Below are 72,089 nucleotides of genomic sequence, written 5' to 3' on the forward strand. Positions count from 1 at the left end.
CCATACGATCTTTCCCTATATCTCCACTCTTTCTCTTCTGTCATTCTGAAATAAAGTTGGCAAATTCCCAAAGAACACAATCTCTAAAAAGGGGAAAAACATGGCTAATATGACTCACACCCCCTCCTTCACACCTAAGTGCATCCTGAAGGCATAATGGGTGCATTCACAGCTGTACTTAGAGCTGTCCACATTTGATGTTAATTATGTTAAAGCAAAGTGTAAACAGGGCCATGAAGAAAGACCATGTCATGCATTGCAACCAGAATATGTCTCTATGGTGTAGCTGATGTTGAAGTTTGATAAATTATTTGTAAAGATTATCACCATATGCACTTCTTCCATTTATATGTTCATTAGCTATGCCAGCTTTATTCTATAGAGTCATTGGGGGCTGAAAATATTACAGCTGACATTGGGCATGAGGTGGGACTCACCCTGGACAGATCAGCAGCCCACTGCAATTACAATGTTAGGTTTCCAAACGTCTTGCTTTGTCTTTGGAGCCTTGGACACTTTAAATGCCTGAAGACTTGATTTACCTCTGATACTTGTTGTAGGGCATCAACATTTTATATGTACTGCATTTCTGGCAACACTTCCACTATTAACATGCCACATTCACATTAAAGGTGAAATAATGGAATATTTAGGCATTTTGGGAAATAGTTTTTTTTTTGATGAAGAGTTGGATAAGAGTTTTTGTAAAAGTAACAAAATCCACCTACCTGCACCTCTAAAGCTCACTGATGGGACCAGTACGCTACTGTTGCTGCCACTGGCAACTGGTCCTAGCGAAGAAATAGTCAAGCACATACCCCCTCTTGAAATAGCATGATTTGGTTTTGACACCGCAGCTTTCATATGTTTTCAACAAATGATGTAAAATGTTAATCAGAGAGTGTTACATGTGCTTTTAGACATGTCTCCTGTTAAAATCAATCCAATTCCTATACTTTCATTCTTAAAAGTTAGAATGGACACTTGTCATTTCCATCTCATGCACAGCACGAGGAGAGTGTTTTGGCCTTTTTTGTTCTGTGACACGTCCAATAAATCTTTGGCTCTCTCTCTAGGTCAAGTATTCCATCACTGTGCCAAAACAGGTGGCCATATTCTTGAAGATACATGTCCCCGTCCTGTCCACCGAGGAATCTGTCCTCTATAGGCTACGTCCTTGTCCGCCTGTGTCACTCTGCGGCGGCACCTATGTGATCTGACTGACAATAGCAGTCTGTCTGCCAGGTGCTATCTCATAATCCTGCTTTACAGGGGTCCCTCCTAGTTGCTAAAAGACAAGATAAACTAGCTTTGGGGAAAAGGAATGATAGGAGCCAGGATGTGCTTTCTGCTGTTGTTGTAGAAACCAGCATGGGTCACTGTTCACTATTTTATTTATTTCAGCGGTTTGGCAAACACTGAACAAAGAACCAAATTTTTAAGTTTTCTTCATGGTTACTTGAACGTGAGGTGCTCTTCTTATTGTGATGTCTTCAGGTTTATGCTGGCAATATCTATATATCAACAGTTGTTGTAGTATTTTATTTTGATCAAAACCGTTAAACTTTGAAAAACAAACAAATCTGAATGTGTCTAGAAAAAAGTGCACCATCAAAGGCTTTAGTTCAGATGCCAGCAGGGATCATAAATGGAAAATTATAACGGACACACTTTGAACATCTTCACTATGTTGTACATTCTTTGATAATTAGGGTACATAATAACTATGCGTTTTCATTTTTTTTTTTTTTATGATTTGCGTCAGCAGTAATTGCTAGCAATTACTGTCTGTTGGCTTTTGTCTTCTGGTGCTTGCGCAACTTGAGGATATGTACACATTCTTTATTTATGAAACCCATGTCCTCTTGCTCTCTACAAAGATATGATGATGTGATAGTGTCAATCTCAAGAATCTGCTTCAAACCAGCAAAACATATTTGACTTTGTAGCCATTAAAGACACTTTTGTAATTTCTTTATGTTCTTTTTGCTGTTACAGATAGTTTGATATTCTTCAAGAAAAAATACTGTTCAAGATAACAATATGCATTTGCCATCAAAATATAATTGCACAATAAAGTCATATCTGTAGCCACATGTGTAAAGAACCATACCTTGTCACATTTCATAAATCACAGCTAAGCTGGATAAAGCTGAGGGGCCTCAGACACCAGATACTAACATAGACTCAAAATATTACAGACAATATGTTACAAGCTAACAGCAGCAAACTGTAATAGTGTTCACTCATGTATCATATGTACAAAATGTTCTTTTTAGAGGCGATGTGATAAAGCCACAAACCACCATGACAATCAAATCTACAAAACGGATCTATAAGTACTGAACACGTAGAAGAGAAGATTGTTGCTTTGTTGTGGCAAATCTGTCTTTCTCCTCTGAAGATACTGTTATGGACATTTTGTTTCATGAATCCTACGAACTCCCCACATTGTGTCTGTGAAATGAGCTAATTGTCCACTTTGAGATCAACACTTTACCGTGTTCCTTTTGTCGAATTAAAGCAAGTTTACTGACGGGGCAAATCAAAGCACAGTTATGCAGAGAACGATCAGTTTTATGCTGCAAACACTGTTGAGCATATTGGCAGTACTCTCAATCAAATGTGCAGTGATTGCACACATTCCAAAGTAATGAATATATTCACATCAGATCACAGAGATTATCTCCAAAAAATGAGTGTTCCTAAGTGTGAATCTGATTTTGGAAGTCACCAAATTGCCCCCACGAGGCATGGAAGGCAAATGAGCTGGTATCTCAGCAACAGATTCGGCAAGTCTGTTTTCTATGCAGCAACAGCCAACATGTAATCCTCAGATATAATCCACTGTTCTATGATTTCGCTTCTCGCATCATGCTGTGTTGCTCTTTTCCACTTAAAGAAAAATGTAGGCGTCGCGTCTTTGCAAAATGTCGAAATTAAAATTAGTTCAGTCACTCCTTGAGATTAGAGTGTTGATCCGTTGTCCTCGGATCCTACAAAAGCTGCAACACTTCAAGCTGTAACGCTGTTGATGTTAAAGCAAAGGCGAGCGCCAGTAGCAGAGTTGAAGGGTGTAAGCAGGCGCGTTCAGCTGGTGAGCTTCTAGGAATGGCATTCGAGCCACCGGACTCATCCAGTTGATGGTTCTGGGGGAAAAGACCCAAAGTGTTAGAGCTGCATTGCATAGAAAGTTAATGTAACCTCTCAGTAGGATAGCAGAATATGTACACCCAGTATGACTACAATTATAGCAAATTTTCTGTTATATATGTATATTTTTTTACGTTGTGTTTACATTTGGTTTATATCACACTCAGGGTGAGAACTATGGAGTCCAATACTTTGGCTGTATCAATAGTATCCTAATGGTTCTGAAGGAAAATTGTTGATATTAGAAAGTTGGCATGTTTCAGAGTCGATGCATGAGCACCAGTGTTCACAGAACACGTTGGAATATTGAATATTGTGTCTGCAGATCAGTCCGAGCTACTTTGTTTGCTTACAGAGCTAGGACTGTGTACAAACACCAGATATTTCTTTTTCAGAGCAGGCACAGAGTGGTCAGCTAGAAAATGACAAAAAAAAAAAATCCCTAAATTTGACCAAAACGGTTGGATTATAATTGCTGATTGTATTTTTATGTTTGTGCTTAAAAACCCATGGAAACACCACAATATTGTCTTCACGCTTAGTTTAGATAGATAAAAGATTAAAATTTATAAACATAATATGCTAAAATTCAGTAAAAGCAAAGTGGAGGATGTAATTTTGAAATCCAATGACGCTTCCACCGCTTGGAGGTGAAAATTTGGTGACCAACAATAACATCAGACGTGTAGAATGAGACTGTAGCAATAATTTTTAGTATGCAAACACAAGCTGTATGAATATAGTATGTTTCATAAGTATTAAATATCATCGTTTTGTCTTCTAATAACCCACAGACCTGCACAATGCACAGAATAAAACAATGCTTACCACGCATAGAGCACTATCCACCGTTTGGTTTGATACCAGTTTTTGGGCCTGGAAGGAAAACAACAAAAAAAGGCACAAAGACATTAAAGTTGATTATTATTTTTTTAATTGGGTTTGCTTGTTTAAGGGTGGTGCAAAAATGTTAATGTACACTGCATTTTCCTAAACAGGGCCTAACACATCTTTCTGTATAATCGTCCCCCTCGAGTGCGATGCATAAGATTCAAGTGTGTTTGTGTAAAAGTTTGTCTGTGCAACATCCTGTTTGTGCCAGCTCAAGGTTATGATACATTAAAACTTTTCTCTTCTCCAAACCTCTTCAGCCACACGGAAAAAATACCCACACAGCTACACACACAAATGAACGCAGACTCATAGATACAGAGATGGAGTACAGCAAATGATAAAGTGACTCTGTAGTGGTTTGGGAACAGAATAAACACTCCATGTGTTGGTTCTTAAGTAGAAAGAATTCTACGAACCAGGATTCTGGAGAAGAATGATTAATTGCTCTATCGGAGGTCTTTCCTCCTAGAGGATGTTTTTACTGGTGATAAATCATATTATCGCTATTAAAAGCCAATATGATAGATTGTCTTGCTTAAAGTATGTGATATCATCTCATTTAAAAATATGGCCCCATAGTATTTATCAGTGAAGAAGAGCAGATATTTGAAGTGTGTTGGTTTAGCCAAAATTTTCCAGAGGAGCTGGTGTGTGGCACGGACATGAGCACAATTAAGCAAAACCTAGAATTTATGATGTTAAATGTCAGAATTTGCACATTGAAATGATTTCTTACACCTGCATTTAGTGAAACGCCCATTTGCATGGCATTAACTGTGACTGCGATTAAAATTTCCGATAGCATTTTATTTTTTTCAAAGTCACACCGTAGACCTTTTCTGCTAATTAGGTCTTTGAGATTTGTGCACCCATGCATATGGCTGGACAGCAGTTGAATTAAATGATGTAGATCTATGTGAAATACCATGACCACTGTGAAAGACAGTGTCGTCACAAGGTCAGTTTAACAGACTTTTTTGAGCTTTCAGCCACACAGTCTTCTTTGACAAAGGTTTTTGATGAGGAAATTTGAATTTCCTTTTGGAGCACATGAAGGACTTCTTGTCCACGTAGACTACCAGTTTCTGGAAAAACAAAATCTGATTTTATCATGTTAGTGTATTTAGATAGCATGCACCGTCACGCTTGCTCCCACTGTCCTCTTTTCCTCATCTTCCCTTCACTGCTTTTCCTGTGCATGAGCATGAATGTGCACAGGGCATGCTGGCAAACTGCTCTGTGGATCAATCTGAGCTACTTTGTTTTCCTATTTACAGAGCCAGAGCTGTGTTCAAACACCAGGAGATATTCACTGAATTGGACAAAACGTGTATTTGATTAGAGACTCTGACTCTAAATTTAAATGACTGATTGAGGGTTCATTCCTGATCTTGAAAATCTGTCCTCACAACAGTCCATTTGTCTTGTTGCTCAAAAAATTTGACAGTAGGACAGCTGTGCAAACTTGATCTGCTGAGGATGTTTGTGTGATCTAATCAAAAGGTTCAGCTACTAAACTGACCTTCTGGTGTCAACCGTAGCTTTCAAGGTCTAAAATGAACTTTGGAACTCTTGTTTCTAATACTTGAATTTTTGTTGCAACAGTGCTTGGAGCCACACAGTTACTAATAGTGATTTATTTTTTTTTTAAATTTATTTAATTTTTTCCAAATATAAACATGACCAGCTATAATTTAAATAAAGCTAACTGGGAGTAAACATAAGTATGCATAAGCCTAATAGACATTCCCTTATACTTGATACTTTGTCACTGGCTCAGACACACACAGTCACACTCACACTACCCCTGTGAGCCATTTCTGATGTTACAGTGGCAACCAATTAGCTTTGACATGACAGCTTAGGAAACTCTGACTCCACACTGACGTCTCATCTTTCTGCCCAGGAGGGGGGATTCTGCACATGCCATCATAATACCATCCCTGATCCATCAAGGTGACAGAACCCAACGTCTGACACTCTGACAGGAGCTCTGAATAGATCTCTACCTGATGTTTAGGTCTCAATTTAGATTCAGCCGCTTTCTTTCACACATTTTGAGAGGTTTCTGAAGCATCCAAAATGCACAAAAAGGACAAAAAGCATGGACATTTATCAAAACATTTGGACTCATGTGGAAGGATTTTAAAGTTTGTCCTTTATTTTGCCTTAAAAACACTTGATAGAAGTGAGGGTTTTTTAGTGTGCATGAAAGGCACAACTGCTAACTGCAAATAAACTAGCACCATACTGATAAGTAGTTATTACGAAAATTAAAACTAATTGCCTTGCAATGTTTCAGAGCCATTTTGTTTCAGCAAGAAACTCCAATAAACTTTCTCGGTTAATGAGATCAGTGGAGGTATAAACTGGCTGACAGTCATCCCTCTGAGTCAGAGTTTAATTGGGGAGCTCCATTATTTAGAGATTTATAACACTAAGGGGTTTAGATTTTATCTAAGCATATATAAGCTGGGCATGCGAATAAAATGTGTGGCTGAGCAGTAGTACAATGCTTGTTTCTCTAGGTTTAGTTTATGTTATCTCAGTGTATTTTGAAGAGTAATTAAGCAAAATGAAAATTACATTAATTTAACTAGAGATAAATGCAACGACAAAAATCTTTTTTTTTTTTCAGTCCAGGTATTGGATTAATATTATACAGAAAGTTTGCAGTCATTTTATTTACACTGCTCTCTCTACTTTAATTTTTTTGTAATTTGCAGTACCTGTATTCAAAACACACTTTCTGCTTTAAAACTTCACCTGTAAGGTCCCACAGATGTGATATAATGAGTTGCCGTCAAGATCCAGTTTGCTCATGTCTGTCAGTGTGTCCAGAGCGTTGCTGGTTCGCTCTTTACCCCTCCGAGTGATGCTTGTCTCTGCAGTTGACTGAATTGGGGGTTGAGGTTGCCAGACTCCAACGTCGGTTCCGTTGCCAAATGCCTGGATGGCGTTGCCTAGAAAAAAACATACTGTATTGATCTTGTGCAATTACAGAACTGCTACTTTTCTAAGCAGTGGAATGGAGTGTGGCAGGTAAACTGAGATAATACTGTTTGGTTACTATGTGGAAAATATGCACCAAATGTCATGACTTTGTAATAAGCATTATCCCCCAGAATGCCCCGAGTCCTGATTTTAAAAGTATAGTCTGCACATCTAACAACTTAACAGGCTGTCTTCTGTCTCTGCCTTGGAAATAAGTGCAAGTGGCATGACCCAAAACATTCTGTTAATGTCCCACTAAAAGCTGCTTATAATTGGTACTTTAAATAATTGGGCAGGAAAATAAATTACTTGGACTTTCTCAAGAGCCTCTTTAAAAGCAGTCCCTGCATTTAATATCCGTGACTCACAAAACTGTGTAAAAATTAGCTCTATTACTGAAATAAGAAAATTTCAACAATGATTTATGTAATCTAATTTTGTCATAATTTGTTTGGCATTTAATCTAAGATACCTCTCTATTAACAAAATAGAATGTGGGCAAAAACTCAGTAAAAGCTGATTGAGCATGAGTTATGAGTCAAAGTAATTGAATTAAAACTACTGTTATGTTCTGATGAAATGCAGATATGGCGACTCATAATCACATGCACAGTGAATGGAAATAAACTGTCATATTACAGAATGAGAGACCATGTTAAGCACATGATAGACCATCATATGTACTATTCCTGCTTCAAGCCATTATCTCCCAGTCTGCAAATAAAAATTCAAAGTCTAGACAATAAACGGGTCGGTTTGACCTTCTCCAATGTATTTCTGCAGGATGGTTAAATGCAGCAACTCACGTAGGCATCGGTTGTTGGTGAAAAACTCTGCAAATTTGTCACAGTCTGGCTTGCTGTTCCCACTGCTGCTGCAGTCACACCATGGTGACAGGCTAATACCAAAAGATCGCACATAATTGGGTGTCATCACTGTACCTGCAGTGTAAAAAAAAAAAAAAAAAGAGAGAGCAGAACACTCTTGTTAGTCAAAGTACCTGCAGCCCCATTATCATAGCTGAAACCCTCTAACAAGACACGTTTGATTTATCAGGCACTTTTGAGGCTCTGCACACTGAAAGTAAAATGTTCAGGCCAGCTTACGAGGCTGAGCTTATTCCACACCATAGGGAGCCTTTATCCTATTTAGAAGCTTTACAAAAAATGCATTAAATAGCAAAATACTTTATTAGAAAGCTGTTTTATTATTCACGACTGCCATTTGGCTTTACAAAAGCTTCTTCAAACTCTACCAGGGCTTTCCTTCCACAAAGGGTAAAACCAATCCACTCAACCTCCGCTTTGACACTGATGCTTGACATTGACAACCTGCTGCATCATGAATATAAGCCTCATTGACTTCCACAGTATCCCTCTGATTATGTGACACATCCAGTGGTCTTTCCTCCACATGATTGAAACGAATGCTGATGTCAACAAAGGTAGCAAACCACAGCTGTGGAGAGAGTAATGTGCAAAGTATTTTCAGGGCTGCTGTCACTTAACACCCATTGCGAGTCAACAGTTATGACCAAACCGCACATTGTACTTCACGGGCAAAAAAGTCAAATGAAACCCCTCTTGGTTATTTTGTCAGCTTCCTGTAACTGAATAAAATGGCTACCTTTGTGTGGGGAGCATAAGGTTGAGTAGGCTCACAGTTATTAGTTCTGCGAGTACATGCAGATTTCAGTGTGTGGAGACAGAAATGAGTGCTTAAACTAGGGGGGCCCCTATTACAGGGTGTAAACTGTATGACGCATGATATGAATGGTGCAGATTAAAATGTCTGCGTGTTGAGTTTGCAATTGGTCACTGTTGCCCTGTGCTGAAATCTCATTACAAAAACTCAGTGGGACATCATTTCTCCTTTCTACATAATGAAACCTGCTGGTGTAAGAAAGAGTGAAACAAATGCTACTTCCACATTATGCTACGGTGTATGAACTGGGATGACATGAACACTCCACTAATATGCAATTCATTGATTGTGTCCTCAGCTGCCTGGATGCTGAGATGATCTACAATCTTAACCCTCTGAACCCCAAGCAGCCTCAGGACGCTTTCTGTTCCCGTCACATTTTTAGTCACTGTGGGCTTTTTTTAAACTGTTGTTTTAGCTTTTTTTTTTTAAATGAGACCAGGGATTTTGATGAAATATCGCAGATTTAGACATAGATTTGGTTGTTTTCTGACAGAATGACACACCAGGGAGGAGTAGTTCAAAGACTTGCAGAAAGTTGAAAATCTGACAATTCATTTCTTTTTTGCAGTTTCTGGCACTGATGTAATTTTTGCCATCTGGCAGATGTGTCAGGGTGTGATTGTGGTTTTATATTATGTTAGAATAGATTTTCAGAGGAATGAGAAATCTCCACTTTAACTCTTATGAGTTCAACATTTTTTTTAGACACTAAAGAAAAACCTGTCCATCACTAATCATGTGACTTAAGAAAGCCTTGGCAGCTACATTGTGGTAAATTATCAGGGTACTTGTAACTTTAAGGAGACTTTCTGCAGCTATTTTAGAAAAATGATCTCCCTTCCTCACTTTTAATGAGTTTCTGTTTACTTTTGTTTCTGGAAAAACCAAATCTGATTAAAGCTGTATACATCACTTCTAATTGAGCTGACAAAAACCTCACGTTGCTAATAAAGAGGCAAATAAACAAAAATAAATCAAGAATGGAAAACAATACAAACAAATTTGACAGACTGAATTGATTTGAAAAACTATAATGAATTTGAATCTGTTGGTTTGTTGTGCTCCTATTTGGATATTTTCTTATTTAGCTTTCCTCGGTGCAACAGCACAGGCACAAAGCAGTTTGCAACAAATACCATTAGCAGTTCAGCGTTAGATCCAGAGTAACTTACCAATAAGACCTGAGTAAGACAGCAGACAGTCAGCATAGTTCTCCCTCAGACAGCCAGATATGGAGTGAGCTTCTGGCTGACAGTTGCTGATGAAATCTGCCAGCCTTGACCTATTTACAAGAGAGATACAAGTTACAGCTTTATACTAGGCTTGGTGCTTTGTCACATTTGTCAAGACTGGTTCATTAATCTGCTGCCAGTTTCACACTGTTAAGGAGACAATATGTATTCACTTTTGAGGTTTTGCAAGACAAGATAGAGAATATGTAAGTATTTTTTGGCAAACTGTGTGCAGCCTGTTGCTCCTGCTCGTCTTCTCATTTATTTATTTATTTTTTATACTACTTCTAACTTTGTCTTTGTCAAACTTGCTTCACTAGTTGCTTTTAGCTTTTTATGCCATCTCTGGACATGCTAGTTGGAACTCGTCACCATGCTGTTGCCACTTTAATTAATCAGAGCTGGTGTTGCCCAGCAACTCCTCGCCCGCATTATTTTCCAGGGATGTGCTGATCATGCTGAAGCCGACTGGGATGATGACTAGAAAAACAACGGGCATCCTTGCAGAAGTTAGATGATGGCACGAGTAGGATCCAGACCACAGAGACAAAGTTTGAGGAGATCGCTAGCAGGATGAGCGAACTGCCTTAGTGAGGAACCCAGGGGACTTCCATGAGTGTGCGGTTATGGGTTTCAGAGACATTGCAACTACACAGACAGCTTTCAGATAGTTTGGACAAACAAGAATAAATCTGAGAGTGGTATTGAAAGAAGCAGAAGGAGATGGCTTGCTGCTTTTGTTGTGCTGACCTGCTCACACTACTGTGAAGGAATGTTTCTGCAGCCTACATATTGAACTGTCCAGACCACATATCCATCCCTACTGCATCCCTCCCTCTGCTAACCTGGCAAACCACGTGCGACCTAATCCACTCTGTTACAGTGAGACTCCAGACTGTGTCCCAGTGCTTTCTTGCATTGCACTATGTTGTATTTCTTGCATTCCTGTTGTCATTTTTCAGCTTTCATATACTTGACCAACTGTAACAAATCAATTTCCTCACAGGGGGGGAAACTTACCTACTTTTAAAGTAAAGATTACAACCTATATAGTATCATATAGCTTACATTATAATGTACACTATAGCTTACAATTATTGTTAGTAATTTCTCTTTGCTTAAAGATTTTAAGTGAACAGTCTGCTTTGCTTCTGTCAGTCAACATCATGGATGTTCAGTTTGTACTTTGCTCTAGAACAGTGGCTAAGGTCTCCTAAAATAGACAGACCATGTGAATCCTAGAAGTTTTGTGGGATTTTTTTTTTCAATGCATAAACATGAGAGAATATTGTTAATATGCAGTTTTACTACCTATAGAAACATACAAATAATCTTGGTTGAAAAGTTGTATTCTCTTTAGCAGAAAAACATTCCATTGTATATATGAAATGCACCTTCTTACCTGCATATGTAGTTGGTCTTGCATGTGTTCTGAAGAGACAGACAGTTAGCTTTGTCCTTATCCTCGTAGGAGCAGACGGGTACAATAGTTTGTCGTCTGCGCTCTGCACATGCTGTCTGATCCCCCGCTGGACAGGAGCAAAACAGCATCCCGTAGCTGTATTTAGTTGGAACCTGAAGTTTGGACAGAAAAAACACATATGCTAGATGAGACTTGCACAGAGGGGTTGGGTTCAGTGTGAGTTTAATGTATAATCGTGCTTACAATACCATATTTTTCTTCCATGACTTTTGACATGTGGTATGCATTTTGGTTTCAGTGTCAATTAGAAATTCAAACAAAAGAATCTCTCAAAATGTCAAAATGAACACGCTTAATTACCTTGTCAAAGAACTGTCTGAGAGCCTTGTGGCATTTGCGCTTGTTGCAGACCTCAGAAACGGACACCCTGCTGGTACAGGGGTTGATGTAAGCTGAGCGATATTTCTTACACGTGTCATTCAGGTTACAGGCCTTGGCAGCATTCAGACAGTTGTTCTCCTTTGTGGAGGCAGGCTCGACTGAGGAGAATAATGGGACACGTAATTACATGTTTCTAATGGAACAATTATTGCTTTCTTGCACAGGTTGCATTGTTGTTCAGTCATTACAAGTAACTGCATCAAAATAACATTGGTGTGGGTTATTTACAGGAGAAAATGCAGACGAGAGAAAACGTGAGTGGAAATTTTTGGTGTCAGTTACCGTAAAAAAGATGGAAAAACAGTGTTACCAGTAAATATCATCTTAAATTGCAAGTCGCAAAACTTACTTTCATTATTATTTTTTTAAATTATGTAATGCAGTCCCATACCTTTGGATGACCAACGCCCATAAAAAGTATTTACATTACTTTGTAGTAATCTGTATTCACTTGGATGTGAGAGACTTTTTTTTTGTAAATTCCATTCAGTACACCAAATTACATTGACTAGGATTCAATGTTAAAAAAAAAACATTCAAGGAAATAACCTCTAAGGAGGGTGAATATTTTTATAGGCATCACATTCCTGGCTAATTTTCATTGTTTTGAATGTATTTTAACTGCTTGATTTGAAACATTTTTGTGAACTCTCCATCCAAATACGAACTTCCAAGTATCACCAAGGTGCAATGGAAAATACTATGTAACGTAATTCAGGAAAATAAAAGCTATTGCATCACTATTGCTTGTGCCGCTATCATCCAAATGATTGGAATTGAGACCTTTTCTTATCAACAGCAGCACAAAAAATGAAATGATTTCCAAAACATGTCCCCAGATGTCTTTTACATGTTTAAAAGCATTTTTTAGCACATTTGTGCCAAAATTGCCTCATTTACCATATAATTGTCTAAAACATATGAGACCTTTTGAGCCCTATTCAAAACAATCATGGCTGCCTTTGCAAACACAACTGTTTGGATACAGATGTCTTTTGCTGGTGATTTGTAATTAATTATTTCACACATTTATTACTCCAGTTGCTACATTTGTGGCACATTTGAGCTTCAAATTCTCTGATAAACCAGTGGACCTTGGGATATTCTTAGATCTCTCCAGGTCTGCTCTTTATGATCAGATGTCATATTACAGAATCTGTGCAACAAAAATGATAGAATCAAGGTGATCTCATGTCACCCTAAACTGCACAGAAGCTTAATACCCTAATTTTCTATTATGTGTTTGTGTGACTGCTGCTGTTTTTCTTGTCTTGTCTCACATAACGTTGAGGATAATTCTGTTGTCCTCAGCCTGACAGAAAACGCATAATTGTACACCTTGAAAATAGTGACACGCAGTCAGTAAGTGTCCCTTGGCTTAAGTTATGAAAACAAAGTCATCTCTGCTTCCATCCCAGAATGCCTTTCCCTCGCAGCGAAAGCACTCTATGGCCAACATAATGCCTCCCGCTTCTCATTTTCCTCATTCGTTGTGTTTAAAGTCCTTCCTGCTCCACTGACTCCCGCACAGTAACACAAACTGTATCCTCAGCCTCGACATGGAAGAATGAGTTCTGTAATTTTGCCTTTTGATGTGGAATCAAAGCTCACTGCACTCTTTCATGCACTGCAGAATGAGCCATGATTAAATCTGAATACATTCTTGAACTTTGGGTTAATCACATATTACAAAACCCATTACTTACATCTGACAAGTGCCTAGAGATGTGGGCTGTGATCCTTTAGTGGCTGTTTGCAGCTCGTGGCCCATAGGTGTGACAGATTTACTCCAATTACTGATACCCCAATGGGAAGTGGTTATCTAAGTTGTGTTTAAAAACTGAATCTTGAAAGATATTGCCTTGAGGAGATGAGTTCAAATGCTGTTGTAACTGTATGTGTATGGATACAGCTGTAGGTACAGTATGATTCCATGTAGATATAACATTGTTTAGCTGGAAATATAAAATATGGGCTTCATCAGGAGCATTTTTGCTTTAAGTAAGATCCTTTTCGTTTCATGCTTTCTCATTTTTCAAAGGTAGTCCTTCACTATCACAAATATTGAGTTAAGGAGAGCGTCACAATGTTATGATACAGGAAGGTTCAGCAATTACTTGATAAACTCCCCAAAGAGGAGATGAGCATTATGTCCTAAAACAGAAATATAATTCTATACAAATTTTGTGTTGCTGTTAATTCATTTCCTTTAAAAAATGACTTGAATGGCCATAGCTGTGTTGAAGAATGTTGCTTTTTTTTTTTCTTGCTGTTGATGTTGTTGCTGCATGCTCCATTGTGCACCAGTTTGTTCCATCATGACTGTAAATATTAGCAATCAATATTTGCTTGTATCTGTAATCCTGTTTTTTTTTACACTGTGTAATGCCAAACATGTTTAATATGATTTTCCTGAAAAAGCCACAAACAGGAAGTTGAGTTGTGAGTAACATCATATAGGCTATGACTTGTATAATGTTATACCCAAGGAAAAAACAGATCTTGCACTGCCTTCTTAGGTTGTGTCCCCTGAGCAAGGGGGAGCAAGTGTAGAAAACACAGAAATCTGACCCTCTGACCTCTAATGTATTGTTACAAAAGACCTTTAAAGGGCTGTCAGCCAGCAGGGGTTAAATGTGAATCTTCAAAAAGAGGGCAATTATTGTATCCTGGGGGTGTCCGTGTTCACAAATCTCTGGCATGCAGCTGCTAAAACATCCAGTTTTGATAAAGGCCTAAATTATGAAATGGAAACACTTGGGACCATTCGATAGTGTATGGTGTTGTTAGTCTGCATACAGCCAGACAAAATTACCACTATGATAAAGATTTTGACAACCTAAAATTATACTGGTGACTTTAATGGTTAATAGTGAATATGTCATACTTGGACATATTTCATGAATAATAATATTTTATTGGCTGCACAGTGGCTTGATGGTTGGGTATGGCCACTACTGAACGTCAACACTTTTGAAATTAAATAGCAAAATGATTTTTTTTTCTTTTTTTTTTCCTTCCGTATCAACAGTGTATTAGATCATTTGCCCTGAGGTTTATATCAAACCATGAATTTTTTTTTAATTTTTTATTTATGCCAGTGCACACCGTTGGTGGTGAAAATAGTTGCAGACTAATTGATAATCATGAAAATAGTGGTGTTTTATTGTTTCGTCTTGATTTATTAATTGATTAGTTGACTACCTGTTTCAAAAAAAGACTCCCAAAAAAAAAGACTTTGAAGGAACTACGTCAGAATAGGAAACGATGCTCCAAACAGGGTTGTATTAGTTTGTATGCCTTGTTAGTTGCACGGTTTGCAGCAGCCAGAAGATCCACAAAGCCTTGTGCACCTCTGCAATCTCTTTTCTTTGGGACGTTTATAAATTCAGACATATTTATCATCTTCACGCACAGTACACATGGACTAAAGCAGACTGAAATCTCCTGGACTTAAGCTACCATTAAACACAGGGGTGGTCGGCTCATAAATAGTGCAGCTGACACTAAAAACTCACATCTCAAGAGGATTTGATTTCATTGTAGCAGCTCTGGATAACAATTTTCTGCCAAAAAACTCACACAAGCAGCTCTTTTTTACTTTAAATTTAATCCGAGAATACTAATAGAGCATGTGGTTATGGAACTGTCTTGTTTCATCTTTGTATGACTTGAAAATCCTCTTTTGTCCAAGAAACACAGATTATATTAATGCAGAGTATTAGTCTGACCATCGAAACAAACCTCAAGAGTCAGCTTTGTGCTTGGAGACCTTGAGTATTAAAAAAAAAAAAAAAAAAGTCTAAGTTGACTGTGAAGCTCACTGTCACGTTAAATTTAGCACATCCTTATTTTTTAAAATAGAATTACTTGGAGATTTAAAAGGACAAGATTACCATTGTATTGCATTTTAACAGTCTCATTGTTGCGCGATCATTCTCTTTAATCCAGATGTAGAGAAAAGATTTGTTGAATACGAAAATTTAATCATAAATTCTTTTGCTTTAGTCCCATATAATTTTGCTGGTTACATTTTTCAAATTAAAATAATTTATTTCATATTGATGTTTTATAACCATATAATTTAATAGCTATTGTTTTATACTCAAAATTCACTGTCCTGAATACGATAGCCAAGCAATCTGTTGTCTAGGTAATGGTTCAAATCAATGTCCTTCACAATTTATACATAGGTTTACTTAATCTTTCTAAACCCGTCCCTCCATTTAGTGCCCTCTTTGTCATTTCCCATAATAGAAAGCAAACAGCAGTGGTCAGAGGCTCTCCGTCATGGCACCCTGTCTGCTGTCAGGCTTCCTGCCAACAGCACTAAATCCACTAAATCTTAATATTTATGACCAGACCCGACACCCATTTATTAAATGCACCCATGCAATTAGCAGAATTTCACTTAGTTCCTACTGCACCAGCTCCTGATTTTCCTCCTCAGTCATTTATCCTGCATTGATTTAAGGAGCAATAGTCCAAAACTGCGGAGATTTAAAGTACCTACAGAGTGAGCAATGTGACTGTGATTACAGTATCTAGTGATGGTGATGAGATATGAAGATGGACCGGGAATCAAATTTTCATATACTATTAATCCACACAGTGACAAGAAAATTGGTTCCTTTGGAAGCCAAACCATCTCTTTAAAGTTCCAGGTTGTTGGTGGCACATCGTGTTGTGAGATAACAGCTCCTCCTTCAGATTTGACTCACTGGGTGTGAAGATAAGGTGAAGTAAGTTTGACTGGACATATGGTGCTACAGTCACTGCAGGACATGGGAGAGAGCAGAAGGTGTGAGCGCTGATTGCTGTGAGTCAGATATATAGATGACCGGTGCCCTTTTGCTTTCGGTTTTTTCAGAAAGTCAGGCCAAAGATGTGATATTCATCTCAGCCAAGTCAAAATATAAATGTCGATTTAGTGGTTCACCAACAATATCTGCAAATAACATCAACATAGGGCATAGGTTCCTCTTTTTCCATGCTTCTAGTTTCCAACTTTTGAACATGCAGATTTATAACAAGTACCTCTATTTATGCATGAGTATATCAGTCTTTTTTTTTTTTTTTAATTCATCTGAGCAAAATCCAAAGATGCAGTCATGGAAAAAATAGACCACCATTAGACCACCCTTGTTTTCTTCAGTTTCTTGTTCATTTGAATGTCTGGTACCACTAAAGGTATATTACCTGAAAAATACAATGAACATGACAAAAAGGCAGCTGATTACATAATGCTTCATGTCCTATTTGACATGCTTAAGCTGAATTGTATTCCCAGGGTAAACAAGAGGCCATTTCATGTCATAAGCAGCACCACACATGCAAAGGCCTAGAGTTTCCTGCTTACATTCAAGCTGTTGCACAATTCAGAAGTTGTCAGCTCTCACATAATGCCTAAAACAAAAGAATTATGTGAAGCCACAAAGGCAGCCATCTTGGCACTGCTGGAAATGGCATGAGTGAGAGACAGGTAGCAGAAAAACAGGCAAATGCACTTGTGCGAAGGGCGAATGAACCAAAAATAATGTACCTTTAGGTGTACCAGGCATTAAAATGGACAAGAAATGGAAGTCAACAAGGGTCGTCTAATATTTTTTTCCATGACTGTATTTAGTTTTCTATAAAGTATGACAGCGATGCTCTGAACAACAAGTCGACATTTTGCTTAAAAACGACTAAAACTATTGTAATCGCTGTTGATTTATGTTTTGTTGATCGAGTCACTGACTAAGTTGTTGCTGTTGTATGAGAGGCGCTGCGATATTTTAGAACTTTAAAAATGTGTGTCACTCTCAATTTGTAGTGGCTGATTTGCATGCTGAAGAGCGTTTCTCTACAGCTGTGATGCACAGTGTAATAGTGATTATGTGTTTGTGAGCGGGCTTGTGTATGTGTGGGTGAAGGGTGTGGTTAGCTCACATAAAATAATTACATGCCTGTCTGAAAACATTATCCTGTGTCACCTTCAGCCTACAGCACTTATTTTTTCTTCTCCATCTCAAAGCCATGATTAGCCGTTGCATGCTTCACTTACGGTTGCATATCCACTTGGCTCCCTGCACACAACTTGTCATGTCTGAGCCATCAGGTACACTCATCTTGGTGAAGAATGTCTGCTTTCAAGCCATTTTTTTTTTCCCACTGAGAGCTTCATCTTCCAGTAACATTTATATGTGTCAGAGTGGCAGGGAACGCTGGAAGTGGGATCGTCAGTATGTAAATGACGGTGTGCGTACGCGTGCAGTTTACGTAAATGGTATTTGCTCAGTGACGTTCTCGGCATGATTCATATTATCAAATATTGTTGCTTTGCATGAATTTGGTGGGAAAACTGTAGCTAAGCACTTCAAAGTGTCAACGCTTGGCAAAGCAAATTAGTTTTTTCCGGGTATCTTACGCTTCCACACAGATACTACTCTCAGCAGAGGCTAAAATAAGGATTGGACTTGATATTCTCATCAATTCTATGCAAATATGTTGTTTTAATAATATAGGGATTGATTTATTAAGGTGACAGTATTATTTTGCTGTACAAGAAAGCAATTTATGAGATTCACATCTCCCAGATACTTGAGAAACACAAGTTTGACTTTCAATTGTGATGCAGTCCAGTGTGATGGACATCAGCTACTTTATGCTGTGTATTATTATCGAGAAATGGCTGTAAGGGCTCTTAAATGACTGCCCTTTAAAGTAATTGAAGGCCATTTTTGGTTGCATTCTGAAGGGTGACTTAATAACAACGGACCTTTCTGCAGTACCATGAGTGGTGTGCCACATTGTTAGTGGTCTTCCATGTTTATAGAATGTGTTTTATTGTACTTATATTGTGTCCATCCCCTTTATTTTCCCCTGTTCAGATCCATAATCTGATATTGTACAAATAAAAACAAAAAAAAACTTCTGCCTTTCATTACGAAGGAGGCAAAACTTAAATATCTTATGCTTACTCGATGATAAAGTGTTGTTTGTTTCATTTTATGGCACTGAATGCCAAAGTTTACTGTGTGATTACGCAGCATATAAATGCATTTCAAGCTTATACCCCACAACTTAATTCAGTTAGAATAAATTGCGTTATTCTGCGGTTACAGAGGGGCACTACATAAACAAAGGAGAAGCATATGAAAGGAAATGCCTTCTGATGATTTGCTGATATGGCTAAAAGCAGTCTTTTTTAAAAAGGATCAGCAGATTTAAAGTGTTTCTTCTACTGATAGCCACACCGATGAGCAGCTGGAAAAGTTTGCTCATGTGCACAGTTCACAGAAGGACTGGGACAGTGGCAGAGGACAACGACTACGGAGGATTAAATCTGTTGCTTCAGGCAACTAGACTGACTGAATTATTCTTGAGATCCCTGCAATGGAAAATCGTCGCGCCAAGTTTAATCTCTTATTCACTGACTTTATCCCCTGAAAGACCACTGAGGAGTTGTGTGAGGATGGACTGGAAGGAGAGGGGAGAGACACTGGGATCAGTGGTGGAGATAGTGGAAGTGAAATATCTTCTGTGAGCATGATTACCTCAGTGTTTCATTGAGGATATGGCTGGAGTATTTTTGAAAACTTCTGATATGTGTAACTTTGAAACCAGACACATTTCTGTACTGAAGAACATGTGCTCTATTTTAATGGTTGTACAGTGACATGGACATTGTGCATTAAAATATAGCTTTATTCATGATGTGGCTGAGCTATAGTCACACATTCCTAACTGTTAAATAAGAACTAATATGTAAAATTGGAATGATTCTTTTTTTTTCTTTTCTAAAGGAAACATTGAGAACATGCAACCGAATGAAATGGCTAAATTTACTCCCCACAGGTACACCTGGAATCACTGAATGAGCTTGTCTTTACCTCAGTGATGTTAAATTTGAATTACTGATGCCCTAAAGTGCCCAGGAAGATTTTTATAGGCATAAATGTGATGTGTTAAGGACAGTCCTGCAATCCCATCTTTCCCTCAGTCTGCACAGCAGTATTATGTTACACCTCTGAAAGGCTGGCGCTTTCACTGATTGATCACATTTATTGATCTGAAATTGATGCTGCATTTAATTTCAGCTGTTCCTGGAGACTATATTCTGGTAGTTAGTGGTTTTAATGTCATGCTTTTCAGTTTGAATTATTAATATTGCTAATAATTTGACAGTGAAACTTTCTGCAAATGTCTCAAATGAAAAAAGAAACGACTTAGCAAAACTTGAAACGGAGAGGAGACAGTCCAGCATGAGCAGTGAAAAGCTAATAGCATTGTTTTATTTTTGTTTGCGTGTTTGTTCAGCAACTACTAGATTAACTGCTGTGAAATTTTGGAAATGCACTCATGGTCTCCAGAGGATAAGTACTACTGACTTTGGAGATCCTCTGACTTTATCTGTAGCACCACAAGTGGTTTACATTTTTTTTGCTTTGAGTGAAATATGTTAGGTTTTGGAAGGTTTGCAATGAAATGTGTTACAGGCATTTGGATTATGACCAAATAACCCCTAAAAACTAATGACTTTTAGTGTGATGTGTACTTTGTCAATATTGATAAGTTAGGATGAGGAACATGGAAAACATCTGTTTAACATCTGCCTCATGCCATTATCTTCATGAGCTACTGTTGGCATTCATTAAGACTACAGCTTTTTTTGTTGAAGAAAATGGGTCTGGCTTTGTTTTATTTGTTAGTTATATCCAACACATCAGGTTTGGTTGACTTTTTAACCTTCAATCAAGCCTTAATGGAGCTATCTATGCAGCTGTTTAATGTTAAATAATTAGTATTTTGTTGTGCCAGTTGTTGAATAGACCGGGGAGGGTGTGACACAGATTTGAATAAAGTTGCTATTTTGTGTTTAGTTTACAAGTGAGATGACTTGATGGTCATTTAATGTGTTCTTTAGACATTTTTCTTTAAACTCCAGTATACTCTTTTGAGTGTCAGTGGCTATAAAGTGTTTCTGTGTTGGAGGGTTCACTGGATTATATTCATTTCTACCTATTAGTCAACAACTGACTTCACATAGCTTAAGAAAATCATTTGAAATATTCACCTTGTAAGTGGAGAACATATAATAATAATAATAATAATAATAATAATGTTAAAAAAAATGGTTTGTAAATCGGGTTTGGTGAAATCAGATGGACATATTCTAAAAAAGCAGGAGCTCACAGGAAAAATAGAAAGTGGCACTTGATGTGGTAGAAACCTTTTGTTTGACAAACCTTGAGATTGTAAAGAAAAACCTCTATGTCTGCACAGCAAGTCAAAAATGCTCTCTTAGATGTTAATGAATAATATCAGACAATTCACCACAAAAACAGAAACTTGCAGTTTGGAAAAAGAATACAAAAAACTCTGAATACTAGTAACTGGATCTAGACCAAAATTCTATGGACCAATTTACTGATGCCGATTTTGTAATCAATTTTCAATTGCTGCAGCTGTAAATTGGGATTTATTGATGATTTCGCTGGGCTGCACAGGGTGTCCCCTGCCTTTGCCCGAGTCAGCTGGGATAGGCTCCAGCACCCCCTGCGACCCGAGTGAGGATAAAGCGGTATATAGAGAATGGATGGATGCATGATGATTTCGCTGCTGCTGGAGGCAACACGATGATTGCAGAGGAATGCAGGAGCATTCTGTGTGCTCAGGTTAGAAACTCATTGGGCAACATTTCCTCAAGATTTTGCCCAAGAGCTCTTTGGGATGAAGAAGCGGACTATTTTTAACTGGCCAAGACAGTTCCCTGAGCATTGTGTGATTCAGCTGCAGCACACTTTCTAAAGATAAGACTAAAGACGGAGAGAAATCACGATGAACAAGAGCTAAAGGTAGCCGTATTTAAGGCCTGACTTGGCGTTTAAATGTATAAACTGTAGAAAATACTTGAAATCTGGACTGTATAGCAAGCATTGGTTTGTGGGCACTCAGAACAGCGAGCATCATGTCTTAGCAGCTGACCCTTGGGATGCCGTATAAGTCATTCTATCCTGGCTCACGTGTGCATCATTTTACACCGCGGACTGCCCGAGGGCCTGGCTTAGTTGCAGACAGAGATGAGGTCACTTATGGCAAATGGATTCCTGATATCTAACCCATTAAGTGATTTATATTTTTCTCGGAGGCCCCGTGGCTGTTTACTCATTGCTATACATTAAATTGGCCTCTTCTTTTCAGCTTTGCATTCCAATTTATCCTTCTCCCATAATCGAGGTAATCTAGGTGATTTCTTCTAGTAACAGCCCCTCATGATAAGTTATCATCCTGCCGGGTCTTTATATTCCATGTTACTGACTTTGATAGAAGAGCTCGTTAGTGGCGAATCAGATTTTTAAATGTGTCTTAATCATGATTTACACATTTCCCATTTGTGCCTTGATTCCCGGGATTTTATGGGTGTGTACACTGTTTCAGCTAAGCTACATGAGGCATATGATTAAGCAGTTAAAAAAAAAAGATTGCCTGAATATTTCAAGCTGCTCTTTCTTGTCCCATTATCTGCGAACCTTGTGAATGCTTAACCAACAGCTACAATTTTTATTTTCATGCACCTCTCTGATTGCTGGACCTAATAATGTTTTCTTTTCTCTGTGTTTGAAATACAGTTAGCCATTATGTCATCGTATGTGGACCAGAGCCATCGTGATACGCTAAGTGGATTCAATCACAGCGAGAGCCAGAGAGAGGGAGACAGAGGGAGGGAGAGAGAGCGAGCAAGGGAGGGAGAAGGAGAATCAAATGACCATTTTTTTTTTTTCTCACTGAAATGGTTGCTGGCCAGCGCACTAGACGCCCTCCTCTAGCCAGAAAGCCCAACATTGAAGAGTGCCAGAGAGTTCTGCACTTGTCGCACACACACAACTCTTTATCAGTACCACTGAATGCAGACAGATGGTTAATTGCCCCTCTGCGAATCTGCATATGTGATCTCAGCTGATCTAAATATGGGATCGTCTAGGTGTGTGCACCCAGGTCCACCTGCACTCCTTTGACATTTGAAGACATGTATGGAATTTAGATTTACAACAGCTGAATCACTCTCTGCTGTGCTCCCTCTCTTTAAAAAAAAAGAAAAAAAAAAAGAAAGAAAAATAGCTCTAACAGGCTGCTGGTGCTCAGACAAAACAGGCTCCACTCTAAAAGGATGATTAATTCAAAACTAGCACATAAATGCTACTTCCAGCATTAGTACTGTGACAGTGGAAAAACATGCAGACCTCTCATCACTGCTTTGAGGGCTGAAAGTGAAATATGCTAAATTACTCTGCTTTGTGTATGGCGGGTCACAGTGGCAGATAAAAGCTTTTGTGATGGATAATGGGCGTTGAAAGCTGCAGCCCGAAACCAGACGGCAATAGAAAAGAGTCGTCGTCAAATAGTGACAGATTTGTAGCAGTGATGCGGGGACTTAAGCTGAGTTTAAAGCACAACTGAGGAATAACTGGCCGAATGTTGCACAATGTCCACACTGAAACCTTAGGAATGTAAAAAAAAAAAGAAAGAAAAAAAGCAGCCTCTTACCAGCTATGATAGGGGCCAGACGGAAGATGTCCGAGAGGCGGCTATTGACTGGTTCGTAGGGAGAGTATTCCAGCAAATCATTACCTGTATGGCAAAAAAGATTGTCAACATTGTGGGATTGATACTGTGTGTAGGTACATGTGAATACATATTCTTTAGCGTCATAATGACGATAGTGTGATCCCTCTGAATTACTCTTATTGATAGATGTGTGAGTTATTTGTTAGAGGAGAATTTGTGAAAGGTTGACCTTAGATTAACTTTCTTCCACAAACATACATCTCTCTCACATAGACTTAATACAACTAAAATACACATGTATGCTGCTAACCTTTGCTTACTGCAATATGGCTACAAATTCTAAGTGGAGCGTGATTTAAAGTTCTGACGCCACCACATACACTCAAGTGCGTCAATTATGTGCAAATTTGAGGTACTACTTTAATTTTCATTTTAAGCCACTTAGACTGACATTCCATGACAGTTCAGATGCAAATGTTGCACTCAGCTGTATTTATTTGACATTTATGAGACACAGATGCAGTGTGATGAGCTTGTAAAGGCATTGTAAAATACCTCCCAGTGTATAAAGTTGTAAACAGCTCCAACACTGAAATACAGCCTAATGTACATTAATGCATCAGTGGTAATTAGAGTAAAATACTGTCTAACAATAACAAACGCCATTCTGCTTCCACAATAACTGCTGGAATTTCACTTTTCATATTTTGAGTACATTTTACTGCTGATTTTTCTGCACATGTGCGCAAGTAACGTTTGAAATTCCGGGCATCCCTCCTAAGTTTGCGTGTTTACACTGTGGTATTGAACACTTGGCAATACCTTGTAAACTCTGGTATATGCTCCAAAAGATCCGGAGACAGTTCTTCTCCTTCTTCATGCCCCTTCTACACCTACAGTTGTAAAGGGGGCTCTGCTTCATGGCTTCTATTGCGCTGCGGCACTCGCCCTGCGCCTCGAGTCCAGTGACCGCGCTGAAGTTGCTCTCCCTCCCCGCCACGCACTGCCTCATGGTCCGGTACTTGGTGCTGCAGGAGTACTCCTTTAGACATTGTTCACTGGCCTTCACGCAGTCCAGTCGGACGTGGCGGGAGGCTGAGCCACCGTCACCCTTCAAGGTGAACACTGAATCTGGCATTTACAGAAAGTAAGTGAGAATAATTCGCGGGGAAACTCATTTTTACGCACGACTTAGCGTTATGGCTATGAACATTATTGAACGCCAAATAATGCACAATTACGCACGGAGCATTAGACAAACTTTATGGATCTTTAATGTTCGCAGTCGTGCCACGGCAATCAGAACAAATCAGTCGAATCAACATCAGATTTTTGGCGAATGATGCGCCTTTTTCATCACTGCCTCCGTTTGATGCGTTTATAAAGATGCAGTTTTCAGATATTTAATACAGCCTAAGCAATACAGGAATCCAACATTGTGCCACTTACCCAGGAAGGACAATGCAATGACTAAAGTTGCCAAAATCATTGCGCTTCAGGAGATTTCGTCGGGTAAAAGAGGTGATTGAAATAAAAAAAATAAATATCAAGAGAACTTATCAGACAGATCCCCTTTCCCTCCGGTTGCACATCCCGTAGATCCAACAGCGAGAATCCCAACTCTCGACGTGAGTCCAGCAGCTAAAACCGCGCCGTGCGAACCTACCGGACTTTTGGAGGATTGAAAAAGCGAGTAAGACGCGCGCAGAATGACCATTTCCACTTCAACCCCTGTTTGCGCGCTGTTCTCTGTCAGACAGACAGCGCTGGTGTGTGATCCGACACACTCTGTGGGGGTTTAAGGCTAAAAGAAAAAGAAAAAAAACTTTACAAAGCAGAGAGTCAATCACAGTATGACCAATCAGTGCAACTTAATGAATCTAAGTGTCCATCACAGTCCTGTATGGAGTGTTTAAATCCTACATCCCAAAATCTGGACACAGATACATCCCGTTGAGCAGGTGGAAAAACAAAAGCACTCCGTTTGATCCGGACTGTCCTCCACTCTGATGAAAAGCTCGGGAGCTCGGGGGTGCAGCGCGTAAAGGTGTGACGTCATGCGTCTTTGCGCACAATAACCTTAATAAACCCATTTGGAGCGTCAATTTACACCAAAGCCGCAAAGACAGTCAGAACAAATGGATGGCCAGCGGCGAGCAGGTTACACATGTAAGAACATTTCAGCGAGATACAATCCACTTATTAACTCTGCAGAAAAAAACCCTCAACATTTATTATAGCTCATTATGTATTTATACAACCTGGAGGCCTGCATAACTCGCCAACCTAACACACTTGAAATAAATCTCTTATGAACGGCTAAATTGCCACCATTTTTAAGTGTCTGAATGCCTCATGAAGAAGTCCTTATTTGTCCTCTCAGATCTTCAGTATGCACAGAAATAGCTTATGCACTTTAATTTGAGAGAGAGAGAGTAACCTACAAGTGTGTTTTTTGGGAATGTTTAAAAGTTTCAAGGTATTTCACTTAATAAAATTGAATTGCACAAATGGTAAGTGGAATTGGGCAGAAAGAAAAGTCATATTGCTTCTTTATCTGAAATTGCAGTTACCATCCAAATTGTGATAACTGCTGACAGAACGTTTTTCTATCAGTTTGTTTTTCTGCACCGACAAAAACAACTCAATCAGATTTAGAGAATGTGCTAAAAATGAGATGGCAGCACTCAAGAATTTCCTAGGTAGATATTTTGGGGATGCCGCTTCTTTTCCATGGATTCTACCTCCCTCAACAACATGCAGTAGATTTATATATTCAAGGCTGCATTACAAATCCCATTTCTGCTATGTACAACAGACAGAGTTCCTTGTATTTCAGTGAAAAACAAGTTTATAACCTTGTTATCATGTCCATATGGTGTTTTTATTATATATATGCTGGAAGGCACATTATAAGCAAAATAAACAGGCAAAACATAGCTGAGAGTTTCTGATCAGAAGCTGCAGTGTCTCAATGACCATCTCAAAAACACAGATTCAAACTTCCACAAATAAGTTCATGAATAGCAGACCTACAGAACCAATCCTGTCCTCATGTTAAGGTTTGACTTTCTGTGTCATTCTTCCTCTTTGGCATTGGTTTCTTGTCCAAACGTGTGGCAGAACTACTCCAAATCAGGACTTGCACATAGAGTAGATTTCCATTGTTTGTGCAGAGTCCAGGTGAGCTGGTGTGTTCCAGCAGCAGTGAGTGGAAATGAGTGTGTTGAGAGACATTTGAGGTGGAAAGAAATTATTTTTATGGAAAAGTCTTCTCAGTATGTGACTTTGATACACAGATGGGTTGTTTGCGACTGGTGAGGGACTTTAAATCTGTAAGAAAAGCTTAAAAAATGTAATATAAACAAAGAAAATCCCATTAGTGTATACATTTCTTTTTTACACTTGTGTTTGATTCTTTCTATTTAAAGTACAATACCGTTTATATCCTGTTACCAATGGCGTGTGTTCACTGGTACAAAGATGAACATGATATTGCGTATAAATAGCGGACTGCTTCAGGCAGATTTCTCAGGTCTTTGCATTTTAAGCTCATTGTTAGTCATTTTAAAGCACTAAAATTCTGCACAAAATGGTCGAAGTTAGAGTTAAGGTCAGGGAGTGATTGCTGTTTGAGACTGCATGCTGTGAAATCACATGCAACTGGTGATAACATGCAAACAGACTCTATTCATACAGTATTTCATTACACCCGGCTCCATAGACAGGCATGGTTCACAAAAAATGGATATTGTCTTGGATGAAGGCGTTTTTGCATAGTGTCATGGAGTAATAGTGAAAGTTGGCAGCCTCACCTACAAAGGAACATCTCCTCGAGCATCAAAAGAAATGAAACCTCACCATGGAGGTATAAACCCACTCTACACAGTAAATACCACATTTAATGAGTTCTGCTGTAATCCACAAGCTAAACTGATAAAAAGACAGGATGCATCAGGATTTGGGTGGCTTATTACCTTTGCTACACATCTTCTCTGGGGAAAATATGCTCTTTAAAATTTTGTTGATAGCCTACAACAATTCATGCCAGCTGTCAGATTTATAGATCAAAGTTGTTTGAGTGCCTTTCATATATTTACTATTCTCTTTAGTCTGTTAAATTTTATTTTTTTGCCCCCTAGCTGCACCCACATAAAATTCCTCTTGTGTAAACAACTAGCCAAAGACTGCGAGAGGCAGCACAGGTGTAGCAAGTCCAAGCACAGGCTAGTTGGTTTCTGCTGTAGAAATGAAGGAATAGCTGACAGACATGCACTACAGGCCAAATGTTTGGAAGCAAGGCCAATACAGGCCAAACATTTGGAAGCAACTTCAGGTTTCTGTTCACAATGTCTTTCTTTAAAAGATAAAAATATACATTAAAAAAACGGTATGACATCTGTGGATCGTATTTACTGTATTGTCAGACTTTGCTTTCATTGATATGCACCTCCTATGTAACCAGACATTTGCTGAACAAATGTTGCCAAAAGAAGAAGGTTTAGTTTTAGAGTTGAGAAGATTTGCAAGAGTCATAGCTTCAGTGCAAAAGTTAAAAAAGCAAGCAAACAAAAAAACCCAGTTTACATTATTCACTTTAGCTCTTTGGCTTTTTAGAGTTTGCATATAAAAATCACAATAACTACCACAGAAATGGCAAGAAAGAAAAAAAACTTCGTAAAGAAACGAGAGTACAGATACAAATGTCTAACTGTAGTAAAATGTATTCTGATGTGTGTCTTTGTATATCGTAGTCATGTTTATTTTGTTGCACAGTATAGAAAAGAATTTTTTAATTTTTTTTTTTTGTACAAATTTGACCTTGCATCCAAACTTTTGGCCTGACACCCCAGGGCTTTTGAATTGAGTTTGTTCTGTGAGTCAGGTTTGAACCTGGCTTCAATTTGGAGGCCAGATCAACACTTTGAGTTCTTGGTTATGTTCCTCCAGCTGTGCCGTGTTTCAGTGTGTCAGGGTGCGTTGTCCTGCTGGAGGAGGCCCCTGCCATCGGAGAGTGTTGTCACCTTCAGGGGATGTGCTTGGTCTGCAGCAATGTGTACGTGGGTGGTAGATGTCAAAGTAGCATCCACATGAACTCCAGGACCCAAGATTTCCCAGCTTTACTTTGCATGATAACGAGAAGATCCCTTCACTTCACCCGTCAGTGGTTTTATTGCTGTGGCTGATTGATGTAGAATTGTATCTGAACATAAAAGAAAAGCAAGTTTAAAATATTTCCTCTCATTATAGGGGAAAAAGTCAGTTCAAAGGGGGGGTGTTGTCAGACTGCTGAGCATGCAGAGTGCATTTTCTAAACCTTATTATTTTGGCTTGGCTCGAGGAAGCTTTACTAAATTGATATTGCTTGTTTTGTAATAGATAATTAGCTATGACCTCTGAAATAATGTGCTGTGATGGTTACTGTTATTTATCTACTGTATTACATCATTTGTGCTGTAATGTGAAAGATTTTGAAAAAAAAAACTCATAATGTTTGAGAATTATTGATGATTTCTTTCTACTTCATGTTTAAAAAGAAAATGTTTCATAATGCACTTGAATAGCCTGCTTACCACCAACGAGAAGGAGCCTGCCAGCAAACTGAATCGATTGGAGCATGACTGATTAATCAATTGTGAGTGCCCAGTGGATTACAATGGCATCTTAATAAAAACTCATCCGCCTAGATATAAATCATGCCACATTTCCTTGCTTAAGAAAAAGGCAGGCATTAAAGAGATTGATTTTTCTGTTTATTGTGTGAAGAATGAAGCAAAGATGAAAAGACTAAGCCTCCTCCATTCACTTTACTTCAACCAGCTTTCGCACTGTCCCAGAAGACATTTTTCTTGTGGAGTTTATATTCAGTTGTGTTGTTAACCACATGGTAATTTCTCATCTCCTGGCAAGTGTTTGTAGGTTATTGCACAGAATTTTGTAAATGCACTGGACTATTAGACCAATAAGTCAATATCTCTTTAGCAAGCTTTAGCTGCTTGGGTGTTCACTTCATACACAGCACTAATCATTAAGAATATATTTGTTACATAGAGTATTGTGCTTATTATAACTAGATATCAGATGTCAGTGAAGCCTTTGTCCAAATTTAAAAGAACTTATGACTTAAGCAAAACATAATTATGTGATGAAAATGATAAAAATGAAATGTTGAAATCATCACTTTTATTGTCATGAGCTTGTGCTGCTATCACCCCATTAAAGCATATTTTTAAAGCATTATTAACACATACCCGATTTGAATAACCACATGGTGATAATCGCACTGAGATTTTAAAGTGTGATTAATTGCTATTCCTAGTATCTCCACTGGAAGATACGAAGCCATCAGTTGTAAAGTTTCCAGTGACACTAGCTAATCTTCCGTTTCCTGCATATGATACATATACAAATGGAAAATCTATACAGCATCTGCAACAAGAAGAGGCTCAAGCTCCGAGGTCCCTTGAGCATCCACGAGAGAACTCTTCATTACCTTGCAAAAGCGATCTGAGAGCATTCACCATCTTCTACCTTCCTTTATGGCGATCATTCATTTGATGTGTCCCCCAAGAACACCAAAGCCTTTGCTGCACAAGAACACTTGTGGGGATAAGATTTATTAGGGTGTAATCAATAGCCTTGTTCTGTGTATATCACAAGATCAACACTAACCAATTACCGGGTCCCTGGGCCGGTCTCTGCACCTCTGACAGGATGCTATAACTCACTTCACATTTCAAGAATTAGTTTCTTGTTGCGGGCCCTCAGTCATTTTGTTGATCACATAAATGGCTTTTACTCATACACAATTAAAGATATTGACTTATACAGTAACTATATATGACATATTTTGTGCATTTCTTCACTGATCACCTTTATGATATCAGGCAACATTAGTAACATAATAGAAAGTGCACATTAATTTTGCTCTCCCCTACTTAATGCGTAAATGGTGGCCTTTAAAAGCTGGTTGCAAGTCTGAGCTAGAACCTGAACTGTGGTCTGCCGACTTTACGTTGGTTACAATGAATTTCAGTGGCGATTTAATTTTCGAAACGACTCGGTACACACCTCTCCACTGTACCTCTGCATAGTCACTGCTTCCAAATGTCACCATTTTGCTACCATAGGAGGCATATGGTGGCAAAATGTGACTAAATACACAGCCTACATCAAGTCCAGAAATGTACACAGTGTGAATGTGAATGAGGAACATGGCAAAATTTGCATCGAAACTGTGTATTTAGCTCTATTTTGGCTCCGTATCGACCAAACACTCATGTTTTTTTTGCCCAAGCCTCTGCAAAGTGCAACGACAACAAACATGGACATATGAATGGACAATATGGGTTTCAAAATATGACAACTGGATAAAGATGGACAAGTGTTTGCCTTGTACACTGCACAGTTAGTGTGACAACAAGAATGTTTCTCAGTTGTAAAATTTGGTCACTATTTGAGACTTTTCTGAGCAGATTTGTGTTGTGGTTGGACCCATTGTATTACTACCTGCTGGAGTCAGGGAGTGTTGGTGCCATCAGGTGATGTCCTCGGTCTACAACAATGTTTAGTAACGTCTACATGAATGCCAGGACCCAAGTTTCCCAGCAGGATATGGTCATGAGATGATCAGTGGTTTCAATGTTGTCTGTTGCCAGCTTCTAGTATCATTAGTGAATTCGTGGACATTGCGAGGTTTGCATCTGCATTTCAGCCGTTATAACACTGTGCAACACTTCATGAAGATCACTTTGTCGACTTTGCATTTTGCATACATTTGCCATGCTGTGATGTGAATTTCATTATGGAATATTATGATATTGTCTTAGGCTATATTATGTTGCAGTTATCTTCTGTTTTGTTCGTACAACTTCCCATCCTACAGATTAATGATTTCCAAAATTTTGGGCTTTGTTCAAACAAAGCCATGTCTTCTCACCAGCCCATGTCTCAGGTTACATGCTGTATGTCTGGGAGTTGCTTTCACTTCAACCACATTATATTGTTCCTTTCTCAGACTGGTTCATCTGGATTTCAGATATCTGGAGTATGAAAACTATTCAGTATTTCATGATTTTTTTAAAATTCTCAAATGTGTGGTTTCAATAAAATCGAATTGTCTTGTAATACTCTTCTAAAGACGACATTTTAGATCTATTTGGTTTCCATAAATATCTGAAATGTGTGTTTTTCTTGTGAGAGAGTTTATTTTGAGAATGGGTTGTGTTGGATAAAGGAGCTATTTATGAGGCAGATTCTATTTCTGTTTGTAGGGAGTTCCTTCAGCTTCCAGCCCCTAGAGAAATATAGAGAGGCTACAGTACCATCTAGTGGAAAACACAACTATGCACAGGTTTCTCTTACATGCTGAATCATTGTCTGCTATTTGAAGAAACCTGACATGACTTCACGTGACTCCATTTTCAATTTGATGTCATTGTTGATTTTTATAACATGCCTTTAGACACATCCTCTATTTGGATCCCAACTAGAACCAAATCAAGTGTTCTTCAGTCTGTATTATTACTATTTATTTATACATTTTAGGCATCTATTAACTGGCAATTGTCTAACATGACCTTACAAGTGTGACAACATCTATACCTTTAATACCTGACTTTGGATTGTTGGGTTCTAAATTTGTAGGGTGTTCACCTTACTATGAGACGATATATGTTGAGAATAGCCGCTGTATGAATAAAATTGAACTGAAGAAACAGACCTATGTTGTTGCTTCCCTCAGTCCAGACCTTTGTTGGCTCATAGAAAAAAAAAAAACCCTCACAGAATGTGAAAGCAACCTTTGTTCACATACAATTTATCTCTTGTCACAGCCACCTTCTATACCTGTTCCTCGTTTTGTTTTGTAGTGTCTGTGTCACTATTTTCCTGACCCACTACATCTGTTTGTAGTGGGTCACTTGCTCTGCAGTGATCCCACAAAACCACCTTCCCTCCTGTCCCTGCGCAAAGAGATGAACACATCACAATACCTTGGACAAAGTTGTACAATTTTCAGTGTACTTTTTTTTTGCATAGAACAGTCAGAAATTGGGTTTAAGAATACTGCGAACTGATTTACATGGCTCTGTCTCTCTCATTTCTTTTTGTCTGTAGACATATTCTTCTGCACACAATAGCTGAAGAACAATTCATAACAGAAAGCCCATACTTTCACCACAGGTTCCCACTGGAGAGTTGATGATCTGATTAGATTTTGGGAGCACCTTGCGCATTAATTTGCATATCAGAGATGCACGTTGGGGAAGAGGGGAGTGCAGGTCATTAAGCAGCTCAAATGCCTCATGTTTAACTCACAGCTTCCCTGAAGCAAGAACAAGGCCAGCCTGGTTGTGATTAGCATCAGGGAAAGGTCACTTTGATTAAGCGAAAGTAATGGGCAACAGACAGACAAACAGACAGGAAGGGGTGAGGCGATGTTGAGCACATCGGTCTGGACAGAACAAGTCATATCCTAGAGCTCTAAAACTCATCTCTGATTTTGTCTGTGACCTAGAAAAAGGATGTTTGTGCTGCCATGTTTTCATGCCGTGCTGGTAATGGAAGATGTGGAAGTAGATGCGCTTGTCTCACTTATCGGTGACGAAAGGGAGAATATGACATCAGTGATAAAACAAGTAGGGAAACTGCCAGCTTTTAAGTGCGAGTTAAAGTGTAACACCAAGTCATTTTCAGGTTAATGTGTGCTTTTTCTGCACTAATTTTGAATTGAGTTCACCTATAAGACACACTAGGGAGCTTGTGTCCATCTTCTCAGTAGCAGATATCCATTTTTAATGAAACTGAAAAATGCTGCCCAAAAAGCCTCTACCTTTCCTGGCTACCTGCATCATCACTTCTAGTTACTTTCTGGTAGGAGATCAATGGCGCTAATGGAAGATTTAGACAAATCTTTGGGATGCAGCCAAGATCCAGTTTGTTTGTTTCAACATATGGTGAAAGGATGAAAGAATAAATGTTGTCTACATCATGTGTCTAAAAATTCAGATTCTGAAAACTCCAGAAATAAAATTCAGATTTAAGTTTTTGATATTTGCAGCTATTAATAATATTTGCTAGCAGCTGAAGTTTTTACATAGTTTTATTTTTCACTTTTAGATCATTTTGGTGTGCTTAACAAAGCACCTCATAACCTTGTTCATTCATATCATTTAACGACTTGTCAAACCATGTAAAATTGATTACATACAATTTTGGTGCATCTGGTGTGACTGCCTTGTTTTCTTTTGATTTGAAAAGTGTTGGAAAAATGATTTACTGCAAATTACCTTATGACCAGTCAACATATGGGTATGCACGCACTAAGACACACCCAAAAGGGTGCAACACAGCCAGCTGGCTTTTAGGAACACCAGCATGATGAGTAAATATGGCGCTGCTCTGCTCATTTGGCAGTTCCTCTTGTGTCAGCTGTTAGCAAAGTGCATTCTCTCACTGAATGCTTTCTTATGGAAAAGCGAGCTTTCAGAGAGCAGCAGGCATACGGGAACGCTGCGTCAATGTTGTGTGTGATTTGTTGTACGTGGTAACACCAGCAGGGGGCAGTGTTGCTACACCATAAGGAGCAATGCAAAAGACTTGGTGAAGATAGCACTGTATTTCATAACACCACACTGGAGATAATCTTAAAAATAGTGCTGAGTGTTGCACTGCCATTGTCTCATCGCCTCAAATGCTCTGGGAGAATTTAGCCATCGTGGCGCGATCTTGTAAGCTTCATTTTGGAGACGCGTTTTGTCTCCCCCCACTTACACTGAACCAAAATGACAGTTGAGGTGTCACAGCCAGTCATGTGGAACAGTTAATTCTTTTCCCCCCCATAAGCTCCGTATTTATGGGTTCCTTTTAACTCTGCGCATATACACGTAGTCGGTGTGTGGGCAGACTCTCAGTCCTGGAAGAACATGACTGCTTTGCTTCATGATCCTGACACAAGGCTGCACTGGTACTTCACATTTTTGTCATACTCTGTATGTTAATTTTAGATGGTCTAGTTCCAGGTTGCTCCTGCACTACAGGAAAGCTGCTATTGTTTTAATGCTGCGCCGTTATCCGTGTGTGTGTGTGTGTATGTGTGTGTGTGTGTGTGTATACTGTATATAATGCAAGGCTTTGGATGAGAGCCTCCAACGATGCTTTACCTCCCTTTTCTGATGTCTGATGTTTTGGCCTCCAGTCTGTTTCAAGCGAGCAAGACATATTTAGGCTTGTTATAAACTTGCTCTGTTCTTGTAGAGCAATTATAACAAGCTGCTAGCAGTTGCTCTCATTTGGGAAGCTTCCAAAGTGGTTATATAAGGTGGTATTTTCTGGTGACTGCATACAAATTCAGAGGGACAGTGCAATATTTAAAGAGCCTGTTGACATTATTTAAACAACAATCAAAGTGTAGCCATGCCATAAGGCTATCCGAAGTACAGGAAGGAGCTACAGCAGTTACATGTGAGAGTACACTAATTGTTTTTATGCTGATTGACTGAGCACACAGCCAGAGACGGCGTAGGCAGAGCAACTTTTAAATATAAACTTCCTGTCAGCACTTCAGCAAGTTTGTCCTGACAAAAACACGAGAACAGAAACGCATCGCCTTTTCATTCTGACACTCACAGTTGTGCAATTTATCAAAAGCTTTCCACCAGTTACAATTTTCTTGGTGAGAACACCAACCTACTGCAATAAATATGAAAGTCATCAAGAGGCATGAAATAGCTGAACTGTTATGTAAAATGTGGCAATTCTTAAACACTGAAACTAAAAGTAGGATGAATTTTTAACACAATGTAACTAGTAGTCAGACGATATAATAAACATTGATCAAAACATGACAATGCTAAAGTTTAAAGTATAATTTTTTTGTTCGGAATTGTAGAATATTCACAGTATGCTAGTATGCGCCTTTATACTGACAGATTTTAATACACTTTGCAGCATTATTAAAGACCACGCATCCCTTCATATATGAGGATTATTTTTCACTTGACATTGTGATCATGTAGTATATTGTGTTACTTCTGTGCAGACAGCTTTAATATTGCTCCTTGGCTTTGACTGTTTTCTTTAGCCATCATTTTGTCCTCCGTATCCACGCTTGGTATTCCCTCCCACACTTCCAATTATCCTTGACGTGATAACACACTATAATGTGACACACAAGGGCAAACGACTGCTCTGTCTAGAAACAGATCTCCCGCTGAATCAACTCTTCCCTCTAAACACTGGTAAAGAATGTGTCTAGACCCACTGAATCATCATTAACCAACACTTGCATTATTATTTACACACAGCACTACCGAAAATCCATTTATTAAGTGCTTTGCAAGACAGAGAGAAATTGACCGCTTCTGTGGCTCCGCTGATGACCTATCGCAAACTATTTGATGTCGCTTAAAGGCAGAAAAGTGGCGTGACCGACCTCACCTGCATACAAACGATATCCATAAAGCAATACGTGTTCTGAACTGCAAGTCCAAAGCAAATCGCTGTGTGTCCAAGGCAACTGTCAGTGCTTTAATGTCAACAAAATATCGCCGGTAAATTAGTAGGGGCAGCCTTTGTAATTGAAAGTATAATAATGCTCAAGCAAACATGTCAGTGAACATACAAATCCCTCTGTGTAGTGTGTAACGTGCTACTAAATTGCTGCAAGCAATAGCAGCAACTCACTGCTCTAACTTCTGCTGTAGACAAACTTTTACTGCTTGCTTTAGGCTCTGCCCGCAAATGAGCAAACACATTGATTCACCTGATAGAGTTTTACGTCGGCTTTGCTGCCCGCTTCAGCATCCAATTTCCACAGCACGCTCGATTTTTTTGCACTGCTCCATTGTACCTCTCCTGCCTCTGGTTTGGTTTGAGATCTGAGCAATGCCTTTATGTTCACATTGAGTCTTGGAAAAACTAGAAATTATTAATTTGGTCCTTTAAGTCAGAACAATAAAAAAACAAAACAAAACTGGAACTTGATTAAAGAGGAATAGAAACTTCGGTAATTAAAAAAACGAGGTAAATCTGCCAAGAAAAGGCTTTCTGGTGGGAATGTCAGTTTAAATCCTGCAACAGCAGGCCTTGCCTGAAACCGGCTGTAGGAGCTAAATTAAGCTCGACCTTTCAAAGGCCATTTTAAAAATTCATGAAATGTTTGATTGTCTTAATTTGAAGATATGAACAAAAGAGTATAGAAGCTGATGCAGGGCCAATTAAGAATGAAAACTGTCCTTTCGCTTTTGTATGATGGGTAAAATGGGCTGAATTTGACTAACAACTGCAATGCAAAATAACTTTACACATACTACAGCAGATGTTTTGTTATCTTTGCTGTTATTTCAAAATATAAAGCTGAAAGTTTCAGATATGAGTTTACATTTTAGTGTTGAAAGGGTGTTTACACAAGCCAGTATTCAGTAGCCTTACAACAATGAACAGTAATTGGGGACAATTGTATAGTGTGCTTTTTTGGTTTTCTACCACTTAATGGACTTTAATGGCGTATTTAATTTACCGACACATTGTAGGCAGTGAACTCTGAACCCTAATGGGTTATAATGCTGTGCTCCTGCCAGCTGAGCTGAATAGATTCTCTGCTATATGCTTATGTAGTGTTTTCAGCAGTGCAGCTTCAGCAAGTATAAAGAGCAGCACACACTCTAAGCCAAAAGTGGTTTCTTAAATGGGATCATTGCATTTTACCAGTTTTACATATTAAATATGTTATATTCATGGAGAGGGAGGAAATGTTTTGGAACTGATTATGCTTTCAGACTGCAGCACATTAACGCATACACTTATTAAAATTAGATTTTGGCAGGTGGATCACAACATCTCACATGCGGCTTCAAGCTGTGACTTAAAGCATTGGGAAAGCAGTTTATTTGTTTCACTGCCCGCCTGTCTGATAAATGACATTGCCTGGAATGCCTTTTCATCGTCACATCACTTTCATCACAATAATGTCAACATGTCTGCCAGAAAATGTCAACAATCGGGAGCTAATTTTGATCACGGCTATACTGCGGGCTGGATCAGCAACTGCAGAGAAGGAATGTAATGAAACCGTGTAGCAGAATTCATCTTGGGTGTATGACTGAGTTGTACCATTGGTGGCTTCTACAGGGACTCTGTGGAGTGTCGACTCTGTTCTGTTCTCACCTTGCAGTATAATGTGCACATCCTGTATTTTTTTCTCAAGGTAAAACCTTTTATATGTTGTATTGAAAGAGAGAGACGGTTGTTGCCATTTCTGCTTTCTCTCTGCTTCCCTGTACGGCTTTTAAAAGCATCACATTGCCAGTTGCAATGCTTGCTTGTTCTGTTTGTATTAGACGTGCTTTTAAAGTGAATTTGTGGAAGTAGACGTTGTAAATGCTGGAAAATCAAGCTTTATTTCAAATTCAGCACCCCACTCAGTTGTGAATAACTCGAGCAAAACCAATAATAGTAATACAAGAGGAAAACACAAAAGCAAAATATTGTAAAAAGGCATTCTTTTCTATCTCCCCTCCCTTGCTGTGGTGTCTCAGCATGGATGGAGGAATGGAGGGACAGATGCATGGATCTTTGAGTTTATGCCCTGTTGCTGTTGCAATGCCAGTTTGGTAAAATACTATTGGTGGACACTGGTTCATTTTGATGAATTAGCTGCCTCCTGAGCTGTTTTCTTTGACTTTGTATCAGCCAAAGACATATGACACAACAGATTTCACAATGGTCTCGGTCATAGTGTGAAAGTATGTCACAATCGACCTAATCACAAAAAAGTAAAAAATCAGCAAAAAGTGATTTTAGCCATGAGCAATCTTTTCCTATCCTTCTTTTCACTGAAATGTCCGCCTTTGCTAAATGTGTGTGAACTCAACTGTGCTGCTTGTGTTGCTGCTTCAGCTGTTCTGCTGTGTATTCATGGAGTGAAATTCTTGAAAAGGCCTCTTTCATCCACTTGTCTCACTCCCAAGCGTCTCTCCGCTTTCTTTATCAACGTGAGTTACATTATTTGTTATTTCAACAAACTTGTAAAAAATGAACAAGCTGATGGAGAATTGCCAGCCCCAAGCCCTGACTTTTGTGTTCGGATCCTAGGCCTTGTGGTCAAGAAATGTCAAGAACCATGTCCCAATGTTGTTGTCCATTTTGGATGACGGTAGCTGTGAGAAATTATCAAAGATGTATCTGGAGCTTTTGAACTGAGTGATGTCCAATCGAGGCAATTTAGCTGAGCGGTGTTGACACGAAATGAAGCCTGATCCTTTGTTTATGTCCACTGTGATGTAGGTTTCATGATAAATACAGCCCCATTAACTGATGTTTGACTTATTTGTAGTACAAAAGAGGCACATCTGACATTTGTCCAGCACCAGATTGCAGTTTTAAGGCAGGAACACGTGATATGGGCCGTGTACTATATGGCTTTTACACATGCTACTGGGATACAGATTGTGGTTTGATTTAACAATGTCTGGAATTAAGCAACAGAGAAGACTTTGCCATGGTGCCCCTTTACTAGCTAACCCCCCACTATGCTCTCTGCTTGCCAACATTGAACTGCCTACCTCCTCTGGTCAGAACAGTATTAAACAGTAAGAGGCTCTACCTGGTGTGTAGTATCTAGGAAAATAGTACTGGATACCGGCAAATGCTAAATATTACATAACTCCATTTAGATTGGCGCCGGAAGGTATTTGACAACCTGGATTTTAATTAGTGTTTAGAACTAGTTCTATTCATTATTTTTTAACAATGGGCAGTTCTTTTATGTTTTTCTTTACATATGTTTTGGGTCAAAACTCAGGCAAATTTGTTCCTGACATGTTTTTAGTTTCCTTAATGTTTCAACTTTTGTATTGTGGGCATCTTGCTAAAATTAGTATGTCTTATGAATTTAGAACACAGCTTGTGGTCCACAGTCTGCACTCCAAGGCATTTAACTATTTAGCTATGAAATGAATGGCTCTTTTTATCAACAGCACAATTAATCAAGGCAACAGAGCACATCATATTTACCACAGCTGCGAGCTCTCTGTCTTCGCTTCCTTTAACCAGGGATGCACAGAGTTTGCAGGCTATAGTAGATCAAGTCAGTGCCTTTTTTTTTGGGTCTGTATGGTTAAAGTGCCCCTCTGGACCAAATAAAGAATAGTAATTATGATAATTGTAGTGTAGTATTTGTAAAATTGCCATTATGTAAACAACCTCACACTCACTGAGATCTCCTATTGCCATCTTAAATGTCAGTATATATTTAATTTAGTGACTAATTGAAGAGCAACCTTTTCACTTCACACTTTTTTTTCTTTCTTTCCGTGTGAATGAACATAACATACGCATTTCTTCACCATCATGGAGGTAGTTTACAGCAGCCGTCTTTGTTGGCTTGCATGGTTGCCTCAAATTATCTGACAAGCCATTCTTAATTATTGTAGTTAGTTGATACCTGTAGCAAAGAGAGTGTTATATGGGAGCTATGTTTTCTTTTCTTTTACAGTCAGTTGTTGACTTTTAAACCATGAATATGCGTGTTGATTTGCAGAGTTAATTGTGTTGCTATAATTTGCTTCTTGATTTGCTAAAATGTTGACTATTCTGAAGTGTCTGCACACTTTGCCGATATTTAGGTCATTGTTCTCTTTGTACAGCAGCCAGTACAGTTATTTAAGCATTTATGCTGTCCACATATCAGTGGTGGGATTGAAGTACTGTCCTCCCTGCAGCCTTTCCCCACCTCATCCAGCCAGACACTTTGATGCCTGACGATAAGCTCCATTGCCATAGTGAAGGCTAAAGGGAAAATTGTGCTGCCTGCCATGAATGCTATTTACATATTCTGCTGTAGTACAGTTGTAAATCTCCTCTCAGTAGCTTCAAAATATGACAGATTGTGCATGATGTTTGGAGCAATGAATTTTAGATTCTCGTGTCTTGCCGCACTTGTCCACATGGTCTTTTCTTCAGATATGGTATACATTATATATTACAACTCGCGTGTATATACTCTGTGAGCTGTTATGAATTTACAAAATGCTATCTTTTATTAAACAGATGGAATATGTTCAGTTTGTATTTATTTGGCTGAGGGTTTCTGCAATAATTAAAGATAATATAAGATATAATTTGTACCGACAATATATTTTTCAAATCCTTGTTTACTTTTGCCATTTACTTGATCTAAACTTAAGTTTAGCTGATAGAGGTGCACTTGGGCTTGGAAGATTTAAGTTTTCTTGATTTGAAATAATTATTTTCACACTTTCTTTCATAATGTTTGTTGACTTGAACCTGAGATCAACAGCTTTGGTGTAACAGGTGTATATGTAGATCCTTATTTAAGGCTTTTAAAATCTATTTGGACTAATGAGCCCATTACGTTTAAATGAGTCATTTAAAGGTTGCTTGTTAGAGACTATAATTACATTTAATTGCTGTTTTATTTATGTGGCACAAAAAGTACATTTCTAAGACATTTGAAGTATCAAAATATATTTTTTATTACAGAAGATTTAAAAAAAGTTAGTAATTCAACCTTAGCTAAGGCATTCTTATTATCTAGCCTTAGTTAACCAAAGTAAAGTCATAGTGTCAGACTGTGGGTTTCACTTCTGTTTTCTAGTTTTTGCAAGATTTTCATGTTTATGTTGGCATCAAATTACAAATATATATGGCATAATAATTTTAATATGGTAAACAGATATTAAAAAGTCAAGTATTCTGAGTTTAACTCTACTTTGGCAGCATGGCTATAAAGTAAACTAATAAAATACTAATCTTAGCAGAATTATTGACTAAATTCATTGGGTTTGATTTTTAATAACATATCCAGACTGACACAAGGTTTCAGTCACACATGGTCTTAACACACACAAAAGCCGCTACCTGGCTGAACCGATTTCTTCTCACAATTAATACAACACTCATAAATCAGGCTGTTGCAATACAATAGCTGAAGCCACTTAAGCTGAAGTTATATAATGCATTTTGTGATCTCTGATTACACTGTGAAAATGCTTAAGGCAACTTAACAGATTCATCATTCAACATTCAAATAGCATCTCTCTGACTATAATCTCATCTCCTAAAAGCTCCACTCTGTAAAATCCTGAATTGTTGAGAAAGCCCCAAAGATTCCCTATATAGAGATAATATGTGACAGTTGATGCTTTTTGTTTTAATCTGTGTCTGAGCTGTGTAAACAGATTAGTGTTTTTTTTTCATTGTATACTCTGTCTGCTGTGCATACGCAGTAGGCCTGCACGCATATGTGTAAGCCTCAGCAATTATATATTAATTAAAGAGTCTCCATTAATATGTTTGTCATACATTGCCTTGTCTGTCATTTACATCTGTCAACAGGGACTTTAACCTCACAACAGAGGCAGAGTACTTCTTTTTCTCTTCTCATCTCTGTTTTAGAGAATTTTGTGACTACTGTCTCATTTTCCAGTTCTCAATTTAAAATAGTGATTTTTATGCTTCTTCATTGGCAAGTTATAGTAGACCTCACTTCAGTTGCTATCAGCCTGTGATTAAGAAAATAAAAAAATAAAAATCCAACATCCTTAATTAAGGATGGCTTTGGCTCTGATGGCGTGAATCAAATAATCCTCTTCAGATTCTCTAAGGGCTTTTCAAGTATTTAAGTAAAAAAACTTGAGTGGCCAGTGACACAAATAAAAGCAAAATATTAACATTACTTCTAAACTAATGAGTAATCATTGTAATGATGCTGAAATCAAGTGATGCAGACTGGTCTCGCATCTGGTGGACTGGAAGTAAACCACATCATCATTCTTTGCTTATCTTGCACATTGCCTTTGTGGAAATGCCTGTCTTGACTTTACAGATACCAGTTAGTTCAGCCTCAGGAGACGCACCAGCTCAAGATTGATGCCTCATCAACGTGACTGACAAGTGTTGTAGCAAAATCTTACCTGCTGAGGAGGATGAAGCTGAGACCAGACAGGTGCGGCATAGGTAGCAACTTCAAAGTGCTTCCGTCTTCGCTGAGACACCACTGGGTAGAATAGAGTACTCTGGCTTTGGCTTTGGCTGAGAGACAGTAATAATAATATCTCATGCTCCTCTTTGTTGCAAGAGACAGTTAACGTTGCAGAATTGCAAGAAAGATTCCCTGCCTCCATGCATATCTGCTTGCAACACAAGGACATGACAGCATGAGAATAACTTTGGCTTGTTCATCATCCAGTTAACTTTACTTTGGCGAGATGAATAATTTTCTTCCTGAACGAAGGGAAGACAGTTGCAAATTTGGTCTTAATTGCTGGGAAATGCAAAGATCGAAAGAGTTGCATAACTCCCAGAAAAGGAAAAACCTGACTATAAGGCATTTATTTTTTTTCTCCTCCTACAAATTACTTCCAAATAACCTTTACTGGGAGCTAATGTGATTTCTTGGACAATGGGGCAGCCAGGATGTCTGTTCCTTCAACAACAAAACTGGTCTGCCATTGAAAAAAAAATAGGTATTTTGATGTTTAATGCTGACATTTAACTACTGATGTGTTTTGGTATAGTGACAGCATACAGATCAGCTGTTTTTTTTTAGAGTGAAATAGGCCTAAAATCCCTGTGTAGACTGCCATTATCAGATGTAACAAAAAAAAACAACTTAAATCTTTTTAAAATTTAATTTCACTCACCTCGAAATTCATATTAATGTCCCTGGCAGCCGAATGTCACCCTGCGCACATTATGTGATCCCAGAGGAACGCAGAATTGATTAATTCTATTAGAACAGTCTCTATTGTTTTGGCATCAGTGAAAGCAACAGGGACAACATTTCAACACTTCCAGACTGACTAATGGAATGCAGCTAAATGACATTTCGCAGTGGAAGTCAGGTGAGGCGTTCTGTCTGTGTAAGAGTGAAGCGTACAAGAAAACAGCTGCATAGAGTATATGATCGGACTGAAAGTATGCAGATGAGTAGACCTGTGATGATTTGAACCGCTGGAGATGTTCAGCCGGTTGGAAGTCTGCGATGTGCTTTTGATAAAAGATAAGAACCACAGTACAACAGATGTAGTGGGTATATAAATCAAAAGACAGATAAACGATGTGAGATACTGCCAGTTCAGCAGATGACACTTGCTACTTGTTTAGACTGCACTCCACCAGTTACAATTTTGTTAAAAGGGGGCATGTAGACTATTTGCATGCACTCTTCCTTCGTGCACAAACTGGGCTCTGACCAAAAATGTGGAATACCGAAAAAAAAAAAAAGTCTGGCTCTCACACACAGATGATATTAAGCTGTTTCAAAGCGTTGGCATTATATTTAAATTATGCTAATTAAATTAAATAAAGAGCATTGCCAAACAAAGCTCACTGGTTTCCACACACCTGTTCAGTTTGGATGGACCGTTTGGTTTGTTTTGAAGCTATTTGGCTTCACAGACATGTCTGTCAATGGCATTTTTTTTTCTGTATTCCAAAGCACAGACTGCTGTTTTGTAATATTTTATCTAAATTTTCAGCCTTTTAATAACAGCATAGCTAAAGCAGACTGTTAAAGATGAGGGCTGAGCACAGTAGGAACACGCATCGCTACTTGTAATGAATTACAAATGAGGGGGAAAAAAAAAAGAGTAGAAACAAAGAAAACTTGCTGTTTTTGTATTCTCATTACCATTCATCACAGCTCAAATTGAGCTTGCTTGCAGTATAAGGAGATGACGTGGTAAAGACAGTTAATAGACATAAAAATATCCTCACTGTGAGCCTGTATGTGTGCCAGTGTTACTTGGAAAGACACTTGGAGACACCAGTGAAATGAAAATGTAACATATTCTGTTTCCCAGCATGCAATACACCCTCACATCAAAGCCATAGTTATGTGTTGGGTTATATGAGACAGCTAGAGTTCAGTAAAGGTAAAAGTCCTTTTCATTTCTCTTATAGACCATATCTGAGTGGCCTGCTGAGCGTTTCCCCAACGTCAGCCACAGATTCAAGCATTTTCTGCAGTATATGCTCTTAATTTAAGTCTCTGTGTGCGTGGTTGTGTGGTATCTACACATGCTTCACCAATCATTGTCTCTCAATCCGTCCTGGCAATATCTTTCCTCAGGGGGATCTGCTGCTTGACTCAGAGCAGCAGATCTTCTTTGCAGAATCTCCTCAGCACTGTATTCATCCAGGAATACCTTAAGTGGGGGCACAGACAAAATGTGGTTGAATGTGTCATCATCTATTACATTTTAATCAGCAGGATTCCTTTCTGCAGCAGCAACAGTGTTAACAAGACGACATGGTCATCAATATCCCCCGCGACGTGATGTCTATGAGTCTATATTCAAAATAGTGATCAAGGGCCATAACTCTGTTAAATATTATCGCACAGGTCTCATTTTCGAACTTGATCAAGGTGTCCATGGTGTGAAGCTACACACTAAATTTCGTAATCCTAGCTGTAATAGTTTCCGAGAAAAGCTGTCCCCTTCATGTCGGGTGGACGCACGGACGCACGGACGGACGGACGGACGGACGGAGGCCAAACCTATATCCCCCTTTTCTACTTCGTGGAGGCGGGGGATAATCAGTGGAAAGCTAAGCAGCAATAATGACAGCTTTGCTTAAGACTTTGAGACACTCCTCTAATAAAACGCATTCATACAAGGTTTGGGTCTTTGAGCACATTTCTTTCACATTCCTACTCAGGCTAACAGTGGACTGGGCTGTGTCTAGTATATATTGCTTAGGGAAAGGCAGTGAAACACAAAGCCAAGACCATCAAAGAACCAACACAGAAAGGCAGTTCAGAGTCTCCAGCGACTCGCTTGTCAGAATGTCAAAAGAAACTCATCCAGAGTCGCCATCCTCACACAACCATGATGTTTCTCATCCAGTTTAGATTTGTGATGTAATTATGCAAAAACACAAACCCAGAGACTGAAAAACAGCAACAGTTCTTAATAACTGTAAGTAATTTACCGCCTTCGGACACGATGCATTTAAGTAAGCTTTTTTTTTATTATTTTTGTTCTCTGTTTTTGAAAGGAAAATAGAATTGTTTTTAATAACCTGAGTCTTGCTTTTATTGTTTTGGCCATCCTTCCAATTTACTCACCAAATGTTATTACTGAAGACTGGAAATGTAGCTATATCAGTTATTAGGTTCACTGCCTTCTGCACTTTAGAAAATGTGTAAAACAATCAGAGAATTACCTCAGAAATGCAGTTGTATATATGGTTTACATCGTCTTTCAGGCTTTCCTTAGGCAAAATATTTTTCTCGGATAGATTTTTTTTTAATGAATGTAACTGCTAATCATTTTACTTGAAAAGACTGAAAATTGTTCAATTGAAAAGAACCTTTCTATCATATAGTTTTAAACTATTTATATATCAACATCTTTTGTTGTTTGGGTTTTTTGCCTGACTGTTAAAACGGCACATACTGGCAGATTGAATAGCCTCCTTCAAAGTGACCCCATTGTTAAAATGAGCCAGTTTTGCAAATCATCGTTTTCGCTCACCCGGGAAGCACTGCTCATCTTTTGATCATGGAGATTAACGTGTACACAAAGTGAAACCCGCCTTCAAATGTGGTGCTTTCAGGTGTGCTTCAATAATATCACCACGCAGCAAAAACTTCCCGTGCATGACATGCGCGAAAATTCAAAACCTCCTAATCCAATGGAGGCCCCAAATGTAGCAAATTAAAAAGAAAAACTCTGCATTTTAAGTTAAAAGTTAGCATTTTTTCCGAAGCCTCAAGATAAGACATTCCATTGATCTTCAGCCTCTGTATTTCCAGCCTGTTTGTCAAGATGTTCAGAGTTTTTGACAACTGCTACAATCCTGCAGCTATGCCTGCCGCACATCAAACGCTGCTCTCAACAATGAGCAGACTGCTTAAGATTCAAATAATGTTTATCCTGGGATCTGATACACGCATTCTAATCATATCTTGTTGGAAAGAATGAGCCCTTCAGAACAACCACAAGTTAAAATCTTGCACTGCTGGGGCTTCCTCTCCTTGTTTTAAATATTCGGCATCATTTCAATGACTGGGACATTGTTCAGCTGTAAAAGACAAGATTTTATAAGCTCCTAAGTTGAAATGATTGCAATATCTTGTATAGAATTTGTAAAACTAGCCTGTCTGGAATGATATCTATTCATATTTTAGAGAGCATATCGTAAATTAAATGAATACAACTCTGGAAAAACACGCAAATGATTTGTTTTCTTGTGCACATTCAGATTGTAGCCTTTTGACTAGTAAACTGCTTTTATTTCTGGACAGTTCAGACCAAAAAAGGACTCCCACAGATGCAAGCTAGCCCTGACACACATACACAGAAAGAGACAGATATCAGTGTACACAGACAGGCTCTAGCACAAAAAGATACTCAGGGAAACAGACAAACTGAGACAGATGTCTGCTGACGAGCAAACCCACGCAGACAGACGCAGGCTGAGAGTGACCCACACAGATTCTGCGGGACAGCCACCGGAGACGAGGGGAGGGCAATCTGTCAAGCAGACACTACAGTAAATCTTCGAGAAGTCTTAATCTCATGCAGGTGTTAATGATATCAGTATGAGCATTAGCATCTCAAGATGAGTTATACTGCTCATTCCCCATGCCCTCTGAAGGCTGTAATCCCATGAAAACATTTTCTGGAAGATTATCCAAAGTTGCTTCACATCATTGTTTCAACTTTACATGTAATTTCAATTCATTTCAAATTTACAATGACATCCAACTCACTGTTTTCATGTTGGTGGTGTACTTAAGCTGTCAGTACTCTGGAAACTCTTTCGCTGCATGCTTACTGTCATATTGCGCACCTGAAAACTGTGCTGTCACTTTCCACTTTCCTGTTCACGCAACATTTCAAAAGCCCCACCTCCATGCCTGTAATCCACCTGTAGGCTCTGTTTCCACGTTCCTCTGGGGGGAAGGTTATTGCCATCCCTTCCCACTCCCCGCTGTGCTCAGCGTGGTAAATCTTGTCGGGGAGTGACAAGTTCAGAAACTAGATGACAAATATCAGCGCTGTCTGTACTCTACATTCACACAATACACCCTTCCATTTAAGTTGGCTGGCAGATTTTAAACTGTACAAATTAAAACACCAAAAATTACAAGTTACACTGTAAAGAATAGTCTTTCTCAGTGCCTCTTGATTAGGCTACCATTCGACTCCAAAGATCCCTTTAGACACCGATTCGGGTCCAAATATAGACCAACTTACCATCAATTCATTTCATGGCCTTTCATTCTTTCGGCTTGTCGGCGAATCCGCACGGTGGACCTACTTGCTGTGAGGTATCGCTGTTCTTTTAACATGGTTTCACTACATGAAAGGAGAATAATGAAGTACAACTGAGAGTTAAAGCTTAATGAATTAAGAAGCACATGGGGCATGTAGCCATTTTAAAAATATGAAAGGCATCGCTGTTAAAGCCTAACCAACACTGATTTTTTTTTTTGGCCAAACCTGATACTGATTTTTGATATATTGGCTGATATTCATAATATGTCTTTGTACATATATGTGCCAGTGTAATAATAAGAGGAGGAACTGATGGGATTATCTTATTAAGTTTCCAGCACAGTATTTCACAACTTAGCAGCTTATCATAAAGACACCACTTGACTCCGCACCACCGTGTGATAGGTGTTCTGCTACATGTGCTGCGGACAGGACTGGCAGTATTATCTGCAATGTGTCTACGTTGCTGGATACATTTTGTGGAGATCCAAATTTCTGAATTTATTTCGTCTTTTTCTACATTATGTTCTGTACAAAAACTAAAGTTTTCATATTATGGCATATAGAATGACATGCAATACTCACATATCTGTAATAAGTCAATATTGACCAGTAATACTGACCAGATTATCTATCAGTTGGGCCCCAATTTGTTATAGAACTTCCGCTAATTTAGGTTCCTGAAATGTTTCTTTGTGCCTTTTTTTTATTCTGAATTTCGAACAAAGTTGAATATATTCTGAGTCGTACTCATGTCTAAGCTGTTGTTATTCTTTTTCAAGAGTAGTACGGCACTGTTGTGGAAAAATTGCTGCAAATAAAATGAGTGTTTGTTTGGCTTGTGACTGAGAATGGACATGCCGTCCTCTTCTGAAACTTGACCTACCAATTGTGAACAAGTGGTCTGTGTTTTAGCTGGAACAGGAAAAGAGAAATGATGAGGGGCGACATGAAAATATGAATCGGTGAGTGATGGCTGAGGGTAGTTACTAAACATATGAAAGTCTGGGATTGAACTGGAGCAAATCTGGGGTTTCTTTATTTGCAAAAGAAACAGGTTTAGGGATCTGTACATTGCAAAATGAAGACTGTATTGTTACAGAAACAATAGAAAATGGGCTTAAGTGTCTGAAGCGAAGCGAAATATACAGCCAGGAAAACAAGAGATATTACATCGCTCAACAAAAACAGTTAATAACATTTCTCAGTGGGAGTTCTCTTTGTGGTATGTGCTCCGCAGTAGAAAGCAGGTTATTGAGATTAGTGGCAATATATTACGCAAAAGAAGATAAAAATGATATCTCAATGTGTGGTATCTATCTTTGCGCAGCAGGAAGGACACCCTGTAAGAGATGGGCCTTTGGCTCTGGACTTTTAACGCTGCAGAGCTTAAAACGTCATGTAGACCAAAGGTGCGCAAATGTTTCCACTTTGAGAGATAAGTCCTGTGGTCTATAAATTGATAAACACGTTTAACATGTTGGCTCTCAACTGTTTCACTGGTGGTGTGATTTCTGCTTAGGATTAGTACAGTTTCTCATCCGGCAACCACAACTACAATATAACTACGCCAAAGATACAAAGACAGGGTGAACTGGCAGTCACTGCTTTCCACCACTCAATCCCCAACTGTTTGCCGAAGATACAGTAGCAGTGCACACATACAATTCTAAATTGCTATCATTGTGAAATGACATCAAGTTTGAAACCACGTTAAAAATGTTTAATTAACCTGCACTTGTAATTAGGTAATTCCGTGTTTTTTAAGGATTTAATTACATTTTTTTCTTGCATTTACAATAAAAAAATAAAGGTTTCAAATAAATATTGGGTCATGCCCGATGCATTTCAAACTGTTCTAAAATGACTGTAAATCACAGTTTCATGACACCAGATGTTCAGCTATAACCGTGACACAATTAACAGACTGTGTGATCATCTGTATTTATATTCCGTTTGGATCAGACTATAAGATCTCAGCTTGTGAGGTCACTTTGTCATCAGTATTCCCTTCTACTTGTGGCCTCTGACAACCTCCGTCATACAAATTACACCCTCTGATGCTTCAAAGAGCGCAGTGACAAGGCTCCCTCTGACTTCTCCCAACTGTCAGTATTTCTAGACTTGGATTGACACTTTAAATGAAATAACCATCGAACAAGTACAGAAGAGGCCATCTTTGTCTTCGCCGAGGCATCTGTACTCGCTGAATGTTGGACAACAAAGAGCCATAGGGGGCCTTCTTGGGTGTCGATGGGGGTTTTGGTGGTGTGGGGGAGTAAGACACGCTGCTGAGAAATGTCACGTCTGTGATTGTGTCGAGTGTTTTATGCCAGAGATGCAGCCTTCATGTCTCTCAGCGCCCCCTCGGCAGATGAGACGCCGCTGGTTGTGTGGTTTCGATCTGCTCGGTTCACAGTAGCAAAAAGGAGGGGGAGTGTAGCGTATATGCTTGGCTGTAGGGACCAGGGTGATTCGCCGGTTTACAAGAGATGAGGTTAGAGCCATTCAACTGGAATCATTATTCGTGAACCATGTGAAAAGAAAGACACCAGTGAATGCAAAGACGGACAGCATATTGTCACGTGACTGACCTAAAGAAACCCTATTGAACGTTTTTCTCCCTCAGTATTGACACGTTTCTTGTCAAGATTTCGAGCAATTTTTGTGTGTACCACATTTATTAATGCATCTCCTCCATATTTTGATCTTTGTATATGTGTATTATATGTTTCCTATCGCATTGTCGGAAAGGTAACAGCAGGATATTTACATCACACATCGTCGTGAGCAAATTCAATCTGCAGCCAACTGATTGAGCAATTTGCTCAGCAATTGAGCACAATAGGCCATCAGTGTGCAGGAATACTAATGTATATCACAGACCCAGGAGTAACAAGGAGTTGCTACATGAAGAAGCTGCAGTGAAGGGTTGTGTTTCATCAGTGACGATAGAGACGGCTGGTAAACACTGTTGAAAGGGGACGGAGGGCATGATTTATAAATAGCTAATGAACAACTTGTTTCGCTTTAATGCTTTGTTTGGGCAGCTGTTGCTTCAAAATGAACTACATGCAACAAAAAAACAGCCCTGATTTCTGCTTTATGAGTTTAGACTCGTTTTAATTTATTTTTAGTGACGTTCAATCGCAGATCTGGTGCTCGAGGAGGAGAACAAAGCGAATTCCGGCAAACAGCAGTGAAGAAGCAACTTAAGAAAGGGTGCCATGCAAAATGGTAGCAGTATTTGACATTCTGGCAGCTGTTGTGAGGCAGGAAACTTGATAATGAATGCTGGTTTTAATATGTGGAAAGACAGGAAGTGTTATGATGCAGACTGATCACATGCAGAGACAAAGATGGAAAGAGAAGACGCCACAGGATGAAGCTGCTGCCACTCTGATAAAATGTGGTGTTAACTTTAGCATGCTATATGAAGTATATACTTACACTTTCAGTCAGTTCTCCTGCTTCTGTTCTTATCTCTTCAGAAATGTGGTACTTTTTAAATTATCACGTTAGAGTACTGTCAAAATCCCTTAAAGATTCTGATTGACTGTGAATTTTGTGTTGCATTTCCTTTTAAAAGCTCAAATGTGCTACTAATACAGGGATCGAGTGTTTCTCGGAGGAACATTTCATGAAAACATCTACTTAATTTTGAACCACCACTGTGGATGATGGGTTCGAGCGGGAGAAAATGTATGAGATATTACACAGGAATCATCAGCTTGGATTTTGTTGAAATGAGTTTTCAAAGTATAAATCACAGAGTCGTCCCCCCCTCCCCAAAAAAAAAAAAAAAAAAATGGAACTAATTACTCCTTGCATCTTTTTTGCAAATGATAAACACGTTTGTTGAAAAGAGAAGACCGCATTGTTCATTAGATATGATTCAGTTCTGAATTCTATACAGTGCTTTTATGCAAGAATTAAAACCTCAGTAAAAACAAGGAGCTACGCACTTCAGTACATATTATGCTTTTTGATTCTTTATCCATTATTCCCAGAAACGAGCTGTGCAGTTGTGCTGAAATTATATACACTTCAATATATTAATAGATATAAGAAACAACATTTGCCTGAGGAAAGTAAGATAGAAAGCACAGATTTTTCTTTACATATGCTGCAGTGTCCACTGGGAGGGCAAAGGGCTTTAATATGAATACTGAGTGGAAACATAAGAAACAAGGCATCCAGGACTCAAACACTGCAAGTTAAAATAGGTTATTGGGCGTACACATACCCTCTGAAAGGATGAATAATGTAGAATAGGCTGGTTAGTTGTCAAAAGAAAGCCCTCATAGATTTTAAGTTACTGCGATCTGCTGCGTAAAACAGACTTTCTTTTCATCAGGAGTTCAAGGCGAGCTACCTCTTTATGAGCTCCCATTAATTTTCACCATGTCTCCTTTTTATTCCTCTTGTATTAATGCTAATTTCAGATGGACAAGAAATGAGAGACAATCCTTTTTTTCGCATGAAGCCTGACCCACATGACAGGAGAGAGTAACTAAACTAGGTTATGCTTTGATGCAGAGGAATACTGGCTCGGCTCCATGGTATTGTATTATTAAACTGTTTCGGGCATCTTTTGAACTGACCAGTGACATGCAGTGGTAGACGTGCGTACATAAATATCTGCCAAACTGCAAGCACTTTGCAGATGTATCTTGCATTAATATCAATGTCCAGATATGGAGAGCAGAGATTGTGAGAGAAATGAGGTACAGACTGTAAGCACAAACAGTTTGATCACACTATTGGAAAATTGTCTCACACCCATAAACACTATACTGCAAATATAAAGATGTGAAAGTTTGTTATAACATCTTTCTGTTAGAAAATCCCAAGACACACATTGAATACTTGAAAAACAGGCAAGTTTTTTTATTGAAAAGAAGTACATATTTGATTTTTTTTTTTTACACTTGCTATCTGATTGTAAAAGGGCCCAAAGCTACTAGTCTGGTTTGTAATTCTTGTAAAATCAACTTGACATTAATTTGGGTGACCATGACAGTGGCACCTCTGAGTCCAGAGCAGGTGGGGGTAAAAAAATAATCATCTGCTCTGCTCTGGCCTGCTCTCATAGCTCACCATCACTCTATATCAAATTAAAAGGCCAGAGTCTATGTCCTCCCTCCCCCAAGTGTCAGCCCTCTTGTCAAAACCAAACAAGTCATTTGCTGAAGGTTATTGTTATTGTATGACATTTAATCAAAGTCATGATATTAGCATAATTTCCTGACCTGTCTTCTTAACCTCTAGTCACCTTTAATTGGCCAGAGCTTTCCATTGTCCATGTTTCACATTGCACGGAGTGCAATTCTCATAATTGCTATGGCTGCTGGATAGTGCTGCTGGCCATTTAATAGACAGCTAGTCACTGTAAGCAAGCATGTATGGAACAGAATCAAATATAACAGTCGCAACACATGGGAATAAAAAACATTTCTTCCGGATTTCTCTTGTAAATTTCGCTATCCTTAATGCTTTTTGGTGTCTACCGGCAGCATGATTCTTAAAAAGCAGCTCTGGCTCGTGTGGACAGTGCAGCAGAACACAAGCACATAAACAAGCCGTCAAGTGTGCAGCCATGAGGGTTGTCCTTGTGAGTCGCAGGAGTGATCAGTGACTGATTCGTGGACCCTGCAGCACTTAGCTGCGTGTGAGCTGTGTGCTCCTGTCTTCTCTCGGTAATGGTTTCGCCGAGATGTGCTAACCAATGGTGGCATGCGCGTGGTCAGGTGTGGCAGTCGGCAGTCATGCTGTCCGCCTGGACGCAACACATCTGTTTTGAAGAGTGGTTAGTTCTTTAACAATGGACAGCATTGCTGTAGCCACATGGAAATGCAGAGATCTGAGAGCATAGTGACAGAAGAATGTGGACTTCATAACCAGTCGGTTGGCAATTTCTTTAAAATTAGCATCCAGTCATTATTTTCAGCTGTATAATTTGCAGTTTCCATATTTTTTTCCTTCTCCATTCTCCTTGATTTCCTTTATGAGACGCACACTAAAGCAGCAAACTTTATACACTCCAAAAGTAATTTGTTTTGCATGATAATCCAGGCAATAATGGCGACGTTCATATTGCAAGTCTTAATGTTCAATTCTGATTTAATGCTCCCATTTCCCCCCAAAACCATAATAAAGATGCACCACTCAGGAGGCTCATGCAGAAATATGCACTGTATCATACAATCTATTTCCTTGTACCAGTTATGTCACTTGGATCGAAGCAAATAAATGGCCTCACTGTCCCTCTACTAATCATCGCCATGACATCTCCCAACAGAACAGAGACGTACGATGTTGAATGCAATCCAATGCGAATGCTCATATTGAGGTCATATTGTGACGACTTGTAGGACCATTTGTGACAGTGACCCAAATCACAATTCAAAATGTCAGATTTAGAACTCTTTTCTGTCTGTCTGGTGCTAAAGCCGATATGGGTCACGTATGAAAGGTGGAAAAAAACAGGGGAAAATCATGTTTTTCATGCAGGTTCTGCAATGTGAATGTAGCCAGTTTTGGAACAAAATCTCAAACAGGTTGAAAAGTTTTGTTTTCTGAAGATGTGAGCACAGCCAGTAGCATTGTGCAGAAGACGGCATTGTTCAGCGTGTGGGTCTGGTATGAATCTCCAGATGAGGTTCGCCCTGCAGAGGAATTTCCACAAGGTAGCTTGTGATTGTTTCATTAGTGAACATGATTGGAAAAGAAAGGATTGCGATAACCTCATTTTTCACACTGAAACAGTAAATACATTTATACTGTATCCCATGCATTATACTCGTAAAACTGCTGATTTTTTTGTGTACATGCATGGATTTATGTCATATTTGCATTTCAGTGAGCAAGATATCTGCATAGTTTAAAGGATTCACTGCTGAGCTGTCAAGTCTCCCACAGAACAAAAAACACATGCATATTGGTTTAGTGCTTTTCTAAAAAGTGTGTATGTAAAGTTTTTTCTACCATGCTTGAATGTGAATGACGGGCGTTATTCAATTCCTAAACCATGAGTATTACCAGTCCCTTTGGCAACCTTATCTGTTGAGCCACATTCTGTTTCCTTCAACCTTCCATCTTTTTATTTGCCAATCAGCCTGAAAATATTGTAGATCTACTGACAACAGCAGAACTTCAGCTGCTTCTTTTTTTTTTTTTTTTTTTTGAGCCTCAGTCTGGCAGTATTTGAAATGAAATGTGGCTATTATGCTGGAAACATATTAGCGACCTTGGTGCTTTCATTCAGCAGTGACTAACAGATAATAGTCATGTAAAACATAATGGTAGTGATACATAGTTGGAGTTGTTTTAATTCATTCTGCACATGAAAAGAAATTCAGTGTTACTATTCATTTCTTTGAGTGAACTGGCATTTCAGGTATTCTTTTAGTGTTTTCTATAAGATAGTAAATGCAAAACATTGAGATTTAGTCAATGACTTCACTCTGTTTACTGACAACACGTGAATGAACGAAGCAGATTGCGCAGTAGGCGCATCTGAAGAATAAGAATAGGATTGTGAATACAATGGAATATAAGAACACATTTCCTTGAAAATATCCTGTGAATTAAAGCATCTTCTTTTATCATCTGAAAGGGCTTTTTCACTCTCGCTGACAGGAAACATGTCCAAAGGTAATGATGACAACTTTGAACAAACAACCGTCTGCACAAATCCTCTTGAGAATGATCAGCCATTTTTGACGACGACCTCAAAGCACAATGTTGCACCTAATGTTGATTATGGCTTTACAAATTGATTTTTGTGCTGCAAGGTTTAGGCTCTGCATCTTTCCATGCATTTTTCATTCGATAGTGACATCGCAGTAATAATGGTCATTAGGTTGTCAGTGAGGAAGATAAAAGGTGGTAATTTAGTGCAGAGCATTAGTAATATTTGCACTGTAAAAACGAAACTGATCCCTTCATGACACTTTGCTTGCATTTAGACTGAGCCGCTTCCTCTGTCTTAAACTTCACAGCGTAAATGCGTCCAAGAAGCATTGGAAACTGATTATAATCCAGTTTCTAAAATTTGACACATGCTCTAACCAGATGTCGAAAGGGTGTAAAATTTACTGGTCTCAAGTGTAACTATGTCAGTAAGCAGCCTGTGAAAGTAGCCTCAACCAGGTCTGCCCTCTGTGATAACAGCAGCCAAAGTTACCCTGAAATTGCACTGAAATTAGTCGTCGTTTGGCCTGGAGTGACAAGAAAAAGTGACTCCAGCTATTTCAGCACATACAGTCATACAGGTACACTGTGCTGTTAGAACTACTGGATAATCAGAGTAGCTTAACGATTACTGATTATGCAGTCTTTTCTGTTCCAATAAGCCATCCATGTGTTTGTGTTTGTCATTAAATTGATAAATTACATAAGATAGTCTTCATTTGTCTTAGAAATGACCAAACAGCTTCACATGCATTACAACCAAACTGTGGACTGAAGTGATTTGTGCTTATTTTTTGGAGAGGAAAGCTAAGAAAGGTGCAGCTAAAGTTATATAACAAGGCCTTCAGTCCTATTAGGATTTCATCTGAACATGAAACACTGAAAATACAAGCATAAAAGGGGCCACTGACACCCAATGTACTGTCTGAACACACTCTACCAAATGCTACACTTTGACAATACCATCACATCCATAGACCAGAAAGCTTGTTCTCATCCAGACCTACACACGTGGACAAAATTGTTGGTACCCCTCAGTTAAAGAAGGAAAAACCCACAATTCTCACTGAAATCACTTGAAACTCACAAAAGTAACAATAAATAAAAATTTATTGAAAATTAAATAATCAAAAACAGCCATTACTTTTGAATTGTTGATTAACATAATTATTTAAAAAAACAAACTAATGAAACAGGCCTGGACAAAAATGATGGTACCTCTATAAAAGATTGAAAACTATTTGACCAGAGTGACATGATTAACTCAGGTGTGTCATTTAATTGACATCACAGGTGTTTCCAAACTCATAATCAGTCAGTCTGCCTATTTAAAGGGAGACAAGTAGTCACCCTGCTGTTTGGTGAAAAGGTGTGTACCACACTGAACATGGACAACAGAAAGCGAAGGAGAGAATTGTCCCAGGACATCCGAAAAAAAATTATAGACAAACATCTTAAAGGTAAAGGCTATAAGACCATCTCGAAACAGCTTGAAGTTCCTGTGACAACAGTGGCTCATATTATTCAGAAGTTCAAGACCCACGGGACAGTAGCCAACCTCCCTGGACGTGGCCGCAAGAGGAAAATTGATGACAAATTGAAGAGACGGATCGTTGGAATTGTATCCAAAGAGCCCAGAGCAACCTCCAAAGAAATTAAAGGTGAACTCCAAGGCCAAGGTACATCAGTGTCAGATCGCACCATTCGTCGTTGTTTGAGCCAAAGTGGACTTCATGGGAGACGACCAAGGAGGACACCACTGCTGAAAAAAACTCATAAAAAAGCGAGACTGGAATTTGCAAAAATGCATGTTGACAAGCCACAAAGCTTCTGGGAGAATGTCCTTTGGACAGATGAGACCAAACTGGAGCTTTTTGGTAAGGCACATCAACTCTATGTTCATAGACTCAAAAACCAAGCATACGAAGAAAAGAACACTGTCCCTACGGTGAAACATGGAGGAGGCTCAGTAATGTTTTGGGGCTGCTTTGCTGCATCTGGCACAGGGTGTCTTGAAAGTGTGCAAGGTACGATGAAATCTGAAGACTATCAAGGCATTCTGGAGAGAAATGTGCTGCCTAGTGTCAGAAAGCTTGGTCTCAGTCGCAGGTCATGGGTCTTCCAACAGGACAACGATCCAAAACACAGCCAAAAACACCCAAGAATGGCTGAGAGAAAAGCGTTGGACTATTCTAAAGTGGCCTTCTATGAGCCCAGATCTGAATCCCATTGAACATATGTGGAAGGAGCTGAAACATGCCATTTGGAGAAGACACCCATCAAACCTGAGACAACTGGAGCTGTTTGCTCATGAGGAGTGGGCCAAAATACCTGTTGACAGCTGCAGAACGCTCATTGACAAATACAGAAATCGTTGAATTGCAGTGATTGCCTCAAAAGGTTGTGCAACAAAATATTAAGTTATGGGTACCATCATTTTTGTCCAGCCCTATTTGATTAGTTTGTTTTTTTAAATAATTATGTTAATCAACAATTCAAAAGTGATGGCTGATTTTGATTATTTAATTTTCAATAAATTTTTATTTATTGTTACTTTTGTGAGTTTCAAGTGATTTCAGTGAGAATTGTGGGTTTTTCCTTCTTTAACTGAGGGGTACCAACAATTTTGTCCACGTGTGTACATGTCGAACACCGAAATCAGTTCAAATAAATGTTTTTTTTTTTTTTTTTTTGTGAATTTGCCACTCGTTAAGCAGCAACACCAAAGTACCTGCGAAACACCGCCTCTTTCACAGCGATAGGTGAAATTAGGGGCTACCTCGGAATTATGGGTATAAAAGCGAGATCACAAGGCCATTAAAAGTTACACGGTTGGCAGTAATACTTTTGTGTTGGACAAACTTCATGTAAGGCTCACCTGCTGCAAAATGTGCAGTTTAAATGAAAGAAGAGACACCGCTGTGGGCCCTACTGAGAGGTGAATCAGATGATACAGGGTCTGGAGAAAAAAAATCATAAACCTTGATAACACGGCTCAGAGCAATACGAGGAATACCAATGAGTGACCTCAAGGATATTTGTCATTGACGAGAATAAGCCCATCTGTTAGCTAAGCAGGTATAAAGACTTCACTGGCAAATTTGCTGCTTTTCATGGTTGCAGAAGCAGAATATCAGTCATCAGATGGATATGGCTTGACATATAGGGTAATTTTCTTACAGAGATTCTTGCTGCTCAGTTGTCTGTGCTATTGTTGTAATGCAATTTGAATGATTTCATGAGGAGCCTTTCAACAGCCACATCTTGTGTGTATGTGCAATGTGGCGGCAAAATAATCATTTGGGTGTCATTACCTTTTGCAGAGAGATAATGGCATTAAAGCCGTGTGGTGCCCATCCAGTGCTGCTGCGTGCCCAACAGAACTCAGCCGCAGCAATAATTCTTTGTGATTCGGCTTAAAAAATGAGATTATTTCTGTCTCTTGGGTATTTCGAACACCCACATGTGTGGAACCGGACAAAAAAAAGAGGTGACCCAGTGCTGCTGGAATGCTTCCAAAGTGACCAAAGGCTGTCCGCTTTTGGATTTTCGGTACTACTTAACGCCTGTAGAGGTTAGCGAACCCAGAGCTTTGAGACTGCTTCATTATACCTGTAGTGAAAGGTTGCAAGCTGCCTTGTCTGCGCTGTCATCCACCACAAAGCTTACATCTGTTTGCATTCTGTTTGTCTTTCCTGCGGTTTTCTTTCTCTCCTCCCACACAAGCACTCCTCTCCTCCCAGGAAGTATAGCTCTAATGAGGGGTGGAAAATACATTACAGAAGGAGGAGATTTGTGCAGAACTGGGATGAGACTTTAAAGAAAAAAAAATGGCATCATCATGAATATCCGTGTCGATTACGTATCAAGTGGCTCTAGTGATATACCAATCTAATCGTGTTTAATCATGCCAAGCTGTTTTAAATTGCAGAAATCAACCGATTTTTTTTTTTTTTTAACAATGTGTCATTAAATCTGGTATGAGCTGAAAAATAGATTTCCTACATTTCGGTGGTTTTAATGATGAAGCCTACACCTTCTCCTACATACATGCTTTCTAGGACAGATCTTTGAAGTCGAGTATTCATGAACACATGTTGTGTGGCACCTTTGAGTCTTACTGTCGCTCTGATGTCCATTTAAAACACAGTATCTGGTATGTAGGCCAAGCAGTTTGTACTGTATGTGGTGAGCCGCACTGCATGTGAAGATACTCACTGAAAACTTGCTTTCATGTTTTCTTTGAAAACTGCTGTGATGGCTGTCAAAATACTGTGACAGTCAGCATGATGGTAGGTAGATATCATTTTTTTTTCTTGCCACAGAGGAAAAAGAGGTAGCGATGATTGAAGGACAGATGGAAGGACACTGGAGAGAAACAGCTGGGTCTGTTTGAAATTTTAAATGGTGAAAACAAATACTAAATATTTACTTTTCTGGGGCCACGATAATGCCTGCATATACAAGCACAGCATGGTCGCAGATGTGTACACATCCACACCTTGCCATTTATGCATTTTTCGACATCCCATAATAAGCATATATCTGAAGTGTCCAATATTTTAGTGCCACCTCAACAAATCCCTCAGGAAAAATAAATCCCCAGCAGCAGTGTTAGTAGTTTCATTTGCTCTTCATCCAGCCAAACAGGAAGGCTCTTTTATTGAAAGTGTCAAATGCTGGCTGACTTCCCACTTGACTGCCACATGCAACCAACGCACACGCCTTGTTTTTCTTTTATCCTTACTGAAAACAGTCACAGTGTACTCTGTGATTTCAACTGGGAGAAAGCAGAGATTGAAGGGAGAATGTGGAATTAGCAACAACAAAAAACACAACAGAAAAGCTCAGATAACACCTCAGATGGAGTTACTTTTTACTTGGCCTAAATTGGTAAGAAGCCTTGAAAAGGGTGTCCAACAAGTGGCTGTGCTAAGCTTCTCGTTTTCTGTGTCTAAATCCTCGAGGTTTCGCCAAACCAAAAGAACACAGAGCCATTTATACTTTATTTTATATAAGAGTAAGACTGGTATTGCGGTTCATCCTGCCACGATAAAACAGGTGCATTAATAACATGTTAATTCAGAAGTAATATAGATTTGCTGAGAGAAAATAGAAGCCAAGGCATAATAGCTCTTTTGTGTGAGGCAGTGTTGCTGCCATAGCAACTGCTACCTGTTTTATTCTTTGATCTGATTGGTTAAGTTGTGTTTTTTCCACTCTGCCCAAAGTCCTTTGAGATTCAGACTGATAGCACTTTTCTGCCTGTGCATGGAGCTGGAGCCAGGACACGATTAGCCAAGCTCAGCCCAAAGATTGGCAGCAGGGGGAAGAAAACTAGCTTGGCTCTGACAAAAAAAATAACAACTAACAAATCACCCCCCGCCAATATACCAGCACCTCTACCAAAACACAATGTGTTTCATTTCTTCCACAGCTTTCAGAAACTTTGTCATTGTGAACAGCTTGTTACACCTCTGGCTTTAGGTTTGGGAATTACACTTAATGCATATAGCTGACATACAGCGCATCCAGAATATATCTACATGCTGGGGCCATGATGTGGTTGTATTGATTGAAATACCATGTGGAGAATGCAAAACCTGTCCCTGACTGCTGGTATGCTATTTCTGCAATAATTACACTATTGAAAAATTCACATTGTGCTTCAACCATCACCATAGCACAAAAACACCTCTACTTAAGGTTTTCAGTAATTTGCCTGTCTTTGGACTCTGATAAATTTGCCATTTTTGGTTCTTTTAGACCCTAAACAGCTTTTGATACAGTTCACCATTATGTTGTCTAAAACTGTCTCTTGGACCAATATACTACTGAGGTCCCTGTACTGAAATGGTTTGCTCCCTACATAGCAGACAGGTCCTTTTTTTTGTTAAAATTGGAAGTTGTTTCATCATAATGCCCCAGTCACTTGTGGAGCACCTCAAGGATCCATCTCAGGGGCCATTTTTTTCATTGTATATGCTTTCTTTCACCTCCGTCTTGTGCAAATGTAATGTTTGCTTCTATTGTTATGCTGATGACACGCAAATATATGGGTAAGTCCATCTTTATCACATTTATCCCAAAGTGCTTTTAGGAGACAAAGTGCTGGAACTGTCCAAGTTAATGACAACAAGGCAGAGGTGATTGTTTTAGGTCTCCCCCAACGACACAACAAGCATAATCAACCACTTGGTGTAAACTCTTGACTCATTTGACAAACAGATTAACTCGGTGGGAAAAAGATTTTACTTTCAACTGAGGAATGTTGCAAAAATGGAAACCCATCCTCTGTCTAAATAACATCAAGACTGTAACCACTGCATTAGTTTCCTCAAGGCTGGATTATTGTAACTGTCTGTGCCTTTATATTGATCTCTGTCTCATCTGCATCTGGTGCAAGACTCCTAACTGGTACCAAAGAAATGGAAAGCATTTCATGTGTACTACCATCTCTGCACTTGCAACTAGTTAAATACAGAATTAGTTTGAAGCTTTTTATGTGTTTTTTAAGCATGCATGAGTTGATGCTAGTTTCCATTTCAGAGCAATTCTACCCCTTTTCTACCTCCAGGCTTGTCAGATCCTCAGACCACATGCTGCTGACTGCCACATGATCAGAGCTAGTGGATAATGGAGATTGTGGCTGCTCCAAACTTTGGGCTAGACTTCCACTATTATTCAAATGCTCTTGCTCTACTCTTAGTGGCTTCTGGTTGCTCTTAATGGTTGTAATTGTTTTCATATTCAATCTTGATTTTAACTTAAAACTTGATCTTACAAATTGTTATCCTATTATGCCTTGTCTTTTCAATTCTGTATCTGATTTTCTGTGCAAACTGATTTCACAAATCTGTTTACAGTCTTGCTACTATGTGCAGCACTGTGAACTCGGGTTGTTCGAAAAAAAAAAATTTTTTTTTGAGTTGATATGTTCCTCACACATTTCTGATGCCGGTGGAGTTTGCTGTGAATGAAGACAGCATTAAGAAAGTTAGGGAAATGAAAACAAAATCAAACAGACTGTCAGACAAAAGGCATGGCCGTTGAGACATGGCAACCAATCAACACTCTTGCTGTTGTTGGCTGAGTGAGTGCTTGGCAGTGAGTAGAGACGGTGCAGACCTGCTGGTTACAATTTGTTACTGAATTCTGAATTAGCCAGCAGAGGGTGGCGAGGTTTCTGACAGTTATTCCAGAATTATCGGCACCAAACACACAGCTTGATGTCTGACACAAAACCTAAACAGAGAAAGGCATGTCCGTGTGTGCGTTCACCTTTTTTGTGTATTAATTTAAATGATGATCAGTATCATTGCCAAACTATTTTTGGTAATGTTTCTCCCGTATGGGGTTTAGATCTCCCATATACCTGTACATACACTGGAGACGCACTTATGCTATTGGTGTTGTAATACAAATCATATGCTGGCCCAGCGGTTATCACTGTAGCATCACAGTGAGATGTTTTTGGGTTTGAATCGTGTCCCCACTGTGTCTTGCTTGGAGGCAGGTTCACCTTTTCTTTACGATGGACTCGTCTGCCTGCTGTGGTTTCCTGCCAACATTCAGACGCACGCAGCTCAGGTCAACATGAATCCCTAAAATGCCCTTAAGTGTAACGTCTGCTGTTGTTTTCCTGTTAACTCGGTGCATATTGACCTTAAGGAACCCATCAACTTAGAAGTAGGAACATGAAACCACTGAAATTTGCAAAAAATACTTGAAAAAACTGGCACAAAAACAGCAACTTAATTTTACATGACTGCATCTAAATTGAATGAAGTTCTGTCGTCATGCTATAATTCTGCCTTTGTATTACCACTTCAACAACCAGTGCATCACCTTCATCTTTGTCAAAGCTTCTTTTAGTTTCAGAAGGTTTTAGATTTGGAACATAAGTGTTTTCTTTAATGTAGCCCCACTTATGTGTTCCATAGATGTGATACACTGATACGCACAGTTAAATGGGATATATATGCTGAAAGGCTGAATCTAAAGATGATGTATAAACACCATCTCCTCCATACAAAACCACCTCATGCATCTATATGAAAGAAAGAATGTGTGTGTGTGCATGGAAATCAGATCACTGCTAGACGCATTCAGAGTGAAATATTGAGGCCTTGCTCGCTGGGACCCTTTTATGATGCATCTGATATATTCACTGATCAGTTTCAGAAAAAAATGTCATTGAACATCAACTAAGATAAATGCTTTTGTAGTTTTTTGTAGTTTAAACTATGAACGGATCACATTAGCAATGTTCAGATGCAATTTTATTTTCTTCTAAGCCTCTTCAATAATGTGCAGAAGTTGGGCTTTTACATAACAACGAAATCAAGTGGGATCTCTGTTTTCTGTGTGTCAAAGTTTTCAGTTACAAAAGCTGGTGTGGATGGACTAGATAGATTTGCTAGGTGAAAGGACATATAAGATTGTCCCACAGCGTTTAACTCTTGGCCTGCAGTCAGCCCAAGCACTCACACAGCCCACTCACCTACAAAACCTTCCCATGTATCGCTTCACCAAATGTTCATGTGTGGATCCTTAAAATAGGCTTGAATCATCTACACCGAGATGCAAATTTGTGGATTAGTTCTTCATCACACTGAGTCTCCAGGGCGCAATCATGTCATTCACAGTGGCGCTAATAAATACCAAGCTCATTTCACACCACGTTTCACTCTGATGTTGATGATATTAGAAGCATTATCCATTCCTTCCCCGTGCTGTATGAGCTAGAAGAAGAGTCCAGGGTTAGTCAATCCATCAGCTATGTCTTTTCCTGCATATTCGAAAGGAGGGTTAAACTGTGAGTCTATGTAAACAGATGGTATGACAAATGGATGATAAATAGAAACAGAAAATAGATGAGGAGGTTAGCATACTGTGATGTGACAACAAAAATACACTGAGATGTGGAAAATTATTTCAGGAACAGGCTGTGATTAAGTAGGAGGAGTTTCATTTGTGTGTATATCTGTATTTTTTCCCCCAAAAAAGTCACTCAACTGTTACATTTATTATGCCATAATTAGCTAAAATGTTGCTGAATTATTATTTTTTTTGAAAATGCACCATGATGACTTAACTGCTCATGCCTGATTACTGAGAAGCTCTCTCATTTTAGCAGCTGGAAGAAATGCTAATTAACGCAACAGGTTAACTGCTTATGTAGCGTGATCTTTTGGTATGGAGAATTTGCTCTCATCTGATCAACATAGAATAATCACAGAAATGTAGGATTTGATGGGTCAAATCGCAACAGCAAAGTTTCTGGAGTTTTGACGTCGAAACCATTAGAACATAAACTTTGAACAAGAAGTTGGATGACATTTAAAAGAGAACTTGCATGTTTGAGCTGCCCCAAAGTAATTTGAAAGTATGTTTTGTCACCCTGTCAGTCAAACGGTGTAGGCCAGAGTTGTCAAGGACTATCTCTGAGAAGGCCACACTGAGGAATTGGAGAGCAATTAAATGTCTGTGTCCAGTCTTGAATCCATTTAGATGGAACATGAAGAATGTTTTAAATTCCAGTATGGTCTCTGATATTAAAGTATTTCTTCAGCAATAGCCAGTTTGAGTATTTGCATTCTGTAATTACCTCTCATCATTCGAGATTATTTTTATTACTTCCAGAGTCCTCCATTACTGCCTACCTTTGCATGTGATTCACAAGACTCACTGTAGTGTAGACATGCCGTTTTACATTTTATCTATAATATTATTCATGGCAAAGACTAAAAGGGGGAAAAAGGGGTTGTGAAGTAAAAATAATTTTGAAGTGAATGTTGGTCAGATGTACAGATCTAATATTTTAATTAGACGGTGAACCTTAAGAATAAATGAAATGTAAATGAATTTGATTTGATTTCAACTCATCTTTATTTGTGTAGTTCCAATTCATAGCGTATAACTTCTCGAGGTATTTCACACACTAATGTGGAGACCTTAGAAAATTATATATATAAAAAAGACAATAAATACAAAGATTCCCTTTGAGCAAGTTCTTGGCAACAGTAGGAAGAAAAAAACTCCTTTAACAGAAAGAAACCTTGAGCAGAATCCGGCTCAGGGACAGAGGCCATCTGCCTTGATCGACTGTGACGAGGATGAAGAAAAGAAAAATGAATAAGAAATGGAAAAACGATGCACGTGAACAATAAGCACTCAGGAGGTTGAGATAAATAATCACAGATCAGAAGCTCTACAGCCAGATGTACCTGCAAAGAGGAGAAAACGCAAATGACAAGAGAGAAAAGACACAATGTTAGTGGTATGCAATGGTGGTATACACCGATCAGCCACATTATGACCACTGACAGGTGAGGTGAATAGCATCAATCATCTTCTCACAATGCAACGTTCTGCTGGGCATCCTTGAGTCCTGACAGTCATATGGATGTTTGACATGTACCACCCATCTAAGCATTGCAGGTCAAGCAACCCCATACACCCCAGCTGTCACCCTGAGCAGGGATGTGCCAGGATAAGCCTGATCTAGGTAGATCCCCCCCTGCAACCCACAAGACCCACAGAATTCACTGCCACCATCCCGGTGCCAAAGGACATCCCCAGAGGTCCTGTGTCCATGCCCCACTGGGTCAGAGGAGTGTTAGCAGCATAAAGGAGACCGACACAATATTTAACAGGTAGTCATAATGTTATGCCTCATCAGTGTATAAATGTATGCCATGTCTTGACGTGAATGTACCTGAGTTGATTCTGTTGGGCTGCTTGTCCATCACTGTGTCAAAAACTGCAGTGGTTGTGATGCAGTTGTATGTCAGATGCAGTGTCTAGTCACGGAGAGATTTACCACAAAGGGGTGTGTCTGTCTGACCTGAAGATTTCTGTGAGGGCTGATCCCTTGTATCTTTGCTCAGGCTTCCTTGGGGATCCCTGCTTGTTTCTCGCTCCTCCGAGCAGAAATAAGTACATTGAAACAGCCTTCATGATGGCGGAGTGGAACGATTTCTGGATGAAGTGAGGCGTTACATCCAGCAGGATGTCAGTGTGCCTACCTGCTCTTAACCGATCAGTGGCACCTTGCAAACCTTCAAAATGCCCTTTCCTCTAACGGTCTCCCTCTCTCTGAGCCTGCAGCCTCTGCAGAGCACAAATGTTTTCAGCTTTAATGATTGTTCTCATAAATTTAAAACCTGGTTCAGGCAGGTTTGCGAACACCTGAGTCCAGGTTTTAGCAGGTGATCAAGGCTGATTAGTTAAGAGAGTTTGCTTTTAACCAAAGATTACAAATGAGCTTTTGCAACTTTTGGGGCAACTGGAGTTGCAAAGTGGGAAGAGCCATTTTGTTTTTCATTTCTGTCACAGTTGGAGCACTTCTAACTGGGATCATTGTGAACCTCTCCTCATTAAATCATCAGTCCAAATGATTAACAACAGTCACTCCTGAGGGGCATTTCAGCAAGAAACATCCAAAGAACTCATAATTCTGACATGTGAACTGCTAACAGCGGGCGAGAAGTGAAGGCTGTTGAGAAAACAAACAAAAAGAAAATCTACAGCTTGAACTCTGCTGAAGCTTTGATAGAATTCAGCAACTGTGGCACAATGTTTTGATCACTACCGCATCCACAAAGCCTTTTCAATTCTCCACTATTGTGATTCGCGACTGTGGCCAGCTTCTTCTCCATAGCAACGGTGCCTGAGACTCATGAGCACTGTAGTATTTAGATGTGTCTGCTGTGTCAAAATGAAAGACAAAGCATGATTTCTCAGAAGGAAAGTCAAAGTAATTGAAACTGGTGGTTACAACGGAAACCTCAAGAGTTGTTACACGATCAGTGAGAGTCCCATGTTTTTTTATTGTTCAGTTACATTAAGGATAGTGTGTAGAGAAGAAAATTAAAATGGGAATACAGATTTATGAACATATTTGTGAAGCTGTTTTTTCTTTAAGTAACTCCTCTCCTAGAGACAAGCACAAACACATTAATAGCAACAGCTACGATGGCAGATTAATTAGTTTTCCTCTTTTAAATGGAAATTATTTAGCCTGTATGGTTCATATATAAAGACTAAGAACACAGACATGTACTCAAAGCAAATTAATAGGGGCTTATGCATTTCAAAGTGCATCAGTATCACTCGAAACTCCTTTATACTGTATGTCACCTCACACGGGTAAATGTCACTTGAGGTTTCCTCCGAGTGAATAACGGATTTGCGGCTCGTGTCACTCGATTTGTTGGGAAGCTCATTTTGATCAAGGGTGACAAATAAGAAGCATGGCCAATCAGCAGGGGTCACTGGATGCTAATGAGTGGTAGCCATTATTCAGACTTCATTAATCGCACTTTGCAATGACTAATAAGTGATCTTCGCAGCAGCGTTATTGGCCGGTGGGCAAAGCAAACAGCCATTGATCAGACTTGGAGGACCCACAACTGCTGTGTTTTGTTTGCATGGTTGCTCTTCTAATCTGCCTTTAGTGTTTCCTTGTGGTTGTTATGGTGGCGTTTCCATTTACCTAGGTTTTGTAAAGCGGTTTTTATTATCATCAAAGGAGCTTCTAGGTGGCCCCCGAACAAGCTAAATGCAATGCCTGCCTCTAGCTATCCATCCTTTCCCTGTGTACCTGTAACTCTGTAATGAATAGTAAAATGCTCTCATAATTATCTTTACATTAATTTTCGTGTTGACACTAGTTCAGTGATTGTAGACTCAAAAATGCAGGCAATGAATTTCAATGCAGACTGAACACTCTCGCCCACAGTGTAATGAGAACTGTTTGGAGTCATGATGTGACAGGTGGCTAATGGGACATTATGGGTTGGAGCCTCAACATAAAATGTCACTTGCTTCAACAAATAATAACACTCTCGTCCAAAAAGTCTGTTCATGAAAACACAAGGACAACTCTGTAATGTTATAGGTGTTTAAAACTGTCTGCTCTAGACTGCTGCTGTACATTTTTTGCCATTTTCTCACCGACGTCCCATGCAATTGCCTCTTTCAGAACAATGTTCAAATCCAATCTTGTCATTCCCTCTGACAGAATCTGTGTGAAATATGGGTGACATCTTCCAGACTGGTTGTTATCTATCTGCATCTGAAAGACTAAGGAACCTAAATATGCAGAAAGTAAACGGTTTCTGAACTTTTTACTGCTAATCCGCAAATTCTGTTTTTTTTTATTAAGCATCACGGATCAACTCAGAATCCCTGCTTGCTTCTGTTCTGCTTAATGTAACTTTCTGTCCTGATCCCATCTGTGATTGCTGTTGCTATTCTTTTGCTAATCTCCTGTGCCCATAGGCTGAGCTTATTAAGCCCCTTAATAACAATTTAACAGAGGAATCTTTGGCAGTCAGTCTTTCATTCTGCCCTCTAGATATTATTGCCACTAGATTTCTAAAAGAGGTGATGGAGAGGTTAGGCTCTGGCTTCTGTTATAATTATAACTGTATTTCACCTGGTTGCAACTCTGGCAATTTAAACATGGTGGATATTCAGCTCTCCTAAAATACCTCTGCCATTATAGATAAGTCCTGTATAACTATTTTTCTCTTCCTTGCGCTATTATTGCAATGAATATATAAGTAGCTGCTGGAATTTTTCTTGCCAGGAGTCACAGAACTAGAATAGAATGAAATGCCATGTAAAGGTGTATGTCATAAGTTGCTAATCCATAAAGATGTGCCATGCATTGTCATCTGTCAGTTTCTGTATTTTCTGTGTCAAGTTTGAACATGACGGGACCACTAAAGCAACACTTTAAAAAAGAAGTCTGCTCATTAACAGCTTTCAACGGTGCAAATGTAGGCTAGATACCCTGAAGCTAAGTGTTTAAAATTGCAAGCAGCCTGACAGAACAGTGCTACCTGACATACAAAATTCCATCACGTTTGATTGTCATTTAGCATATAATTTAGCAATTTATTCCTGGAATCATCAGTCAGACATTCTGAAAATGTCACAGACACTTTTGCATAATTAGCTGCACGGTCAACAGCTAAGGCGACACATTCGCTGTAATGCCAGTGAAACACCGTGCACAGTCTGAATCTAGTGCGCCAGAGAAGCTATTAGAAAAGCTTGTGTGCATGAAAATGTTTGAGGTCAAAATGCTGACTGTCAGCTTTAAGAGTGTTTGGGGAAGCAGCGCAGCAGGACAAAGACCGTAAACATACAGAACACAAGCCCAACGATTCTGAATAGACAAACCGTTCAGTAGAAAATCATTCATCTGACCTCGGTTCAACTGATCATGCATTTCATTTGCTGGAATACTGGACAGAAAGCAAAAAAAGTGAGCATAGTGGCAGTTCAGGTCTTGCAGAACATCAACAGAAAAGATAGCCGTGTCTGTTGATGTCTGAAGGCTGTAGACTGGAAGAGATGTGCAGTTATTGCTGTTTAAATAAGACCTACTCTGCTACATTGTTTGTTTGATACGGATGTAAACGTCCTCAAATTAAAGCTGAAAGTCGAGACTTTGCTCTCATGAAAACTGTTTTATGTCACGTTTAATGTCCTGGTTTACAGGGCTACAACAGTAAAAGAAATTGCAGTATGAGACACACGGGCTTTAACAGCTATGGCTGTGCTTTAAGGTCTGAGGGATTATTGCCCTGCATGCTGAGCTCAGAATGTACAGGTGCATGTAGGGCAAGTCCTAAACAGCTGGAGTTTCTCTTTCTTCCACAATAACAATATAAGTTTGGTGCCGCAGAAGACAAACAGAGCTGGACATTACTGTGAGCTTTCTAGCACTATAAGCATTAGAGAAGCTAGAATCTAAAAATCATCTTGGACTAGCGATTACCTAAAAAACAACATCAAACATGATATTTGGAGCTTGTCAGGATGGTTCAGATAGCATTAACCAGCAGTGAACACCTTGATCCTTTTAGTTTTTCTTTGTGAATAGGATCTTAAGATACCCGAGAGTCTCAAGTTTGGAAAGCCGCAGCTCCCTCTTTCAGCCATCCACCTGTGTCTGTGAGAAAATGGTGGTTTTATATCTTAAGGTGCTGATCTTCTTGTTCGACTTAGATGGCAACTTTCCAAGAGAGAGCAACAAACCTGAAAGCAATCTTTTTCTTTTTAGTTGAGCTTTCAGTGGCCATGTCGATATGTCTAGCATCTTACATATGTATAATTAAAACTCATTTTTTTGTAGTGTGAACACATACACTATATAATATGCAATAATGATGAGAAATCTTAGAATGCCCTTTAATTCTCTGCACCCTAAGAACCTCTGTCTCTTGTGACCTTCTCACCATGGACTCATTTTTCACTGCAATTTAAAATCTATGGAAACAGCAACACTATTACTAGAAGTAGAGAGAACTCATTTTGTGCAGTATATCACAGTTATATTGGTGCTAATCATAAAATTAAAATACATTTCTTTGATTACTTATTTTCCGGAAAAAAAAAAGATATTAACCTGGAATCAGTATGAACAACATTTTACCAATTATCCTCAGATGTTACCAATACTGGGAATTAAAGTGAATACATATTAGAGGATCAGTTTATAATTTGTATCCATACCTATCTTCTCTGTGTAAACACAGCCTGCAGTTCGACCCAGTTCAGATGAAAATTACTGGAATTTTTTTTTATATTGAATTATGCTTCTCATCTGCATCCACAAGTGCAGTGAATTTTCTGTTTTTGCAGAATCTGGAAAGAGATAACACTTTATCTTTGGCAAATTTTTAAATGAGACGTGTAGAATAAATTGATTTTCAGGACACGTTACAATTTCAAGCTCAGATTTGGTTAATTTTCCTGATAAAACCCAAAAGTCACACATCAGAAAAGGATGATCAAAACTGTTTTTATGGTTTCTGGCTTTGATAAATGGTGTATTTTAGGGGATTTTCTTTCTTTTTTTTTTTTGTTCAAGATAAAATGCCTTTATAACCTGCTGGCAGGTTTTGCAGTTTAGGGGGATAATTTTAACATTTTTTCTTTATCCTCTCAATGAGAGGTGAGGGACGGTGTAGAGGAGGGGTACACCAGGTTTGCCAGTCCATCACAAAGAAACAGATGGCCAATTTAGAATCACCAATTAAACTAGTGTGCATGTCTGTGGGCTGTGGGAGGAAGCCGGAGCACCCAGAGAAAACCCACGCAGGCACAGCGAGAACATGCAGACTCTACAGAGAAAGGCTCCAACTGGCCAGCAGGTACCGGATACTAAATATGAATGCAGTAACCTTGCATTTAATGATTAACCAAATGAAACCCTGTGACATCATCATCCCTATTAATTTCTATATAAGTAAGCGTGTCAAAGTTAACAGTACATCGGTCAACCAGCAAAGCCTTCCGTTTCCTGCAAGACGGAAGGAACAGGTGGAGACTACTGATAAGAGTAGAATGGCTTAGAAATTACATGCTTTATATTAAAATCCTTTTTCTTTCAGAAAGTATTACTCTCACTTGTGGACCTTAAATGAACCTTTTGCGATGACATAACTTTCCTCTTCTCTGACTTCTAAATGTTGACAAGTGAAAGTACAGCTAGTAGAAAGTGCTGTTTTTGTAGTGTTTTAGGTCACCTAGTCTTATCCAGGTTAATCCAATTAGAAGATGAAAAATGTAAGATTTCTTCAGAAACAGACTTGGCCAAGACAGCCGCTTCAGGTTCAGTCTCAGAGCAAAAATATGCAGTTGAATAAATTCATAAAAAGAACACGACAAAAAAAAAGAACCTAGGAAAAAAGTTTGAGGGCAGAAAGACTTTGAGATGGAAGAGAA

The 72,089-nt window shown here is 39.0% G+C and overlaps 1 protein-coding gene across 1 annotated transcript; it reads right to left on the reverse strand.

The window, feature by feature from the left end:
• Positions 1–1,957: 1,957 nt before the first annotated feature.
• Positions 1,958–25,422, reverse strand: gfra1b (gdnf family receptor alpha 1b). Its single transcript, XM_051939881.1, has 10 exons — positions 24,844–25,422; positions 24,217–24,525; positions 23,374–23,457; positions 11,764–11,942; positions 11,383–11,555; positions 9,921–10,030; positions 7,848–7,982; positions 6,814–7,010; positions 3,982–4,029; positions 1,958–3,149 (listed from the first exon to the last, which is right to left on the reverse strand). Exons 1-10 carry the CDS (start codon positions 24,881–24,883, stop codon positions 2,997–2,999), a joined length of 1,428 nt encoding a protein of 475 aa, XP_051795841.1. The 5' UTR covers positions 24,884–25,422; the 3' UTR covers positions 1,958–2,996.
• Positions 25,423–72,089: the final 46,667 nt, after the last annotated feature.

The sequence above is a fragment of the Acanthochromis polyacanthus genome, chromosome 19 (genome assembly GCF_021347895.1).
Source record: "Acanthochromis polyacanthus isolate Apoly-LR-REF ecotype Palm Island chromosome 19, KAUST_Apoly_ChrSc, whole genome shotgun sequence".
Lineage (NCBI taxonomy): Eukaryota > Metazoa > Chordata > Actinopteri > Pomacentridae > Acanthochromis > Acanthochromis polyacanthus.

Bases quoted from the DNA above. Each gene is read 5' to 3' on its own strand.
- gfra1b (XM_051939881.1), bottom strand. From the start codon at position 24,883: ATGATTTTGGCAACTTTAGTCATTGCATTGTCCTTCCTGG. The intron at 23,458-24,216 runs GTATTGCCAAGT...TTTGCCATACAG, and splicing joins CATATACCAGAGTTTACAAG to GTAATGATTTGCTGGAATAC. The intron at 10,031-11,382 runs GTAAGAAGGTGC...TCTTGTAAATAG, and splicing joins AAGACCAACTACATATGCAG to GTCAAGGCTGGCAGATTTCA.